General features: G+C 34.2%; 2 protein-coding genes across 2 annotated transcripts; both read right to left on the minus strand.

Moving 5' to 3' along the window:
* Positions 1-3,443: 3,443 nt before the first annotated feature.
* LOC128221697 (uncharacterized) lies at positions 3,444-22,754 on the minus strand. Its single transcript, XM_052930298.1, has 12 exons — positions 22,695-22,754; positions 22,077-22,159; positions 20,012-20,083; positions 19,340-19,433; positions 17,738-17,832; positions 16,034-16,102; positions 15,550-15,679; positions 14,008-14,190; positions 12,332-12,459; positions 11,383-11,479; positions 3,997-4,161; positions 3,444-3,703 (listed from the first exon to the last, which is right to left on the minus strand). Exons 1-12 carry the CDS (start codon positions 22,741-22,743, stop codon positions 3,444-3,446), a joined length of 1,425 nt encoding a protein of 474 aa, XP_052786258.1. The 5' UTR covers positions 22,744-22,754.
* An 11,726-nt stretch (positions 22,755-34,480) lies between these two features.
* LOC128221698 (angiopoietin-2-like) lies at positions 34,481-58,137 on the minus strand. Its single transcript, XM_052930299.1, has 12 exons — positions 58,131-58,137; positions 57,002-57,129; positions 56,544-56,640; positions 54,105-54,269; positions 45,262-45,280; positions 42,893-43,019; positions 40,320-40,746; positions 39,621-39,779; positions 39,120-39,247; positions 38,583-38,679; positions 37,479-37,643; positions 34,481-37,179 (listed from the first exon to the last, which is right to left on the minus strand). Exons 1-12 carry the CDS (start codon positions 58,135-58,137, stop codon positions 36,917-36,919), a joined length of 1,782 nt encoding a protein of 593 aa, XP_052786259.1. The 3' UTR covers positions 34,481-36,916.
* Positions 58,138-62,111: the final 3,974 nt, after the last annotated feature.

Genomic DNA, 62,111 nt, shown 5'->3' on the forward strand with positions numbered 1-62,111 from the left:
TTTAAGCCTCTAAATACCTAATGTGACATTCATCGCAGGGGTACCTAGAATTGTGGTGCTTCGATTCCCTGAAATAGTTTTGTGTTTCACTGCACGGTCTGTTTTTCGTTTGTTTTATGGTAAACGAAAATATACATATGCAATTTCAAGGTCGATTTTATTTCAAACGAAACACTATTGATTGGCAATAATACAATAAAAATAAAGGGACAAGCTACAATCATGTGACAGAAAACAATGACATAGCGGATATTTGTTTCGTCAAACCCCCAGTAAATTTACATTTTACTGACCGTTCCAAGGCGGGTACCTAACAATTCTTGATAAACATACCAATTATTTATATATATATATATATATACAATATATACAGTATTTATGCACTGTGCTGTTTGTAGAGTTGTGTGCTGTTCTATGTTTCTTGTTTGTGAATTTGTGTTCTATGTCTTTGGTGTTGCCCATTGCCACTAAACCGGGTTTATGTTTAAACTTTTTGCTACTGAGCATGTTTCTGTAGCTTTTTGCATAAATATTTAACCGAGTGAGCATCAAAACTTATTTTTACGAGCGGTTAAGCCACGAGAGAAATATTATGTACCTTTGGTGTTGATTTAAACATATTTTATTCAACATATACAAGCAAACTACACAGAATATACACACACACACAAGTTGTCTATAATATTGAAATGGATTGGAACGAAAGCATAGCTTATGGAGTTCTTCTCCATGGGAATTAAATTACTCATTTACCAGAAAAATGCGTATGATTGACGATTAGACGATACATATCTTTTATGCGAGATAAGTTGTTTCTAATGCTAAAAAATAGGAATAAGGTTTTGTTTTTTTGTTTAGATACGGGTTCAATAGTTCGAACACGATACATAATAGATACAAAATAGGCACAAGTGAAAGTATAAAGGATATATAAGTAGGGTGTTGACAGATATGTAGGAAGAAAAGAAGTTGGTGTTGAAATGATAAGACGTATTGCGATCTAACATTGTAACTTACACTATGTCCTCTATTATTATATGCTTAGAGAGAATATTTAATGACAATTAATTGTTGTTTTTTAGAAAAGCGAGCCATATTGTAATTGTAACCGCCACGTCAAAGAAATGACATCGTTAGATTTGTGTCCCTTCCCTGCGCGCGCTATATTTTGATATGATTTCGAGAGCGAGCTAAAATTTAAGTTTAAAAGTAAACAATGTCAAAGTGTTATTTCACTGTAAGGAAGAGTCAAATATTGTTTATTCAATGATAAATCTTTATAAACAAATCTCAAAGCATATAATTAATTACCATGATATTAGTTTCATATAACACAAGTCCACTTAGATTAAATTAAAGGGACATAATCATTCACAATATGATAAAATAACACGGATGCTTCATGTTAATTAAAGAGTCTCTATCATAACTAGGTGCACAATTGTATCCAGTAAATCAATATCTTGACATTTGTATAATTATATTAAACTTATTGGTTCCTGCATAACTTGTTTATCGAATAATCCAGAAAAATGAGTTTTCTCTGGCAGTAGGATCAGATAAGTTTAAACATTATGTATTTAACATCGATTGTGAAGAAAGATATGATACCTTATACTTAATCACTCGCGTTGACACGATGTTGGGCGAGGGTGTGGTCTTGTCTTGTGGTGTTAGGGAAACGGAATACCCGGAGAAAACACATCTGGCCGACTAAATAGATTGAAAACGCGTTTAAATGTCAGCTTCCGAAACAATGCCCGGTATTTGATCCTGGCTTATATTACCAATATTTGCCCTGCGTAAGGTAATATACGTAATTTGTATTTCAAGATGTTGAATTTTATAGGGTTAATGCCACTTTCTGAGGTCGTTACCATCTGCAAAGGCCCGGAAAATGGTTTACAGCCAGAGTGCGTTAACTACACACTTTGAGAAACGTTTGTGTTAAAAAAAGCTGTTTAGTGTTAAGAAAATGCAAAAACAGTCAGTTCAAAATAACCTCCATAACAGGTGCTTTTGTGACGTCATAAGTGATGTCATTAAAAAAAATACATTAAGTTCGATTAGGGCCGCAGCATAACTCGGCAGTTGCGTTTTTGTTTCGACGCCATTTTTTGCAGTGTTCATTCGTTAGGAAGTGTTTTTTTTTTTGGAAATGGATTACTGGGATTATTTACACACAATACATTTTGGGTAATCGATCAATTACCGATATAGTCCTACTTTAACCGTTATTTGTTTTGACAACTAATTTAAGCCTGAACAATGTGTTAACATGTTCTTGATAAAATGTACAGCATCTTCCCTTCAGCGTCCAAGAAAAAAAAAATTGAAAATTCTTTGTTCATTACATACGACGTAATGGAATCATGTCCATAAAAGTCATTTGTTCTGAATAAAATTGACAGAAATAACCAAAGTGCGGAGTATTTGAACGTTTTAGACTTAATTTTGTGCTTTTAAAGCAAACAAAAAACTGCAGAAGAAATATCTAGTAAACACACACCAGCTTGTCAGTAAAAGACAACTCAAAAGAAAATATGTAAGTTAATTGCGGTTTATTTGATTTGTTGATTTTTGTATACAGGTATATATGCCGAAATTTGTTTTTGTGCAAAAGTTGGCATCGTTGACCAACTTTCGGCCAGAAACCAGGTCGCTCATCTGCCATTGTTATGATGCGAGCCCTGAAAGCGCTTATGTAAAACAAAACGCCGGCATTTACTGAATAATGCACGTTTTCTACCGATAACGCCCGGGGTTTTGTGTTTAAACGCACCGCGATAACGGACCGAAAACACACATTTTATGCAATAATATCTGTTCATGTTTTTTATGAAAATTTTAAAACTAAATCAGAACCAAATGTTTGGTAATGTCCCTCTTCAAAAGCTCAATGTATATGATTGTTCGAGTGTGGTTGTTTTATTTCATATTGACACTTACAAGCCCCAAATAACAACAACGGGAAGAATAATTAGTTAAAGCAGACGTGAACATTAAAGCTCAACAATGTTATCATTTTTAGAGACAGTTGTCGAGAAATTTCGATAAATATTCAGTATATTACTTAATTTTGCAATTAGAACAATATCTTCCTATAATTCCGTAATTTGGCAGCAAATTAACACCGAGTCAAAACAAGGTTCTAAAAACAATTTAAATATTATACTCACATCTTCCCTTCGCATTCGCATTCTCTTTAAGATTTGTAAATTGTTTGAATTAATATCCCACTTCAGAATACACGAACATGTTCTTGTAAGAAAAGGATTTGCACTTTTCATAGCGTTAGGAAAAAGCGGGTATGTTCAGGTTAATTGTATGATTAAGTTGATTGTGTTAAACAAAAATTGCATCGAGTTCTTACTTTTGTAACATTTCGAGAAAAGATTAACAATATTTATAAGAAATGCATATTAAAATACTCAGTTCAAATCTTAATAACTCAATCGTAACATCATAGTTGACGTTTTCAGGCTTCTCGGCTTGGTCTGTTTGAAGGAAAAGTAATAAAATTCATCACTATTGTACGGTCCATTCAGGTTATTGTACATGCAGAAATTATACCACCAGCCTCCGCCCCAGTATTGGGCACAGTTACCAGACCAGTGGTCCACGTCCCTGTCGTATGTTGAAAACGGCTGGTGGTTGATATCCCACCGAGTACGTTTGTCGGAGAGAAGATAGGTATCGGACACTGCAAATATACCGTCTTTTCTCAGTAACATATGAATAAAAGAAAAAAATGAGTGTTTATTAACAAATTGACAATTAAAAAAACAACTTAACCTATCATAGGCAGTACCTTATAGTTATAAAATTTTCCGCTATAAACATACAACTGTATTCGAAAACATAACATATGTATGCAAGTTAAATAGCAAACGCATGTATGAAATCAACTATAGGGCATATTATCACAACGGTCGTATCCATACGTATTTAATCAGTCTGTCGGCAAACTCCTAGAAACTTGAATGAGTAACCTACTTCCTCCCGAGTTGATCCTGCTATCAACATTAAAGGTGTAACGGTCTGGTGGAGAAATATAGAAACCCGCGTACTCGTCAAATCCAGTAGTTCCGTCTGGTAAACTCATGTCCACTCGTAACGTCATGTTACCCCGGCTTGTTATTGAGTGGAGAAGACCAAGACCTGTGAAACAGATTCAAATTACACTAATGATACTGAGGTATGTGCACACTGTTTTCGGGCGTTTTAAGTCGATAAAACGACCATTACTATCTTCGATAACACAAATCTCAGATTTCGGTAACTCCTTTAGCGGTATTACAGTGAAACTGCGATTGATCGAGACGCCGGGGCCGAGCTGAAATCTAGAGTAATCCGATGTTTCGAACGAGAAAAATTTCCATTTTAGAATGTTACGAAATGCCTTACAATTCATTTCCAAAGTTTGAAGTCGTCAAACCGATTGTTTTCGGCACCGATTAAGTATTGCGTTATTGAAATCGCTCATATGTTCAAAGGCTGTCTTATACTGATTGTTAAAATGTAAGAGAAAACACCATAACACAGTGATTAAACAAAGTTTATTCTACAAAAAAGTACATTTTTCAAACAAGCAGCATTGGGATTTTACAGTGCATATATGACACTTGATTGCCTTGTTGTTTGACAATATATGAGTTATATGCCGTATGTGAAAGAAAAGTGACAAGAAGGGCTTTTGTCAGAGAATCCGTTGAACCGTTATGGTAGTGCTATTTTAATATGTTTATTATTCATTTCCATTTTAACAACTACATTCTTCTCGCCATAAATTACCCATAATTATCTCCGTGTACACAAATTACAAAGTATTGAAGAACAAAACAATCACACGGATAATTTCTAGGGATGGAAGCGAACATCCGAGTATCCGGATATCCGGATATCACGCAAGTATTCGGATACCAAAATGGGTATTCGAATATTCGTTAAGAATTAAATTTTCAATGTAATAGCTTAGCAGAGACATAGCAATTGTTATAAAACTTTTCAGATGAAATATTTCAGGTGATCAACAGTGTCTGTCGCGAAGCGGGTTTGTGTCACAAATCGTCTGCTAATTGGGTGTTTGCACAAGGCGTGATATTGCGTCCTTGTGCAGCACCCTGTGAAGTTCTATGACCTTGTTTACAATGACAAGTGTTGTTTTATGAGATTTAAAAAAGTTATAGCTACATATAGACAATTTTACGAAGGAAAACAGTGCTAAACTTGATCGAGTTGAAAACAAGGTTGACTCCGTGGATGTTGAGTTGGAGGGGGCCAGGAGAAGGATCGCGGATCTGGAACGTGACTAAGATAAGTTGAAGGAGGATATGAACTATGTACAATCTCAGAGCATGAGGAACAACTTAATCTTTGGAAATATTCCGGAAGAAACAGGCGAGACCCCAGCGAGGTCTGAACAGATTGTGAGGGAGTTTATCATCGATAAGTTAAAATTAGCTAAAGAGGTAGTAGATAGTATGCGTTTCGAGAGGGTGCACAGGATGGGCCAGAAGCAGAGCCAACCGGACGGAAGGGGAGCCACGGGAAACGGAAACGATAGGAAACACCGCAGCATCGTCGGCAAATTTTGTTTTTTCGGTGAACGCGAACAAGTGCGCAGTAACAGTAGGAATTTGAGAGGCACTGACTTTTACGTCTCAGAACAATTCCCACCGGAAGTAGCAGCGAAGAGGAGGCGTCTCTTCAAACGGGTTAAAGAAGAAAAACAGACCGGAAGGAGGGCATGGGTGTCGTACGACACGCTGTACATAGACGGTAGACCCGTGAAAGAAGCATAGGACGGGCCGGATGGGCTGAAGTGCTTAATTTGGAACTGAAATGGGCTGAGTGCAGCAAAGCGTGAAGACACTAACTTTGTTTCTTTTATTGTAAAGCATGATTTAATAGTTTTAACTGAGTCTTGGACCGGTAAATCAAGCAATGTTGATATTCCAGGGTACCATTGTTATAATTATTATAGGAAGTATAGGCATAGGCAAAACGAAATAGCGGTGGTATTGTTATTTTTGTTCGCAACACTATTAAGGAAGGTATTTCGATAGTTAAAAATAGGCATGATACAATTATTTGGTTAAAAATTGACAAACACTTTTTTAACATTGATACTGATATATATCTTGCAGCAGTATACATGTGGGGGGATTCATCACCTATTGCTAGATTGATAGACACTGATCTTTTTGCGAGTTTAGAGGATGATATAAACCAATATCAAACATTAGGCACAGTTATGATTGCTGGTGATTTTAATGCCAGAACGTCATGTAAAACAGATAGCATTATTTGTGACATGTATGTCCCAGATATTGATGGTGATAATTATGTATGTGACAATCCCTTACCTAGATACTCAATGGACAGGGGCAGTAACTCTCATGGAAATAAGTTATTAGACTTATGTAAGGCCACTGCACTAAGAATTGTTAACGGCCGTTTGGGAGCGGACTTTGACGTCGGCAATTATACATGTTTCAATACAAATGGCTCAAGTGTTATCGATTACTTAATACTTAATGAACATAATTTTAATCTTGTTGATAAGTTTGAGGTTGGTCATTTCAATGATTTCAGTGATCATGCACCATTGTCTTTTGATATTGCGTGCAATACACATGTAATTAAAGAAATACCACACATAAGTGAATATCTAAAATGGAGTGATGAAGAAAAGGACGCATTCAGAAATGGATTAATTGCTAGAACTGTCGATTTTAATAATTTAGTTCAAAATTGTGATGTACAAAATGTTATTAATGTTGACTTTATGGTGAATACTTTTACAGATATTGTTCGTGAGGTTGCCGACCTATTATTTGTTAGGCATGTAATAGAATACCCAAGTTTTGAAAAATGCTTTATCACTGATTCTGCTAAATGGTTCGATCACGAATGCAGAAATGCTAAGAACTTATATAAAAACGCCTTGAATGTTTATAATAATTCGCATAGTGATCGAGACAGAGTTGAATTGTGTAGATTGAAAAGTTTGTATAAAACTACTGTGTCAAAGAAACGTAGAGCTTTTAAATTTAAACGTTTGAAAGAGTTTGAAAATTTGAAACGTAATAGGCCTAAAGAATTCTGGAGATATTTTCGTTCACAGATCGCAAATAAAAGTGTTAATGTACCTCTGGAGGATTTTAAAAATCATTTCGAGCAAATGTTCGCTGATATTAATCATGATAATAATGAGGAAGCTGAAAACTTTAACAGGAACTATGATTTTAATGAACTTGATAATATTTTGGGAGACCTAGATAACCCGATAACATACGATGAAGTTCGTAAAGCTGTTGCCTTGCTTAAGAAGAATAAATCTCCGGGTGAAGATAAATTGCTAAATGAGTATTTTATTGAAGCATGTGATATCTTAGGTGGATATATTACAGAGATTTTCAATAGCATTTTAAACTGCGGAATTTTCCGATAGCTTGGACTAAGGGAATTATCATACCATTACACAAAAAAGGCGATAAGACTGACGTTAAAAATAATAGAGGAATAACTCTGTTAAGCAATTTTTCGAAACTGTTTACATGTGTACTTAACCAGCGAATATCAAAATGGTGTGACGAAAATAATGTTATTTCTGACGCCCAGTTTGGTTTTAGAAGAGGTCGGTCTACAGTTGATGCAGTTTTTATTCTTCACTCAATTGTCCAAAAATATGTAAACTTGAACAAACGATTATATTGCTGTTTTATTGATATGAAACGTTGTTTTGATTCCATATGTTTGAATGCGTTATGGTTGAAGTTGTATAAATCCAATTTAGATGGTAAAATGTTACGTATTATACGCAGTATGTACCAGTCAGTTAAGTCGTGTGTAAAACACTGTAATAGTTATTCAGATTACTTTGATATCGCAGTAGGCTTAAGGCAAGGGGAGATAATGTCCCCAATAATGTTTTCTCTATTCGTTGAAGACTTGGAATATATTTACAAAATAGAAATGATTGTGGGTTAGCTTTGCAGGATATATGTTTAATTTTATTACTATTTGCCGATGATATGGTCGTACTTGGTGAAACCCCAGAAGATTTACAAATGTCACTAGATAGATTACATAATTACTGTACTACTTGGGGTTTAGAGGTAAACATTGCTAAGACAAAAATTGTGGTATTTCGCAAAAGGGGTGGTACAAAACGAAATGAGACTTGGATATATGGAAATGAAAACGTGGAGATTGTTAACGATTTTAACTATTTAGGCGTTACGTTGAATTATACTGGTAATTTTAATCTTAATACCCAAACACTGTACGGTAAAGGTTTAAAAGCAATGAACACGTTGTTGTCTAATTTAAAAAGGTATGAATGTAAACCAAGGCTAGCACTGCAGTTATTTGACGCCTTCGTTTCATCTATTATTACATATGGTTGTGAAATATGGGGATTTACAAAATCTGCACAGTTGGAGAGGATACATTTGAAGTTTTGCAAAACTATACTTGGGTTAGACAAACAACATCCAACGCTGCTATATATGGTGAATTGGGTAGATACCCGTTACATATTAATAGATATATACGGATTTTAAAATACTGGTTTAAACTTAAGAAAAGCGATAATATAGTTATTCAATCGGTCATTGAAGATGCTATGTTAGATATTGATAATGATAAGTCAAACTGGGTTAGTAATGTGAAGAACCTTCTTACACGATATGGATTTTATTATGTATGGTGTGATGATTCACAGATAAACGAAAACCATTTTATTTATATTTTTAAACAACGTCTTATAGACGAATATTTACAGCAATGGCAACGAAATGTCAACGAAAATGGTATTTTAACTTTGTATAGAGAACTAAAAACCTCATTTGAATTTGAATATTATTTAGAAAATATCGCGTCAAGAAGCCTGAGAATTGCTATTACAAAATTACGTATCTGTTCCCATAATCTAAGAATACATACTGGTAGATATGATAGACTGAAAGAAACTTGCGTCATTGTCAATTATGTGATTCTAATGAATTAGAAGATGAGTATCACTTTATGTTTAAGTGTTCATTATATGTTATGTTAAGACAAAATTATATTAAACGTTATTACAGAGTTAGACCTAGTATGTTTAAACTTGTTCAGCTGTTAAATACACAAAATAAATCTGAAGCATTTATGTTAGGTAAATATATATCGGAAGCATTTAAGATTCGTAATACATTATTAATGAATATATAAACCATATCATTAATTGTTCATCGTAATAAGTAGTTTTTTTATTTTTTACATTATCATTTAGAATATTTAAATCACGTTTTACCTTTAAGTTATGATATTTAATTCTATTGTCGTCTGTATTCAATTATATATTGAAAATGATTGTTCCAACATGTATTCATATACAAATGTCAAATAAAAACCTTGTACTAACTTTGATGATTGCAATAACACTTTTTTCAGTTCATCCTTTGTATGTCAATAATACCAGTCGCTATCAGCTTAGTTTAGTTGTAATGCTGATATGTTTATATGTAACCATAACACACATACTGTTAAATTTACGTGTTATAGAATATGTTCTGTTCTGTATACTTTTAGTTTGGTAGATTTGTGATTTACATTTCAGTTCATCCTTCAAAAAAGTTGATTATAATATTTATTTAATATTTTACACTACACTGTATAATTGTAATTGTAATATATTTATTATGTATATGAAACACAAAAAACTGTATAGTTTACGTGTAATAAATTCTGTTCTGTTCTATTCTGTTCAGTCTATGATCTCAGGTGTGCTTAAGTGACACTAATTTGCACTAGTTGATATTAAACGGATTGATCAATAATCCGTAGGAATTGATCGTCCAATCACAAGATAAGGGTCGTGCAATCAAAGCTTTTAATGACCAATCGTATTTTTGGTGAATATGCATGAAGAAATTATTGCATTTTGAACAATAAATACAAAAACAAATTTTATCATCGAATGAGAACTGTTGTGAAGTATTTCGGACTTGAAAGTAGTGTGTGTACAGTGTTTAATTAAATTATCAAATATATAAATGATTTATTTCCTATTTAGTATTTATTCACATTTTATTTTGTGTAATGTATTTTATTTTCCATATGATAATATGTAAACATGTTTAGTTTATTGATAAATAAAAAAAGTACACGCATGTAAATAAAGAAAAATCAGATCGTCTTTTTGTCTTCTTATCTTTCCTGCAATATATCCTTCATTACAAAACACCGCAGAAATTGTAGGTATTGCATTAAATCAAACAATGTAATGAAATAAAATTACAATCGACTATCAAATAATCAAAGCGTCATTTAACATGAAACCTGCTGATAAATAAGCTGCTGATAAATAACAAACTCGAAAGCACGTGACAGTAACCAAGCAACCACCTCGGCCGAAGTGACTATCAAATTCGCGAGGTGTTTATGTGGTATTCGTCATGAGTTTTATGACGTAAAATGTGTTGTTTAGTTTTGTTTAACATTATAAATTATTAAGACTGAGAAAGAATGAATGAAAAAGTGAAATTGCCATATGACGAATTATAAATTAAGTGGACAATTACGTCAAATAACAGAAGGTGGGTGACATATAATAGGAGATTTACTTATTATGAAAACAATTTGATACGAGTATCCGGATAGTATTCGAATACTTGATACGAATATCCGGATACCGATTTGGTATCCGGTTTCCATCCCTAATAATTTTCCATTTAAGGTAATTCAACTTGATGCTTGTGTGAAAGAATAGTGTGGAATTGATGGTAAATCTCGAAAATTAAATAATGTCCAAGGGTAACAAGCGTTGGTGAAAGATAACTCGTTTTGTTCTTATGACTAAACACTATCAACAGTTATAGCGTAGCATGCATTGTGAATTGTTTCTCAAACAATGTTTCGATCTACCGAAATATGAACGAAATGGTAAGTGATTTATTCAGCACATTTTCATAAAGTACCATTAATGAAACAAAAACATCATTGATTAAATTGAAACACATAATTATTCAAGAATATTTAGTTGCTGAACGGGGTTTGCAATAATCTTCATCGAGTCTTATATGGAAACACTCGGGCAACAATGATTCGTAAAGCTCTAATACGTACAGCTATAACATGTTATTGTCTCTATACTCGAACAATCAAAGACTAGCAAAGTAAAAACATAACAAACCACTCTTTGAAGTTATTTCATAAAACACAAGATCAGTACTTATCAATGCGTAGCTTAACTTACCAGTTAAGCTATTTCGCAAAATAACTTCAGTATCAATAATTGTTACTTACTTGACGCATACAACTTGAAACCCTCATCCCATATTCAATTTATAACAAAGCGTGCGTTTGTATATGACAGGTGGTTTAAGAACTGACCAATCCAAAATTCACCATCCAATGAGCCAAATCCTCCCTCGTAATCCGCAAAGCTCCTGTTAAAGGCAACAGACCCATTCCAGCGTCTTTGAAACACCTACCCATAGATACCAATGCTTCAAATTATTTTAATTATAACACATTTTTATATCAGAATTCCTCAAAAATGCGTAGACAAGACTGATTGCAAAACAGTTTTGAAGTTGGTGAAATAAAATAATTGCTCTTGAAGTAAAAGGACAAATTAAAAGACAAATTGATAAATAATTTCTCTATTAAAATCAAAGTGTCGTTATTGGAACATTACTTACAACATTACTATCAATTTTGTTTTAGATATTATAACTCTCGCCGTTGTATGTTAAATATAATGATAAAATAACGTTTTTTACGCCTATAAATGGACGCAATACTTCATGATCAAATAGCAATATGTACTGAATTATTAGTGTTGAATTATCTATATTTGTTTCTCAGATTTAAGAGTCGAATAACATAAAGAACATTATTGATTTATATATTTAGATCAAAAACCTTTTACCACATCACTCTTTATCTTTTATAGGTTAAAACCTATAAGCAGCGTAAGTCATAACTAGTTATGGGTTTCAGTACCTTAACCAATGACATTCCTTACTTGCTATGGACCGATAACCTTTAACAACATTAGCACGCATGGTATTTGCATCATTAAAGCATCCCCTGATGTTGCTGACATTTGATTGAAAATACTATTATCTTTCATTTTGTGAATTTTCTGACTTTGCTGTTTTTTAAAGATAATAGAGATAACATCTTCATTGATTCAAATGTGCCTAAATATCTTTACTACAGACTTACTTGAACATATTGTATCGTTTTATCAACACGAGTTACTACGTTACAACATAGGTAATACCATAACTATGTCAGTTAAGCGTAAGCTTAATATGAACAACATCATACTCACGGTCCATCCCCCACCCTCGGTGTCCATTTCACAGTAAACGTCCACGTCCCTGTGCGTGTTCCAGGGAGTGATTCTGTACACACCCGACCCACGCGACAGGCCTAGTTTCAACACATCGCTGCAGTCATCTGTAAAGTATATGATGCTCAAGATTTTAATCCTTTATTATTTCATTTACTGTGGTAATGCATAAAATATTATTATAGTTCGACTCTCGTTCGATATGTCATAAACCTGTTTAAACCAAGTAATGCGGGTTATGATACGATGAATGGCCAAGCAATGCATATAAACGATACACTTCAACATCCGACATGACATTTTTTCTACGTAAGGTCCATCGCAAATATTTCCGCCATTTTCTAGACTCTGACTCGAGCAGGATCTGTATCTGGTTTTCTACGCCGTTTCCTCATGTTATTCCGTGTCGACCATAAAGACCAATGGCCATCATTTGAAGAGGGAAACACAATATTGCATGTTCCCTCGAAATATTTCTGCCATTATCTTGGCGGTGGTTTGAGTAATATCGGTTTCTGGTTTTCACTCAATCACTACATTACAAATGGCAGTGGCTCCACGCGTCCATAGAACAATATGCCACATTGAAGGGGTGTGTATTTATAAACATTTTCAAAACATGTCGTCTCATTATGTGCCAGAATATATTGACATTAAATAATCAATGATTTTTTATACATATCATTTAATTTGCATCAGAACGAATCCATATTCATTTGTCAAACACAAATTCAACCATTTTATCGGTAATAAAGCTAAGCCACAATTGATTTGAAACATTTTAACAAATTAAAAAAAAATGGTTTAAAACTATTCAAACAATGTAATGTGAAAGTTCTTTAGTAAACTTCAGAAACATTTACTTTACTAGAAATAACGATTGAAATCCTAAATGTCCAAACATGATAAGCAATATATATTTATGTCTTTTATATCAGCAGCAGAATTCGACCCCTGTACCTATTAAATTCTAGACGAGGTCTGTACCACAGAACATCAAAACGTTACTGATCTTATTAAACACCATAAAACTATCTGCAGTAATATCGGAATTTGTCAACAATACAAATATTTTGATTTTTGATGCTTGGAGAAATCATATCATTTAAGAGTGTTTATTGCAGAAACAAAAAGAACACTTAATTTTTGAAATACCGAAAATAATAGAACGCAAATGTATATTTTCTTTGCCTTCAAAATTGTAAAATACGTCCTTTTATGTTGATTTCAGTTAAATAAAGAGCAACTATAAAGCCTGTTATAACTTAATGTTTTATGTTGAACTGTCAAAATATTTGACGTTTATGATGCCTTTAAATCATACCGGTTCTTTAGCAAGTTCAAATGATACCATGATTTGTGGTCCAGGAATCAACATTTCACATTACCGTTAATAGCGATATAAGAAAACTAGCTAATTTGTTGGCAAGATTCTTACAGTGAACACACGTTAAAAAGAAATCATTAACTTTCTTGCTATCAGGCAGAAGGTAGATTAAAAATAAACATTGCAAATACCTGGTGCTTTCTTATTCATGAATATCACAAATATAAAGACTATATATCCTAACCATTATTTATGTGACGACAAATTATGTTCCAGGTCTTGAATTGTAGCAACATTATAGTCATTACTGAAGTCCCTTCAAACTTACTTGGACACATTTGTTGTGAACACGTCCTTGATTCGTTTTCTTTTCCTGGGCACATGACCCCGCCATTTGTCGGGGAGGGATTTGTACATGTTCGGTTTCTGGATTGCACCCCGTCACCACAGGTGTCAGAACAAGAACCCCAAGCATACCATTCAGTCCACTGTCCATTAGTACGCTGCTTAGCTAAAAAGAAACATTAAATTGTTCATTGCTCAAAACAAATTGAATACTCAGTCAATTAGTTTATACTTATTCGTTTTAGCCTGATTGTCATGACATCTGGTAGATTTATTTATCATGGCCAAATCCACTTATTGTGAAAACACAAGCAATAGTATAAATTTTGAGAGTCATTGTTGCGTCCCTAATAAAGCTTTAACAAATCGGTCATTATCGAATTACCGAATTACGAACCGATCCGTACCGATTTCATACCGAACCGATTCGGTAATCGGTTATTATCGACAAATCACAACCAAGGCGTGTTACCACGGCTTAGCTTATTACCGATGAGGAAGAATATTAGTTTATACATAGCCAAGAGCATGTTTATAGGGATAAACATGAAACAAAAAAGTTCAACACTCAAATCCATGCATTCATCAAAATTCTAGTAAAAAATTATCATGAATACTTTTAAACATATTATCTTACAAGGGTTACGTTTGATGGTAAAATTCTAACTATAATACCATAAAACATTTATATATACTTATTCTAGAAAGAAAGAAACAATAAATAACAATACAAATACAAAATCTATAGAAAAAACAAAGGCACGGTCTTTATTTTAATTCATATTAAGAAAGAAACATATGCAATTATTAAAATACCACTTTTTTATTACGATGTGCTTCAAAATCGGAATAATATAATGTAATAACTTTTTTAACTTTTATTTCTTAATCTATAAACTTATTACTTTCATCATTTATTTAATAGGGGTTATTGTAAATCTTTTTATTCAAATACTCGCAACAAAAAATGTATAAAACATATATAATAAGTTATACGTCATATTGTTATGTCATAAACTGTTTCGGTTTTTATGTCGAACGATCGACGTATTGTCGGAAAGTATCTATCAGCTAGTGTTATTTATGATTACCATAATCAACTTTAAATAAAGATAATCTTATCTTAACTTATGTCAGTAATCCATCTTTGCGTAGTCATAAATCATTGTGGAGATGGGTCATTTTTACTACGATCATGCACTTAAATTGCAAAAATGATAAGCAGGTCAAAGTGAACAAATATGTGAAAGACCTTCATAAACTGTTTCGCTATTTATGTCGAACGATCGTATTTTCAACGATAGTTTTGTTATCAAAATCACATAGAATGGAATAAATCATTATTTCACATGAATTAGTTCGTTGCAATCGTTGACATACCATAACGTTGATATGTATTTAGAAACGCATTTTCACCTGTTTAACAATTTCTGTAATATTAGTATGTGTAATAAGTTCGTTAAAATGTTTGAAGTATAATATAAACACAACATTGCGTTGTCCTGCCATAAGCTAATCCTTTTACCTGTTTGACAATCTCTGTTACATAGATCTACGGAGCAGCATGTGTCACATACGTTAAAGTTTTCACTGGAACGACTTTTCTCGGTCTCACGTTTACCAATTAGTCCTGGTCCTTGATGCAATTTACAGGTCTAAAATAAAGAAACATTAGCATATATACCATTAACAATTGATCAATTCCCTTTGGCATTTTAAGCTAAATTATGAGATTCGTAGCAAAAGATCTAATGATATTTCAGTTCACTATTAGAGCGACAGTAAATTATCTCGATATGAAATTCTTACCGACTGTTGAAGCCAAGATGGCCACGATGCGACCCAACAGTTTTTAATCCAGTGAATCAGTGTATATTTTCGAGTTTTACATTTAAAGATTTAAACACTATATCAAATGGGGAAAAACAAAACCTTTACCTTTAAAACAAAACTAGCAGATAAAATACACACAAGTTAAGTACTTAGCCGGATTTAGGTATATCTCTTACATGTTGAAGTTCACATGAAGATGTGTATAAAGTATCGCCGAATATAGTTGTCGAAGCCACACTACATATCTGAATGGATAATGAAAGTACATTGAACGTTCTTAATATGGATTGTTACGGTATGGATAGGAAATATTGCTCTTTGTAACCGTCTGCCAGTGCAAGCCTGTTAACAATTAAAATCATTTAAACCATTTTTGAACCGCGTGCATACACCGATTGATTAAGCCGTAAAAATACGATGATCAATTGGAGTTGGGGTCGACATTCACACGAACCATTTTAACGTTCTTTATGTTTAGTTCCCAACTCTTACAACAGCTAGCAATGCATTTTTTGAATTTGTTCAATTTTGCCGTAAAGTTACTATTGACTAATACTTATGTAAAAAAACTACAGAAGCAAGCTCAGCAGTAAACAGTTTAACAATAAGGCCGGTTTAATGACACTGGGTAAAAGCCAAAAACATAGAACCCAAAAACAAAAAATCACAAACAAGAAACATGGAAGACAACACAAAACTCCACAAACAGCACAGTGCATACATACTATATAGCTAGGTATGTTTATCAAGAATTGTTAGGTACCGCCTTGGAACGGTCAGTAAAATATAAATTTACTGGGGGTTTAAACCAGTTTAAGCGCACAAACCTCACTCCTATCCCAACCATCATAATAAAGAACAACGTTAAAGGTAAATCTTATCAAAGTATGCATTAAAACCTTCACAAAAAGCATGCCATAATAATGCTGTGTGCGAGAATATCATCTGTCCACGCCTTATTAATCAACCGATGTGACATCACTTCAATCACTGTACATTGTAAAGTATTAATACAATTAAAAGCATTTTAGAATATTTGGATTCATAATTAAACAATTTAATAATATGATCATTGAGAAGATATTAAAAGCAATACATAAATGTATTCAATCAAATCAAATGTATTTGAAAATGTGCGTTGAAAAGTCACACAAAAATTATGCACATGCTCTTATGTTATTTAAAACAAAACCGTAAATGTTAATGCCAACACCTTACAACAAAGCAACGATGTGTCTGAATGTCAAACCCGTGGCACTACGCGATTACCGTAAACGCTTCACATATGTGTAATTATGTGTAGACAAATACATATCGGAAAATGATAATAGGAATCAATGAATAAATTCAAATAATTTTAATTGATATCTCGGTTGGAATGAACACTTACAAAGCACACAAGCTCATACCTGCTTAAATTGTGCAGACTACAAATAATGTATCTAAATGGTCCGGTGACATTAAGTGTTTTGCTGCCTAGTGACACACTATGATGAAGCGAATGAATGACATTTAGCTAGTGATATATACTAGTATGTAAAAGTACATGACCAAAAATATATTATCTAAAAAGTCTTTACAGCTGGTATTTTTGCGTGTTATTCCAACAAAAAGTGGACGTAGATGACATAAGTTGCAATGTAAGATAACCAAAATAACCTTCTTATATATTTTGAAAATATTTTTACACATACATTCGTACACAACCAATTTAAATGAAATCAGGCATCAAAAAGCATGTGTATGTGGATCGGATACCTTAATCGGTGTTTTATTTTTACCGTTTATGAAAATAAATAATCAAACATGAATAATTCTCAGAACAATTAAATAAATCTTTATATTTCATTAATATCAAATTTATAGAACGTGAAAACGACCTTATTTGGATCACAGAACTCGATATCATGGCATCTTCCAGTCGGCGTGGGGTTCTGACAGTTGTAACATATTGGACCTCTATGCGCAGGATAGTCTGTAAGAACATTTACTAGTAAAATCAATAACAAGATAAATATTCTGTTCCATGGAAATATTATTTTCATTGCAATTTCTGTCACATTAATGCCAAGCAGATTTGCGCAATAGATATATGAGTTTACCCATGTGTATGAATATCGTATATACGAGGCATGTAAGATATTTTTGTAAATAATGTGTATACGTTTGACATGCTTTTCTTTGAAATATATTTGTTTGTACACACGAGGGGAATATGGAATGTCCTGAAACACATTTTCTATATGAAACTGACTTCTTCAGTCGAGTCCGTCGCAATATATTGATGCAACTGGAGATAAGCTGAACTAATGGCATGGTGCATCTAAAATTTGCGTACTCTTAGATGCGTCGTGAGTACATTTTTATGTCAAAACACATATGGTATTAAATCAAGACGAAATGCCTGATGCGGTAGTTTTCTTTCGATACTCTTTATCACTGCTGATTTGTGAGTGAACATTGAGGTAAAGAAACCAGGAATAGCTCGGATTGGCCTTTGAAACTTATTCATTAAGGCAGCACTGATAATAAAACGTTCAAGTCAAGGTCTGAGCACGTATCATTTTCACGTCTTAAGAAAGTGAACGCATTACACGCTGGATATAACTTGTTCTGTGAGCAATTGTTTGTCTTTATCTTCTCTGTTCCAGGCTTTTCTGGTTGTCATGAATCGATGTATTGTTCTAAGATAATACATTTGAGAGAAGGAAAATCCGCATGTAGTATTATGCCTTCTATATCACGACCTATTGGTTGGATATTCATCAGCGTTACTATACTGGACGAATCTGGCAATCGACGACGGACGATATCGTAATTCACTGACTAATTGCATTGGTGTTTCTTAAGGCAAATGACATATTTCAAATCGTGCTTCAAAAATAAAAAAATGAACGTGCACAGTAAGCATCAGATAGAAATGAAAAAAATACTGACGTTTCGTAATATTCGTAACCTACGTGTTGTAAACATGGTTGAGTATACATCTTGGAAGTTTTCAAGAGCATATTATATTAAGTGAAAGGCGTATATCATTAAATCCTGTATTTAACCTGACCCTTCGTATATCATTTCTTTCTCAACTTTCACTTCGTAATGCTTTTAGCTACAAATAAATGCTTCAGGAATATGCACAATCCTCTTATATGTATTTTGTAAAGATTGAGAAAGACTTTGAAATTGGCATTTTACATGTTGATGGATTGGTATATGATGTGTAAATGCGAATTTGCATGTACAGAAATACTTCACATATCCAATGGCATAACACACTCTCATTAATGTAAGTAGACTTAAAAGTATTCAACAACTCACGCACTAATTGAAACAAGTTTACGATCGTTTTAATGAAATAAAACAATGATAAAAAAAATGGAATATAGTTCCTAGTGAACTGTCCTATTGGGTTTCCTCGGTAAGAAAAGGTCGAGACCTAGGCGCATGAGCGTCAAGTCGCGTAAACGTTATTCCAGATTCCTCACCTTGGGCATTGCAGGCCACGTGATTACAAAGGTCAACGTCACAACATTGAGTACACAGGCTGGGTTGAGATAAAGACGTGACGTTTGTACATGTCTAAAATGGTACATATGATACATTTGAAATGGAAAAGTCAATTGAAATGATGAAGACTCGTTAATAATGGACCATAGTTAAATGTTATCAATAATATATGACCACTTATGTGTAAAAATAAATCCATCTAACACTGGTTTCCGAAACGGGGCCATTGGAGACATCAATAGTAGCCCAAGCAAAAGCTCACTAAGCTATAAACATTTATATATTCATACAGAAATCGAACTGATACAAATGCACAATCTGATCAAAGATTTAAAATCATTGCCCTAATTATCGTATATAAAGATTGCGACTAAATCAATAAAACAGTTGAAAGTACAGGAACAAGTCCAGTAGAAGCCTACTTGTTAAGCAATATCCTGTTTTAACAAGCTCAATGACCAAGGCTAAACACACAGTATTTGAGAGTAACATAACGTACAAGACAACAAACACGAACATTAAAATATCGTTATTACGTAATGGTGAGGTAACCGCCTTATCATGGTCGGAAATATATAAGTGAGAACTTACAGGGGGGCTTACCCAGTATGTTTAATTCACAAGCTGACACCATACTTTAATATACGTACATCTTTTGGATAGCATCCAAGATCGTACACATATTCTCCGAATTCATTGATCTGGCGCTGAACATTGCAAACCTGTAAAATAATGTTTGAATACATAACACCAGTGATTACCTTATCTTCATTGAATAATCATGTATTAGTCACGTATAAACGTCTTTCGCACGTGCATGAATTAAGTACTACACTTAAATACATAAACAAACTTTTGTTGTATGTAAACATGTCCCAAACCAACTGAACACGCATGTATAGCTATCATAATACTAAACATCGAAGTAAAAAGTATCCTCTGACTAAAAGAAAAACAATAAACGAAACGGTATACATAAATCACAAAAAACAAAGTCTTATCAAAGCGTAAATCTTCTCATTTCCGAGATGGTCCAAGAAGACCTGCGTCAGCTGTTTAGGAAGCATTTTATAAGACCGGATTTCACTACCTTCTCGACGGCCCGATACTTCTTCTTGCACACATTATAATCATATTGTACAAATGTACCAGGTTAAATACGCAGTAATGATTATTCAACCAAAATGCAGTTCATCAAAGTAATGCGAAACAGAATAACTTATTTCTAACGACGCCACAATCATTCACATTTTAATAACGGCATTGGGCTTGAACCAACCAAGCTGGAGCAGGGGTAAAAAATCACAGTAGGACTATTCACCTTTACATCACTGCATTGAGCTGAACAAACCAAACTTGGAGGAAGACCTGGCCAGAGAATACATATCACAGTTAGTTCACACCTCTACATCACTGCATTGAGCTAAATCAAACTTGGAGGAGGCCTGGGCAGGAAAAACATAGAACAGTAAGTACATTCACCGCTACATAACTGCATTGAGCTAACTAAATCAAACTTGGAGGAGGCCTGGGCAGGGAAAACATAGAACAGTTAGTACATTAACCGCTACATAACTGGATTGAGCTAAATAAATCAAACTTGGAGAAGGCATGTGCAGGGAAAACAAATCACAGTAAGTACACTCACCTCTACACCACTGCATTGACTTAAACAAACCAAATTTGGAGGGGGCCTGGGCAGGGAAAACAAGTGACAGTAAGTACACTCACCTCAGCCTCACAGCAGTATGCTAAACCAATCAGATTTGGAGGAAGGCCAGGCCAAGGAAACAAATCACAGTAAGTACATTCACCTCTACATTACTGCATTGAGCTAACCAAACCAAACTTGAAGCAGGGCCAGGGTAGGGAAAACAATACACAGCAAGAACACTCACCTCTACACCACTGCAATGAGCTGAACAAACCAAACTTGGAGGGAGCCTGGGCAGGGAAAACAAGTGACAGTAAGTACACTCACCTCAGCCTCACAGCAGTATGCTAAACCAATCAGATTTGGAGGAAGGCCAGGCCAAGGAAACAAATCACAGTAAGTACATTCACCTCTACATTACTGCTTTGAGTTAAACAAACCAAACTTGAAGGAGGGCCAGGGGGGAAAACAGCAACACTCACCTCTACAACCACTGCAATGAGTGAACAAACCAAACTTGGAGGGAGCCTGGGCAGGGAAAACATGACAGTAAGTACACTCACCTCAGCCTCACAGCAGTATGCTAAACCAATCAGATTTGGAGGAGGCCAGGCAAGGAAACAAATCACAGTAAGTACATTCACCTCTACATTACTGCTTTGAGTTAAACAAACCAAACTTGAAGGAGGGCCAGGGTAGGGAAAACATGTCACAGTAAGTACATTCACCTCTACATTACTGCATTGAGTTAAACAAACCAAACTTGAAGGAGGGCCAGGGTAGGGAAAACATGTCACAGTAAGTACACACACCTCTTAATTACTGCATTGAGCTAAACAAACCAAACTTGGAGGAGGCCTGGGCAGGAAAAACATGTCACAGTAAGTACACACACCTCTTAATTACTGCATTGAGCTAAACAAACCAAACTTGAAGGACGGCCTGGGTAGGGAAACAACTCACAGTAAGTACACTCACCTCAGCATCACAGCAGTGACCTAAACCAATTAGATTTGGAGAAAGACAACGTTAAGGAAACATATTACAGTAACAACACTTACCTCTACATCACTGCACTGTGTCACTCGCTTACACAATCGTGGGCTGATAATGCTTTTACATTGTAAACACACCAAACCAAAACCTGAAATGGTTAATATTTATTATAAAACACTGCAAAATCAAGCTCAGTAGACGAAAGTTAATGTTTAATGGCACAGAGTAAACGCAAAATACATAGAAAACAAAAACCAACAGTCACAAACCTTAAACAGCAAACAACACCACATACTTCACAAACTATACACGACATATAGACTGTATAAAAAAGCTGGGTGTGTATCAAGGATTGTTAAGTACCGCCTTGTCAGTAAAATGTAATATGACTGGTGGTTTAAACCAGTTTGTGTGCACAACTTCACTCTTATCCAAACAATCCTGAGTAATGATAGATAGTAGCAGTGCAAAACCGTAAAACTACAAGGTTATCTTTTAATATACGTATTCCTATTAATATTTCTTCTTAAAAAAACGATTGCTCAGTGGACAAAAACATTAACATTTTTACGAACAATATAAAACAAATAAAATGAACGATGAATCTTATGTATTTTTACTTCTTGGATAAACAAGATCGTGCCCGGGCAAAATAGGAATCAAACAAACAAATAAGTACGTACTCCATCTACACGAAATGCTGAAAACTAAAAACCAAATCCACACTTCCATTGTCCTACGATTTTTCCAATCTTATCATGCGCACTTTTCTAAATGTTATAAACGTCCTATCAGTTGGAGGTGAACAAAGATATGACTTGATATGCACGAAAGGTACAATCGCAGTTCCTAAAATGTAGACAAGGCAAAACTAGATCATGATATGAACCAAACTGTGCCATGTCAAATGTCTATTGCACAACAATGATTCCATTTTGAAGTTCACCTTTCCTAAGTGTAGGAATCGTAGTGTTTATATATTATATATAAGGACCACATACTTAGAAGGCGCACAATATATATTGATGTGAGTGTGTGTGTTTTTTTCAAATTTGATGCATTTTCACGTTCAATTAATTTGACTTAATATTAAAAACACGAAAAACTTATGATTTGTGTACAATCAAATAAAAACAATATTTACAAAAATCTCCTTGGAAATCTGTGGCCACTATTAATTTGTTTTAATAAAAAGTGATATCTTTAATCTGGTCATAATAATCATGTTTTTATCATTAAATGAGTTACAAATGAGTATGCATTACAATTAAAAAACAAGGCATGATTAACCCTAATTGTGTTCTTTTAAAGTATTTATTAAACCATATTAAAAACGTTACACTTTACCTTACTGTTCAAAGAGCATGCGTATATGTCGAAGGGTTTAGTCAAGAACTAAATCCTCCCGAAAATGGCCATCATGGCACTTGATAAATATGATGTGAAAAATATGCATTCTGAACATTCATATTGTTGGAGGTCCGGGATACCTAGGGTACTGTTAGTCGATCTGGCTTGAATCAAGGACGGGGAAACACAATGACAAGACAAATGGTTTTAAACTGTAACACCGGTACTATTCAGTAAATACACAAAGTATATTGCGGAGTTTCTCTTTAAAACTGTGATATACAGTTTATGTCAATAGACTTTCACCTGACATTACTTTATACAATATGTTCATGCCCTAGTTTGGCTTCAAGTGTTGTACGCTTGACACCTTAAATTGGCTTTATGACTTTCTTTCCGTTTATATATGCATACGTGCAACACAAAAGTTAGGCACTTTAAAAGTTTACAAGTTTTTTTTCTATGGACGAAGAAATAATGTTTTCAAATAACTCCGAAACAATATACCCCTCGATTATCGCGTTGAGCTCTAATAGTGTGTCACTGCGTATATATAGTATACACTTGAAATGCATTTAAGTTAGCCTTCACTTTCACATTCAACAATATCATTAATAAAGGTTCAAGAATTCTATTGTTTCAAGTTAATATCTCATTTCAATTAAGTTACTATAAATTCATATATACGTGTGTAAAACAATGTCTAGCCGTTTTAAGTACTAATTCAATAACTGCCGCTAATAACATACTTTTACTGGTGTAAAAACTTAAATCAATATTCTCAATAATGCCCAAATTGTCTCAACCCTGAACTGAAAAATCGCAGACTTTTTATAATCAGAAAAGTGTGTCGATTAAATAATTGATCGAAATGACTCGAAAAGTGAATCGAAAAGTGTCGATCAACTTGATCGATCTAAAAATGCTTTCGAAATTTGTCGATCGATTTCGACACTGTCTACGATTTTAATTCTAAAAATAGAAACATCAATGGTTTTTAGCTGATATAAACAAGACTAGAATGTAGTATAACTGAGCAGGCTTACCGAATTTGACAGTTGTAACTACAAACCATTAACCGTTAAATTATGCGTAGAGGTACTTTGTGACTTTGAGCGAAAAGGTAGTGCATAAATGTAAACAACAAGATGGCTGACGCAGTGTAAAAGTTCAACATAAAAATGGAATTTACTTGAAACAAGCGACTAATCGAGGGTAAAACAAATAGTGAATCAAGTAAAGTAAACCAGTGAGTCATGTTTGAACTAAAAATTGATTTTCATAATAGTGTTGAAAACAGCTTTCCGTTTAGTTGCATTTCATGTTTAACAATTATTTTATTTGGATGAATAAAACAAAGTTGAAAATGTTGCATAATATCAATTACACATTTGTTGTAGTGTCTAGTCAAATTTTAACTGCTCAATCGATACATCATGGTAGACGTCTTCAGTCTTTGGGCATCGCCAATGTTAAATGATTGGTAATAAAAAATCGCTGGTGTACGGTCCATTCAGGCTATTGCACGCGCATCTATTGAACCACCAGCCTCCTCCATTTTCTCTGGCGCAGTTGTCAAGCCAGTGGTCCATGTCTCTGTCGTATGCTGAAAACGGCTGCAAATATACCATTTATTCATCTTGTATCAGTATCATTTGAACGTTATAAAAAGGGTTTTCTTTGTCAATCATATAAAACATAAACAATTAAACATATTGCTTGCATCCCTTTAATTAGTCATATATGTTTATGAAGATGAGATAATATATACGTAAATATCATATAAAGATAGATACGCATTAGAAATGGTTTAAATATTACGCATTGTTATGTTTAACACATTTGACTTAAATGAATAACACCAAAAACACGTATGATTTGTGTACAGATAAACGTCATTTATCTTTATTTGTGGGGTTTTCCATTAATGGCTACGTCAGGACAAGTTCCCCGGTAAAAAGCGACAAAACATTATAAGTTACAGTACGTTTCTTATCAATTAATATATCTGTAAACTTGACCTTGAGTTCCATTAAATATATATTTTACCATTAAAGTGTATGCTTTGATAGTAATCAAATCCCATTAAAAATACTGCTTAAAATACATTTAATTGTTCTAACTTAATTTACATAGAAAGCTGGTATAGTATATGCCTCTTTAAACACAGATAAAGGGCAATGTTCGTATCCAGATGTATTTTATTTAAGATGTGTATCAATTTGAAGCAAATATCACGAATAACATACTTTCATTTGAGTTGATCCTCTTATCAACGTTAAAGTTGTAACGGTCTGGTGGAGAAATATAGAAATCCGAGTACACGTCAAATTTAGTAGTTCCGTTCGGTAAACTCATGTCCACTCGTAAAGTAATGTTTCCCCGGCTTGTCATTGAGTGTAGAAGTTCAAGACCTGTGAAAACAGATTTATTGGAATAACAGTTTGAATGATGTGGGAAGTGTACACTTGTATCCGGGCGTAGAAGGAGTTGATACGAACTATATACAAGAAAACAAATTGCTGGTTGAGGAGGCTTTTGCGACTTAAACCGTCATTATAGGATTTAGTTCGGGAAATGTTCTGCATATCTGCCGCTATCGGCGAAAGGAGAAAAATAGAAGGTCACATACAATGTACTCGGGAAAAGAAAGCACTAGTGCCATATGCAATATATTGGGAGAAGTATGAACAACTGTGTAATTTATGACAAACTGGAAGAACGGCAAATCAAGGTATGGTATACAATGAGCTGTGAGAAGAATAAACACTAGTGACGCAATCCAATGCACTGGTCAAGTGGCAAACGAGCACAATTGCAATATTTTATATTGTTCAGAACCTGATAAGGGATTCAAAAATGCTTTTAATTAGCTCAGATTTGCTCCCATTGCTTTGAATCCTATTTTGCTATCCGTTTGCTTCCTGTGTATATGCCTTGGTAACCTTCTTCTAAAGCTAGCTCCACGTATGTTCTGGTTTAAATATAATACTCTATAAGTGTTTTGCACTCGTTTAGTACATTACCATAATTATAAAGTGTTACTTAAACACTACTAATTCAAGAATGTATAACACTTGAAAGTTGGCACTCTAACACTTTTTTAAAGTAAAAATACCAAGATATGTTTTTGGCTACTGAGCTTGTTTCGTTAGCTTCTCATTAAAGAAATGTAAGCACAGATTTCGTTTAAACCCATTATACTATGAATATTTTGAATATAATGTATAAGTTAACTTTTTGGCAGAAGAGTGAAATTACATTCACAAGCCCAATAACAGTTATATTTATCAGTTACTGCAAAAGTAGAAAACTAACCCAGCTCAAATCCACCGTCCAATGAGCCAAAACCCTGCTCGTAGTCCACAAAGCTCCTGTTGAAGTTCACTGACCGATTCTAGCGTCTTTGTTATACCTATAATAATATAGCAGGCTTTATTATATGTTTTCGGTGGTGAAGATATATTTATCAGTGCAATAAACTTAATATGTCACTGTATTGTGGAAATTTAGCCCGCAGTCAGCTTCAAATCAAACATCAGCGCGCGCAGGGCTAGGACACGACGACAACGTTTCAGAAAAGACGTTAATGTCCACTCGTAATGTTTCCCCGGCTTGTCATTGAGTGTAGTAGTTCAAGACCTTGAAAACAGATTTATTGGAATGACAGTTTGAATGATGTGTACACTTGTATCCGGGCGTAGAAGGATTTGATACGAACTATATACAGGAAAACAAATTGCTGGTTGAGGAGGCTATTTTGCGACTTAAAGCGTCATTATAGGATTTAGTTCGGCAAATGTTCTGCACATACAAATCGGTGCAATTTTTTTTCTTAACAAAATGGAATTAAATGACGTTAGCTCTAATTTAAGGCATAAAATAAAAATAAATATTCAGTGTAAAATATAAATATATTTCACCTCGTGAACACCTAAGGTGATAATTCCCCTCGTGGCTACGTCAATCGATCAATACATATTTTGGTGCTCCCTGGTAGAAATATATTGCGATCTAACAATAAAACAAACCTTTTTCCTATTTGGTCGTCTGTAGATATTCCAGAGGGATTCTGAAACATCACTGGAAAGTATGGGTGCAAAAGCGGAACATAGTTTTCCATGGAATTTCCAAGGATTTCCGTAGATTTGAGAAAACTATCAAGAGTCATTTCAGGAACACCGACTAGAAAACTTCTGGACATTTCCGCTTTTGCCCTGGAAACTTGTGGAAACTATATGTAAAGTCGAGAAGTAGACTATTTTCTACCTGCTATTCTCTGGACAAGAATTAGTCGTTTTAAAAATTATCACCACAGTCAAGTATATAAGTGAGGAATAATCTTACACAACATTATACTCACCGTCCATTCATGCATGACACTTCATGGTTCATGCATGACACTTCATGGTTTATGGTTTCAGAATTTATATTTGTATTTTGGTTTCTTCGACTTTTAAGATTATTCTTTTTTCATTACAAATTCGATGTTCAGTGAATATTAACCTTAAATAACGAAATACTTGCCGTTCAACCGCCATCCTCGGTATCCATATCACAGTAAACGTCCTCTTCCTTGTGCGTGTTCCAGGGCGTGATTCCGACCCGCGCGACAGGTCCAATTTTAACACGCTGCAGTCATCTGTTGAGTGTATTATGCTTAAAACTTCTAATGTTATTTTGGAATATATTTCAGAACAAGGCAACCAAGATCACTTTTGCTGCAAACGCACAAATGGTCGTTAAACAGATTTCCCCGAGCAGCATTCATGGCAGGATTATTGTTGTCTTTTTTCGGTTGTGCGACCGAAGATTCCAGGGAAAGTACTCGGATCTGTGCATATCTGTGAGGAAAGCAATCTACAATTGTTATCCGTCATAATCAGTGTACCATGGCAGTCAACTTGTTGCCATTATCTAAGACACAAGTATTGCACATGTTTTGCAAGGAATGTTGATTATTCTTAGCATATGCTTAAAGCATATAGGTTTGTTTAAGATTACTTTTGATTTTTAAATAAGTTGTTCTTATACTGATTTGATTAAGTATATATATAACCCTATAACATAAATTCAACTTCACAGCATTTACTTTACTCCAAATTTACTACTAATGCCTGACTGAATACCATTTAGTAATATCAGATCACTTGCAACGAGCTGAACCATTGCTGTAATTGGGCTTGCATTTGACATGACCAATGTAGCTACTGCAGTTTGAAAATAAACAAGTGATGACTTATCCAACTTTCAGTAAGGATTTAAGAAGTGTAACTGCATTTCAAGTAGGCTATAGATAAGAAAAGGCAGATGGCCAATTTGAGCAATTAGGAACACCCGCTGATACTATAACTCAATTATCTTAGAATACTGATAAAATATTACTGCTTTACATTAATCTAGAGCGAGGCAGGAAAAACCATCGGTTTCTGTTTGAAGGGAATGATCTCGTGTTGTCAAGATTTACGGGATTTTAAGGGTGAGGTTATGGTAGATATATTTGTCTAAATATGCGTCGGTTCTAGCTCCTTCCTAAGATGCCAGAAGTCGACAACTTTTAAAACCAGAGTTTGAAGGTGTAACCCAAATTTCTCCATGATAAACAAAGAATACTTTTTTTTCGAACCATGCTTGACACATACTATTAAAATGCTTTAAAGAGTTTATGTTCAAAATAATTTCCACCTCAAGTTCCCCCCAAAACCGATTCGAAAATCGCTTACCGAAAATAAGGTAACAATTTTCGTTATAAACCTAGATACATTAATTTTATATTCATGTATTTTAATAAGGTGTATGTTAAGTTCCATGTGAATATTTTCATTCAGCGGTGTATTAGTGAAAAGGTTAAAGGTAGTTCATGATGACACCGATGCCTTCAATAACGACCGATTGGACACATATATCAGTGTTTTATCTAAGGTCCAAAACTATAATATGCCGTCAAAAATGATCTGATATCACTGTTAGAACATTTATCGTAATGTACGAGAAAAGCAAACATATGAACGGACACGCGTACCGTTCATTTAAAATATATATTTTTGAAAGGACAGTTTATATTTAATAAGTAGAAGTAATTTAAGCAGAATAAAAGTATATGCAAAAGCAATATATTATAACTATATCGTGTATATAATAATTTTAAAATAAATTAATCAATAGTTATCAAAATCGATTTTTTGATATCATAAAACAATAAACCCATCATCGATCCCATGTGTACACAGTAATCGGAAAATAACGTGAGTGATTATATGTGAGATCGTATATTTAGTGCAATGCCCATTCTATGGGATTATAAACAATAAATAAGTAGAACCATTCTGCATTGATCATACGAATGAAAACTCACTTTGTTGCTTAGATATGCCATGTTATATAAAACACCATGCTCTGTATCTGTTGTTTCCATAAAGGATGACTGGAATCATACAAGGCGACTCATATATTTATGTATATTAATTCACGAGCAAATTCGTCCTACAATGTGTTAACGTATTGTAGATTAGATATACGTACTTAAAATATTTGTTAAAACAATCAAACTTATGTTATTGGCTCACTAACTCATATAATAAACATTTCATTCACCTGTACTGAAGTACACATTTGAGTCTGGTTGCATTCTATTGGCGTCTTTTTGTTTTGACAACTGTAAAATAACATAAGCAAGCAATATGAACCCGGTATTTGTTCAACTAAGAACAGAACTGCAGTTCCTATTAATTCATTGACATTCAAGGTCATGAGTCTTTATTACTAATTGCTTTTAGACCCATTTCGACTTGATGTGGCTTAAATTTAAACAAATGTATGTATGTGGGATAGATTTATGACTTAACCAAATACATACATGACAACGCATATTGACACGCGTTAACTATGCCAATGGGATAATGCCGACGATAATGCACTTTGATGGGGATGAAAAATAAAAATAGATGATTTTCCGATATAAAGGCCATAAAGTCCATATATTTATACTATTTAACCACCCTCTACATACACAATTTAAACAAACATCTTAGTCCGTTACTATTAGATAAAATATACACTGAAGTATGTTTCAAATTTGAAATGTCGATATCGTGACACACTTGCTTATCAAAGCCAATATTCGTTATCGAAAACTGTTGTGAGGTTATGACCTGACATACTAGTTAAAGTCCGCAGTAAACTCGAGTTCAAGTGAGATTGCAATTTATAACCATTCAAAGGCGGGTTTCCAATCATTAAAAGTGTGTGGACGGCCTCCAGGCGTATTTAAACGAGGCCAACTGCATTCATATCCCCGATATTGACATCATCACGTCATTCATTTATTATATTTACGCCAACTGTTCATTATTACATTCAGGAATTGTAAACATACACATACTTCATTTTTTCGGAAAACATAACAGTACTTTTTTCTCACCAAATATGTAAATAGAACGACCAGACCGTCACCGGAAACAATTTATCAAATGACGTCAATTAAAGCGAGATAAAAAAAACTGTTAAAACATAAAAATGAAACACTAAAGACAACAAATCATTTAACGTACCATTAATATTCATTGTCTAAAATATTGAGATATGTGTTTCGGGGCCTGCCGACACAAACCAGACAATTACATGATAAACAAGTTTCAATCTACATGTATATTGTTGTACATTGATTCGCGAAGTCAAGAAAAAATTGATATGATGCTACCCTATCAACTTACATCGACTTTCCAAATCAGACGCGACCGCCTCGTTAAAATTCAAAAACACAATAACTAAAAATCCAAGACGGAAACATGAATGATTAATTATATATTTTAATGCCACATAGTTAAGCTAATAGAAAGTATTCAGTAGTATCGATGTCATTAATTATGATATTATTAGAATTGGAAGAAACGTTAATAGATAATTGATTGTTAATAAACTAGGGTTAGTTAAAATAATACTTGCCCAAGTGCACCAACATCATCGCTTGACCTGCATACATCACAACCTAATTGCTAATTTGTTGTAATCTGGAGCATTTTGATCTAAGATGATATCTGAGGTCTCCTTTTAGAATGCGAACCTTGATTCCAAATAAATGGGTTATCTTACAGGGGCGATCCGGACATATGCACGTACGTAGCAATATAAAATATATAAAGGCAAACTATAAATACTGGTAAAACCATTGAATGCAAAAAATATGAGGATGCATTGGGAAGAACGACAATGTGCTTTAAACGCATACCTAAAAACACCACATACACCAAGAACAGACCACAAGCGCATCGAAATAGCTGTACCGACTTATGAAGGGATTACCGCCGTGACACGGACAGTGGAACACGAGTTCACTGAAATACAAGTATATTGTTGGCTTAAATAGTCTTTACGGCCATAACCTCACGCTTGTTTCAAGTTTTATCAAAAGTTGCAGCATTAAAAATACAAGTATCATCAAGGCTTTTGGAACGGACAGTGAAACACGAGCTCATTGGTACAGGAGTCTACTCAGACCTTAAATAGTTTGTTTAAACAGGTCTCACACTTGTCCAAATATTTATCCGAACTTGTAAAATTAAAAATAGCAACCTCATCAAGGCCTTTGTTTTATTTCCTTCCAGGAAGGTGAGAGTATTTCACTTTCATAAAATCCAGTTTATTATGTCCATTGAATACCTATAAAATGTATTTCGTTATACCGTAGTTACTTATTGTAACAGTTAAGGTAATTATCAATGTTTACAATTTCATTTTGTCATAGCAACGATATTTAGGTTTACGCAAAAACACATGATATATTTTTTTTACAAATCAGTTTTAATTGTGAGAAAAAGTATGATGTGTTTTTATTGTTCACATTGCTCGCCTCAAAATATGTCCAAAGTTTATGCCTCTCGCAGTCATTTGTAATTATTCATTGTGATTCGATCAAGTGTTGTTTAAAATTGTATTAAAGCTAAGTATTAACACAACAATTGAAAATGGACTAAAGGTTCACAATATTTCGAACAAAATTTTCTTAGAGAGAAATAGAGAGAGGCAACAGTTGTGAGCTGCTTAAATACTGAAACGAAATATTTGGCTGCAGTCACCTGTGACTGTCTGGATCCAGCATATGGCATCACCATGAGACTGATAGGACCCGGCTTATAGCATTAACCTGAGACTGATAGGATCCGGATAAGGGCATCAACCTGAGACTGATAGGATCCGGCTTAGGGCATCAACCTGAGAATGATAGGATCCGGCTTAGGGCATCAACCTGAGACTGATAGGATCCGGCTATGGGTATCAACCTGAGACTGATAGGATCCAGCTAAGGGCATCAACCTGTGACTGATAAGATCCGGCTCAGGGCATTAACCTGAGACTGATAGGATCCGGCTAAGGGCATCAACCTGAGACTGATAGGATCCGGCTAAGGGCATCAACCTGAGACTGATAGGATCCGGCTCAGGGCATTAACCTGAGACTGATAGGATCCGGCTAAGGGCATCAACCTAAGACTGATAGGATCCGGCTAAGGGCATCAACCTGAGACTGATAGGATCCGGCTTAGGGCATCAGCCTGAGACTGATAGGATCCGGCTAAGGGCATCAACCTGAGACTGATAGGATCCGGCTAAGGGCATCAACCTGAGACTGATAGGACCCTGCTTAGGGCATCAACCTGATACTGATAGGATCCGGCTTAGGGCATAAACCTGAGATTGATAGGATCCGGCTAAGAGCATCAACCTGAGACTGATAGGATCCGGCTAAGGGCATCAACCTGAGAATGAAAGGACCCGGCTTAGGGCATTAACCTGAGACTGAAAGGACCCGGCTTAGGGCATCAACCTGAGACTGATAGGATTTGGCTTAGGGCGTGAACATGAGACTGAAAGGACCCGTCTTAGGGCATAAACCTGAGACTGATAGGATTTGGCTTAGGGCATCAACCTGAGACTGATAGGATTTCGCTTAGGGCATCAACCTGAGACTGATATGACCCGGCTTAGGGCATCAACCTGAGACTGATAGGACCCGGCTTAGGGCATCAACCTGAGACTGATAGGACCCGGCTTAGGGCATTAACCTGAGACTGATAGGATCCGGCTTAGGGCATCAACATGAGACTGATAGGATTTGAGTTAGGGCATCAACCTGAGACTGATAGGACCCGACTTAGTGCATCAACCTGAGACTGATAGGATCCGGCTAAGGGCATCAACCTGAGACTGATAGGATTTGACTTAGGGCATCAACCTGAGACTGATAGGATTTGACTTAGGGCATCAACCTGAGATTGATAGGATTTGGCTTAGGGCATCAACCTGAGACTGATAGGATCCGGCTAAGGGCATCAACCTGAGACTGATAAGATTTGACTTAGGGCCTGAACATGAGACTGATAGGATTTGGCTTAGGGCATGAATATGAGACTGAAAGGACCCGGCTAAGGGTATCAACCTGAGACTGATAGGACCCGGCTAAGGGCATCAACCTGAGACTGATAGGATTTGGCTTAGGGCATCAACATGAGACTGATAGGACCCGGCTAAGGGCATCAACCTGAGACTGATAGGATTTGACTTAGGGCATGAACATGAGACTGAAAGGACCCGGCTTAGGGCATAAACCTGAGACTGATGGAATTTGGCTTACGGCATCAACACGAGACTGATAGGATTTGGCATCAACCTGAGACTGATATGACCCGGCTTAGGGCATCAACCTGAGAATGATATAACCCGGTTTAGGGCATCAACCTGAGACTGATAGGACCCGGCTGACTTCGTGCATCAACCTGAGACTGATAGGATCCGGCTTAGGGCATCGACATGAGACTGATAGAATCTGGCAAAGGGCATCAACCTGAGACTGATAGGATCCGGCTAAAGGTGTGTCAGATGACGAGCAATCTCTCCTCGTTAAATAATTAGAAAAGCTTGAGTGTTCAATGCGGAACAATTACAGAAAAAAGTTATATCAAAATAAGTTATGGAGCACCCTTTGACCATTAATCGAAATAAAGTTACATTTTTCTCACGAAGGCACGTTGTTTTCATACCTTGAACTGTAGAAAGGTATTCTTTGTTTCACTTCACTGTCTGGTATTCGTATCTTATAGGGGTTACACAAACACTAACAAATGTAAGTTCGAAGTCGATTTTAATTCAAACAAAAAGTTCATAAGTAACAATACTACCAATCATGTGATAGAAAACAATGACATAGAGTATAACTGTTTGTTTCATCGGAAGATTGTAATATATTTCATGAAAGGAGCTGAAAAAGCTATATTTCACGGGTAGCTATGCCACAGAAAAGCTATATTTCACGGGTAGCTATGCCATAGAATAGCTATATTTCACAAGGAGCTATGCCACAGAAAAACTATATTTCACGAGTAATTATGCCACAGAAAAGCGATATTTCACGAGTAGCTATGCCACTGAAAAGCTATATTTCACGATGAGCTTTGCGACAGAAAAGCTATATTTCACGAGTAATTATGCCACAGAAAAGCTATATTTCACGGGAAGCTATGCCACAGAACAGCTATATTTCACAAGAGCTATGCCACAGAAAAGCTATATTTCACGAGAGCTATGCCACAGAAAACCTTTATTTCACGAGGAGCTATGCCACAGAAAAGCTATATTTCACGAGGAGCTATGCCACAGAAAACCTATATTTCACGAGGAGCTATGCCACATAAAAGCTATATTTCACGAGTAGCTATGCCACATAAAAGCGATATTTCACGAGTAGCTATGCCACATAAAAGCGTTATTTTAAGGGTAGCCATGCCAAAAGTGAAATAGTTTCTACTCGCGCGTTCATGAGTTGTGATATAATGTCATCTTCCTCCTAAACAAAACATCTTTTTCTACTATATACATGCCTATAAATATATTAAATGACAGATAGTTGATGTTGTTTTTTAGAAAACACCAAATTGTATGCGAACGTAACGTGATTTCGTAAAAACATGCTTGAATATATTTATCTGCACTGTGTGCGGTTGTTTAATTTGGAATTGAGAGCAGGCTCTTATTTTAAAACAATGGATAATACCAAAATGTTATTTTGCTGTTGTTGTTTATTTATTTCACTGATAAACATATAAATTATACCTGCAAGCATATAATTAAATGTCATCTAAGCTGTAAACACAAATTCAAACTAATTTTACGGACATAAATATTCATAATACATGTATATCGATATATTAATAAGTATATTGCATGCATGCAACAAAGACTCTCTCATAACTTGGTACCAAATTTTATCCAGTGAAACAATATCGTTGACATTGTATCATGATATTAAAATGTTTTGCTTCTGTAGCATGTTGATACCTATCTAAAAAAAACAATCATAAGACTATAAAACTAAAATATTATCACTGGTAGGGGACCAGATTAAAATTGCATTTAAAAAGCAAACGTTGGAGTTATGAAACTATAATCATCTGCGCATGCGCGTTTTTTTATATTACTTTCGAAATGGCATTATTCCCCAGTGTAATCAAATAAACGTATTTTGATCAAAAATTGTATTCAATTATTTGTAGTGTGTTACAAAAAGCTTAATTACATAGGTTCGTGTTCGTTTAACTGTTCAGAAAATTTGAAACAAAATACAACAAAAATGAAATGCTTTTAAAAAGTCACAAGTATTTTCAAAAGTTAGTGGTTAGTGTTTATGCTGAATGGAGAGTGGAAGAGTGATTGCATAATGATACTTAAGGGCTTCAAAGGACCAGAAATGACGTAAATCAAACGTAAAAAGTGTATGTACACATTGCAGTATCTTATCTAAAACATTTGTTGTAACAAATGACATATACTCAACATTATTTGTTAACAATTTGTATTTATAACACTTTTTTCTAATAATTTTACAATAATAAGTACTTATCACGTTTACCGTTAAAGGCACCTTAACGAGCGATATAAGTCAAGATAATGATTTAAATAAATGAATTACATATTGCCCTTTGCAATCTCATTCGGAACTCCTCGGCCATTATTTTCAAAAACAACCTCGGATGTATGCCGGTATATCTGTTGAAGTAGTCCGTATTTTTTTTAAATAAAAGCATTAATTAAATGTAGTGTTTAAGAGTTGTATTCATTGCTCTCAGTTTAAATTGATTGCCAGTGAAGTGTATTATTGCAAACATAATTACGATTCCCAAGAGTTAAGTCATAAATTTTAACTACTAAATAAGATTACTACGCGATCTATTTGCAGCGGACTTAAACGTACCACTTTTTAAGTATGTAAACCGTCCATATACATCCGAGGTTGTTTTTGAAAAAATGGCCGAGGAGCTCCGAATGTTGCAATCTATAAGAGACTTTCTGTTTGTTTCAATTGGTATATCTCTTCACGAACCACAAACATGTTTAAGTAACAAATCAATTTGCACATTTCACAGCGTTAGGTGAAAAGCGGGTCTATACGAAAATTATTTCATACATAAGTTCATTATTTAAAACAAAAAAAACATGTCAAGTGCATCAAGCTCCAATTTTGCAACATTACTAAAATGCTATGCATAAACGACGCCAGTCAAATCTTAATGACTCAATCGCATCATCATGGTAGATGTCTTCAGGTTTCGCGGTCTTGAACCTTTGAAGGAATAGTAATAAAATACATCACTGTTGTACGGTCCATTCAGGTTATTAGTCATACATTCATTAAACCACCAGCCTCCTCCATGTCGGAGGGCACAATTATTGCCAAACCAGTTGTCCACGTCCCTGTCGTATGTTGAAAACGGCTGGTGGTTGATATCCCAACGAGAACTGTTGTCGGAGAGTAGATAGGAATTGGTCACTGCAAATATACCGGTTAAACTCACCTTTTATCACTGCAATACCAATACTAGAAAGAGGTTTGAGTGTTAAATAGCGGAGTGATAACAAAATAAACAACTAAGAACTATTACAAGCAGACCTCCTGACCTATTAACATTTGTTCTATAAAACTGTAATGAAACAAAAACAAATTACAAACTTATGGTGGTGAGACAAAACACACATACTAAACCAATAAATACATATTTAACTACGATCGTACCCAGACGTATTTGATGTAACTGTTTATAACCTTTTAGTGACTAATGATTTACGTACTTCTTTCTGAGTTCATCCTCCTATCAACGTTAAAGTTGTATCGGTCTGGTGGAGAAATATAGAAACCCGAGTACTCGTCGAATCCAGTAGTTCCGTCTGGTAAACTCATATCGATACGTAGCGTCATATTAGCCCGGCTTGTCAACGTGTAAAGAAGACCCAGACCTTTGAGGAATAATAAACACTACTGTTGAACTATGTGAACACTCTTATACGGACGTTATAGGACATTGATTCGGACAATATTAACATGCAGTAACGCAGATAGTATGCTATGGAGACCAATTTGCAGCATTTATTTATAAGCGCTACCATACAAATTATACCGTTGCATGTGCTTCCTTTTTGCCAAACTTGGCGTAGCGCAGTTAGAAATATATAACCTCCACCTTTTTAATTCATTTTCTAAGGCAAATAGCTCCCTTGTTAAACAGAAATAAGACGGTATCATAGGTTTAATGTTTTCCGCATTTAAAAGATGTATCTAGATCTTCTTTCATTAATCAGTTGACACAGTCTACTGGCACGGACTCTCAAACAGTTAAATCTACAAAGGCCATGGGAGTTATGTTAAATTGCGATCATAAAACATTCCTTTTCATTTAACCAAGCAACATCTAAGGTAGCTATACTTGATACTTCAGTGAGAAAATAGAGTGGTATTTGTATTTTTTATTGGAAATTAAAGTAATTCTCAGGAGAAGCTATGCTTAGGTGAGAGGTATTTCGTTTATTTCGTATACGGCGATCTTACATAAGACTCTTATTCTACTAAATATTTTAAAACGTTGTGTGTACTCATACCACTCAATTATTAAAATTTACGCGACACGCACAACTTGAAAACACCACCTCAAATTTAATGTTATAATTTATATAATGTTATAATTTATATAATGTTATAATATTTATATAATGTTTAATGGCATAATTAAACAAAAAAAACATCTATATATCTAAGAAGGCGTATTCAATTGGAGAACTCTTCAAGTTCATCTCAGATAGTTAGCTGAAATCTAAATATGCCCGTTTATTAACATTAAATTTAAAGAATAGTATCGTTTGTGTACACGAGAGAAGGTATCGTTATCTTCAGAAACTGACCCGTCCAAAATTCTCCATCCAATGAACCAAATCCCCTCTCGTAATCCACAAAGCTCCTGTTGAAGGCGACAGAACCATCATAGCGTCTTTGAAACACCTACATATATGGAAAGCGTTGTTAATTACAAATTGTTTGTATATTCGAATTCCTTGATAATGCATTCAGCTTGGATGCTAGCAAACTTTTTTTGAAGAATATATTGGCAAACACGTTTTCATGGTGCTTAGTGACAACGAGAAGAGAATCATTAAACTATTCCTTACCTACGATGCACACATAGTTGTATTACGCAGAGAACAAAAAGTAGCCCACAAAACATACTCGTTCCAAAACACGTTATGTCTTGCAACCTCTTCATAATTGTATTTAGTTTTTTGAAAGATTTGTTTTGATCTTACATTCAAGTGTTCGAATATTTATTGCACTGGCTCTCTAAAATATAACCGTATAATGAAGCCTGTATTCATTTACAATACAGGTGATGTCAGAATTTCAAACAATAAGCATAACCTTAATCTAAACACTATTATACTCACCGTCCACCCACCACCCTCGGTATCCATATCACAGTAAACCTCCACTTCCTTGTGTGTATTCCAGGGCGTGATTTTGTACACACCCGACCCCCGCGACAGGCCTAGTTTTAACACATCGCTGCAGTCAGCTGGTGTATATGTATTATGGCATATATTTTTAAAAGAACATATAAAGAACTTCGTGTAACATCAACACATTACATTTACATTGCCAAATCTACAAAAATTGAAATCGGTAAAACTAACACAATGAAGGCAAAAATTAGCAATATATCATAACATTAAATAATTCAGTGATGTTGTATATATACATGTATGACTTGTTACATGTATTTACATTTAACTGACCGTTCCAAGGCGGTACCTAACAATTCTTGATAAACATAACAATTATTTATATATACTAACACTAAGTAATACAACGTGTTCTGGAAATACTGTATTTCCGGTAGTAACTGGTTAGAGGTTATATATCTGAAGGCGTAAGAAAAACGTACTCACATGGAAGAAACTCGTGAATGACACATTCCTCTGAATCTGTATCATTTCCAATGCAAATGCCATTAGTTAAAGGCTGAGGTACATCACATGACCTTTGTCTACTTCTGCTGCCCTTGTCACAATTGGACCATGCAGACCAGTCACTCCAGGAACTGTGAACTGGACAGAGAAATAAAATAATATTTGAAAGTGGTGGAAATACTTCAGAATTTATTGCATGTGTAATACTCCAGAAACTATTAACTTCACATGTCAAACAGACCATTCAGACCAGACACTCTGTGAACTTTGATCGCGATAGGAAATAGAACAATATATCACATCGATCAATAAATACTTACTAATCTATTGATTCGTATGCTGTTAATAGAAGAGTGTGATTAGAATAATAAGTAATAATGTTTTTGAACTTCTACGTATACAGACGTCTGATGACTCAATCCATAATGATCATGCTTACAAAGGACGATGAAACAATGCGGGTATCTACTCATGGCATATTAAATTATGGTATGACGTAATCACTGCCTGCAGGTATCTACTCATGGCATATTAAATAATGTTATGACGTATTCATATCATCAAAAAGCATTTTTTATAAGTCTGTTTTATACTTACTACAGGAAGTCATTGTCAGAAGATATAATTGTTTTGAACACGGATACAGTTAATAACCCACGTTAGCTACGAGTTACTTACGTGCCTTGATGGTGACCATCATGTCAGAGCGCAATATTCGCCCACTTTCAGCTACTGTATTGTTGACCTTTTCCAAAGTAGCAGATATATTTTTGGCGCTGTGTTGCACGTGGTAGCTGACTTTGTTTACTAATGAGCTGACAGTTGAGGATGCGTTCGAAACAAACGCTGACAATGTGTCTTTGAAAACATTTTTCACATTAATGAGTTCCTTTTTATGCTTTTTAAATGAATGTTTATACATTGTGAGAGTTTTTGTTATGTCGTTTATTTCAGTGTTTGTATATATATCTCCTAAAGTATGCCCGGTTATTGATTTGATACTGTCAATCTTTGAATTATCGTTATCGGATGTGATAAAATGTGATTCAAGCTTTGAAACTCTATTAGTCATTGTACCAACATCTCCTTCAATTGTGTTCAGCCTCTGAAACAAGAACAATCCTCCTGTTAATAACGTGATGGAACTGTATGGTTACATTTTTAACTGATTTTAACAAGAAATAGAAGCAGCAAGGTGTAAACAGAGACAAGTCAATAATTTTAATTCAACATATCTTATATATTTTACAAATTATACGACTTTTTTCCATTTATCATGTTAACAATATTTATATAATGTCAATACTTAACGCAATAAAGTAATACAGAGAAGCAATAGTTTCCGGTCAATATCACTTCACATATCAGTAAAACTTTATTCTGATCTCAACAGAAGTAGTTGATGATACTATATACACTACTTTAAATTATTAAAATGTCGTCGTCCGTCATTACTACTGACGAGGCCAGTAAAACTACATGTCAACCCAAAATAATCATGTTCATGAACGATTTATTTGTCCACCATTAAGAACCACTTCCTAGCTGTCGTTCTCGGTCTATGCAACTTGACAGGCCAGTAAATAGAAATATTGACCGAAACAAATCTATTTGATTTCACAATCACTACCAATCGCCATAACAAACTACCAAGAAGCTCGCGTTCTAGGTCAGTTGTTGAACAGGTCAGCAAAATTACATATTGACCTCAAAAGAAGTATATACTTGTTCAGCGAAATTATATATGACCTTAACAGAAGTATATAATTGTACAACAATCACACATTTTGACCTCGAGAGAAGAATATAATTGTACAGCAAAACTAAATGTTACACACAATTGAAGTATATAAATGTACAGCAAAACTACATATTGTCCTCAACAGAAGTATATAATTGTACAGCAAAACTACATATTGTCCTCAACAGAAGTAAATAAGTGAACAGCAAAACTACATATTGTCCTCAAGAGAAGTATATAATTGTACAGCAAAACTACATATTGTCCTCAACAAAAGTAAATATTGTCCTCAACAAAACTAAATATTGTCCTCAACAAAAGTAAATAAGTGTACAGCAAAACTACATATTGTCCTCAAGAGAAGTATATAATTGTACAGCAAAACTACATATTGAACTCAACAGAAGTATATAGTTGTACTGCAAAACTACATATTGAACTCAACAAAAGTAAATAAGTGTACAGCAAAACTACATATTGACCACAAGAGAAGTATATAACTGAACAGCAAAACTACAGATTGACCACAAGAGAAGTATATTCCTGAACAGCAAAACTGCATATTGACCTCAAGAGAAGTATATAATTGTACAGCAAAACTATATATAGCCATCAACAGTAGTATATAATTGTGCAGCAAAACTATATATAGCCATCAACAGTAGTATATAATTGTACAGCAAAACTACATATTGCCCTCAAGAGAAGTATATAATTGTGCAGCAAAACTACATATTGCCCTCAAGAGAAGTATATAATTATACAGCAAAACTACATATTGCCCTCAAGAGAAGTATATAATTGTGCAGCAAAACTACATATTGCCCTCAAGAGAGTATATAATTGTGCAGCAAAACTACATATTGCCCTCAAGAGAAGTATATAATTGTACAGCAGAACTACATATTGCCCTCAACAGAAGTATATAATTATACAGCAAAATTACAAATTGCCCTTAACAGAAATATATAAATATACAGTAAAACTACATATTGAACTCAACAGTAGTATATAAGTGTACAGCAAAACTACATATTGCCCTCTAACAGTTGTATATATTCGTGCAGCAATGCTACATTTTGTCCGTAAGAGAAGTATATAATTGTCCAGCAAAACTTCATATTGCCCTCAACAGAAGTGTATAATTGTACAGCACAACTACATATTGCCCTCAACAGAAATATATAACTATACAGCAAAACTACACATTGTCCTTAACAGAAGAATATAATTATACAGCAAAACTACATATTGTCCTCAAGAGAAGTGTATAATTATACAACGAAACAACATATTGTCCTCATCGTAATTATATAATTGTACAGCAAAACTACATATTGTCCTCACGAGAAGTGTAAGATTGAACAGTAATACTACATATTGTCCTTAAGAGAAGTGCATGCTAATACAGCATAACTACATATTGACCTCATCATAATTATATAATTGTACAGTAAAACTATATATTGACCTGTTCAGTATTATATAATTGTACAACATATACACCTACCGCCATTACGTACGACTGGAAAGCTTTCATCTCTATCATTTGTCCCTCTAATTTTCTCAACCTGTCTTCCTCACAGGTCGCTAAAATTACCAGGGCAGCAATGGCGAACGGACGTAACAATATCATACTGTAAAAAATACATTGATACAAGAAACAAAAAGTATTTTGGTGTGAATGATTTGAAATGTTAAAGATATTATATAGTGTGCACAATACGACGGTGTTATACGATCATTGACTTCATTTTATAGTTGGTGAATGAACTTGATAGAACTGAACAATTTTAGTATAAACTACTACATACCATCCTTGTAACAGTTTCAAACCGCTGGAATATCTCATTAAAGGGGCTATACATCGTATGATGAAATAGCGATAGAAACAACAGAAAATTGACGAAAACTGACATAAACTTGGTATCGATGTGTACAATGAATTGAAACTAAGTACCACATAGTTTACAATTAATTCATTCTTCGCAGCTTTTTTTTTCGTAATTTTCCATTAAAAAAGATTACTAGGTATGTCTACCTAGTAGAATTCTTTGACTTGTCGATGTTATCGCTTGATATTACCAAGTTAGGTGTATAGCTTTAATAGTCCAATGGATTAGGGTAAGGCTTCGTAGCACAGTGGATACAACACCGGTCTGCAATTTTGGCGACACCGGTTCGAACCCGGTCTCCGACTCGATTTTTTTCATTTTGGTACAATTATGATATCAAAGAAAAAACATTTTATAAAATAATTGTCATGAGATTCGTTATAGAAAATAACTTTTTGGGGTGCCAATCTGGTGAATAGTCCCTTTAAATCCATTTTTTTGTAATCACTGTCATCAAGTAGAAAACTATGTTTATCTTTGTAATCGCCCGTTTCTTGCCGAGTTTTGGTGGAAGATAATAACGTATTTAAAATTGTAGTACACATAAAGACATCTTAAGCTTGGAACAATATTGAATACAGTACAATATTATCAATACAATTCTTTGTAAAATAGGCGTCTGCATTTACAAGTCTTATTTCTTTCTGAAGGTAAACGTCATTTTATTATCAAATGTTTCTTATTGTTTGCTGACCTTTTAGTGACACAAAGGCTATATAATAAAGATAAGAGTTATTCGCACATCACTACTAATCAAAATAATTTTAAAATAACTATGGACACCACGCTAATAATTCATTGAAATGCATCTTCCGTTATCCTATTATAAACATCTTGATATAGTTCCATCGGTATTGTTCTATATATGTAACTCCTGTTTATTTTAACAAACGTTGTGATTTACGTACTTAACATACAGACGGAATTTTCATTGCGATAGTAGATGTTTTTGCCTCAGAACAGACCAAATCCATGAAAATAATAATTTGATATTCTTCATTAACGGGACATTTTCATGGGGCATGCTATCATTAATTAAGTACGTCTATTGATCTTATTTCAGGTCACGTGCGGTGGTAAAAGTGATCAATGCTTGGGCATTTTAGGATTCTACAGCTTAAACCTCTGTGTTATCTGACCTACATTTATACTGAATGTTTAACTGAATTATGTCTGGTTACCTGCGTATGCAAATAGTCTGGATTCAGGTGCTTGCTTTTTTGCTTATGATTGAAATTTGCTTTGATGAAATTCACATGACTGCCAGTGTCAATATTAGCTTTATTTTTCTTCGGATAAATAAGAAATTACAATTGTTAGACTGAAAGAAGAAATACTTAAAATGCACACATGCAATTTATATCTATCTTCGTCCGAACGTTCTGAACATTGTTCACTTGTGACATTAAAACATACTTATAACTATTTGTTACACAAAACATGCTATACGCTAAGAAAACTTTATTGAACCCAACTGATAAGAAATAAGGCGAGCGGGTTGTTTATACGTTTGCGCAGGTAAGTAATAATAAAGTTAAATAAAAACACTTATAGAATGTGTTCATAAACAGCAGACCCCTTATTCAAACAGTATGTTTTAACATATATCCATCAAGCCAAATTGCCAAAACAAATTGTTTTAAATGCACCGAAATTTGATGTTCTTTTATTGTTTGCCAAAATTATCTTATCTGTATATTTTCGATGAACAAATGAATATACTTGTCTTAGCATTGAGCCATAAATGCTTCATATGAATACATGATAATCCAAAATAGTATGTTAGGTCATTGCTTTCTGCGAATTTATGTAAATCGACAGCAAAAGCACTCTTATGAAATAAGAAAAACACACCCTTACTATTCATTTATACAACTCGGTGGTATGATATACTACTACCAAAATATTGTTTTAAAAATCTATATGAATAACTGAAAATTCACGCTTATTTTATACGAATATATTTACTGTTATACAAACGTACCTTGTCCAAATGAAATTTACTACGCTTTAACTTTATCCAGTTTATATTTAACACTGTTACAATGTTCAAGCAAGCAGGCATCCGCGTGTCTGATACCTGGGACGTACAAGCATTGTTATATAGTTAGCTATTTCGAGCTTCAGCTCACGCAGGTTTATTTTTAAATGCCCTATTTCTTGCACACTGCTGCAGCTTGCAGAACGTTTGTTACCCGAAAAACAACTAGCAGAGTTTCTAAACGAAATGTTCTTCAGATGTTAAGAAAACAGTTGTAAAGTAATGTCAAAATTAAATAAATATTTTTGAAATATTTGATCGTGTAGTAATTTGTTAAACACTTAATCAGTATAAATAGCAAAACATTAAATCATCAGAGTGAGATTCGAAGTTTAAGGCACATTTGTGAAAATCATTGTAAATTTCTGTTCGGGAATGGTTACCCCTCCTCAAGTAATGAACCAATCATTAGTTTGTGATAGACAGAGGAAGTAGAGCATGTACAAACGCCACAAAGACCAGAGTATAAAGTATTGAAGACCATGTAATACAATCATGAAACTGACACTGTAAAGTAGGATATCTTATGAATCATTTTCACTGACATTATATTTATAAGTCAACAAAATAAATGTTAATGAAAACAAACCCGGAGAAATTACAACTGTATTCAATGGTATTGCTTTAGGAATATGGACGAGGGTGACATATAAGCTATTCCCTATTTCGTCGATGCAAGATCAACGTCATGTGTATGTGATAATGTATCGGGCTGTCAGAAATAGATCTGTCATGAAAATCTCGGTATAAGTACTTAAGTCCCTCTAGTGTCATATTTATATATTTCGTCTATACATTGCATTGTTGTGGTAGATACGACATTTCAAGTAGACAGATACAGTTATTCACTCACTAGAAACATAACGTGTTACATGAAGGTTCTGCTTATTTGACGGGATTGTAGACTACCAGTTCATCTGCTTTCGAAGTCAGCACTGGATATTTCCACACGTACCTTGAATGTATTTCCTACACTACAACGTGTATCCTTGCAAAAATGTCATTATGTTATAAAAACTCAAACCATGGTTGTGTTTTCCTCCTGGATTCCTGTTTGCGCTATCCGATTAATATATGCGAGATGAACATGTAGTCATTTCATTTCATATTTCATAAAAATAATAATAATGATACTACTAATAATAATAATAATAATAATAATAATAGTAATAATTATTCTTATTCTTATAATTACTACTATTAGTATTAGTATTATTAATATAATTATTATTAATATACTTATTTTAATATCATCATCATTATTATTATTATTATTATTATTATTATTATTAGTTTTAGTTGAGGTTGTAGTAAAAGTAGGCTAGTAATAATTATATGTACGTAAATCATATGTTTTCTCTTGAAACGCCTTAATTAAGATGTTTCTACTTAGAGGCCTGGGTACATGAGGTACATGACCTCACATATCCTACCGGACAGCAGCTAAGCCTTTATGGCAGAGGAGGCGAGATAAATCGGGGCTATCAAGTATGTTCTGGTCAGAAGGTTTGATTGTAATCACTTACATGGCTTTTGGTGTTATATGTTTCTGTCAGGGTAGTACAGAATAATTTCTCCATTGTTTTCTCATTTGAGATTAGATAAATAAAGTATACCTTGACCAATACTTCCACGAATTGTGTTATAATAAGCTATTTGATAGTATATATCACCAAAGATAATGGATGTTTCCCACCATATGGCAGTTAAATATTCATTCTATGATAGTAAACCTGTAGTAAACAGGAAACGGTAGTAAAATTCAGTTGGCTGTTAGAGGTCCATGAACTGTCAAGATCTGTCAATCAACATTGCTAGGAAATTTGAATTTGTTTGATAGTAATGAAACAATATATTTGAAAGAAGTAACTGTTTGTGAGACTTTCACTAGATACCTATATGATACCTTTAATAAACCATCTTGCAAATTTAGCAATATTTGTTTGTTAATTATTGGAATATTTGAAAACAAATGTTCTGGCAGTCTGTATTAGCAGACAGCCCCATGAGGTCAAGTGAAGTGTCCCTTTTTCTGACTGTCTGCCTTTTTTACTGTTACCACGGCCTTTATTCTTTACCTGAAAACAACATTATAAACATTTACGGTATTGAAAGCAGGTACGCATACATGCATACTTAATACAGAGTAACTTTTTTAAACTTTTATAGCAGCATTTTTCTCTTATCAATGCCTGTTTAAATTAGTTTGTATTTGCCATCATTAGATTTGTAAGATTTATCTGTTCGAAAGCTAAAAAATATCATTTTGAAACCAGAATATAGTAAAAATGCTTGAGTGGAATTGAATCATTTAAAAACTTGCAAGATGAAGTTTTGTTAACTATATGTTCGCTCATATCGAATTTTTTTCCTAGAGATTTATTATATTTGTATATCTTAAATAAGTGAAATTATGAATAATATGCTCGCTTTTGTGTTCTTCTGTCTGGTAGAAAAGTTTTGAAATGTGAACATAGTACTAAACAAATCGTTAATTTTGTATTAAGTTCTTGGGGTTAACCTATAAATGGATTAGTATTTGTTTTATTGTTAAGTTTCCTCAAGGTAATGCATACATAAAATTACCTTAAACGTTTAATCTTTATTTAGGATTGTTGGGATAAGACTGAGGTTTGTGCACTCAAACTGGTTTTAACCCCCAGTTAATTTACTTTTTACTGACCGTTCCTTGGAAGTACTTAACAATCCTTGATACACATACCAACTTTTTATATATAATAGAATATATGCACCGTGCTGCTTGTGGAGTTTTGTGCTGTTCTTCCATGTTTCTTGTTTGTGATTTTATGTTCTTTGGCGTTTACCCAGTGCCATTAAACCGGGTTTATGTTTAAACTTTTTGCTACTGAACTTGTTTCTGTAGCTTTTCGCATAAATAATGATTACAAGCTATCAGCGAACAACCAAAAAACAGCATTATGTAATTGCAAAACAGCATCTGTTTTGTTTCAATGAAGGACCTGATGTTTTAAAAGCCCTTGCTTTCTCGCTGTTTGTCATGTTTTTGCTTGATATAATATTTAGATCTTATGTTTGCAACTAATGGAAATACCTTTGATGTCCTTCGCCCATAACAACCGATTCGTTACTGAGAAAGTAATTAGTGATTGCATAATTTAAAGTATCTGTATCCAGTCGTTGAATATACGCAGACCCAACGGCTGGATATATATACTGCCTCCAAACAAATGCATAAAGCCGGAGTGAACATACCCAGGATGAACAAGTGCTATCACAGAGATAGCGCACTCGACTTATTCGCCGCTTTTAAGTTTAAGGATTACAAATTTTTAGTAAGGTATGCTTGGATCACTGTACAGTAATATTAAAAGCAAAACCGTACCAGATATTCTAAATCAAACGAATAAAGAGGCAAATTTTGGATTATATGGAATAGAGAGTCATCATACTCGATTGTTTAAAGTTTCAATGCAATAAACTATGTATTTGGGCTATTAAGTCAATACCTCAACTTAAACTAACTGGGCTGGATAGTTGGGGACACGTGTCTCAATGCATTTTTAATGCCAAAAATGTTAGGACAAGTTGTATAGCTCTACTATTTCTTCGAATAGTCGAGCTTAAAATATGAAATAACTCATTTAGCAGATTCAATGTTTCATATTGTTTCCATACAGTTTTAAAATGTTAATTGCACGCATTTTAATAGTTACGCGTGAAATTTCTTCCTATCGAGAAACGAGAGGGTTTTAACAGTAAGATATTGTTTGGTCAGTCTTTCACGAGGGTGTCATGATAATTACGTATAACGGTTATTTGGTCACTCTACCAGTCGACTTCACGCGGTTTACATCTTTAATTCATATTGTATTGTACAGGGTATATTTGATAAGATGTCAATTGTGGTTCATTCATTTGCACTCAGATAAATCAATGAAGCTTGACATCTATACGTTGTAAGACGAAACTTGAGATGGCAAAATGAGCACAGGTTTTCAGAGTTAACCAGCTCTGTTTTTTTCCTAGCCGGTCGGTTACACTCGGGACTTTTATAGCCATTGCTTGCGTCAGTGCTATAGTGTACCTGTTTTACATATATTACAGGTGTTTCTTTGCCGTCTGCACGTCATCACCTAAAGCACGGATCGTTTATTATTGCATGTGTTGTTGTTTTAAGAAAAAAAAAACACAAAGGAAAACAAAAACTGAGTGTATCATTGTAAATAAATTCTGTCAATAATTCTTCGAAATATAAAAATCAGATTGTTGAGAGTGAAATTGTTTTTTGTGTGTTAAGGGAAACATAATTTAAAGCATTTCAAATGTTCCAACCCTACAAACCATGCTATCGATTATAAAAAAGAGTCTATGGCTACATGTTTTTATTGGTTTAGTAAGACTAATTTTCTTCTTATAAAAAGGAGAGTTAAATAACAAGCTCTAGTGATGATAGGGAAAGAAAATTTTACAGATAGCAGTAATTGAAACAATTAAGCAATTAAAGAGCGATTAATATCAAACAAGGAAACACGTAGAACATGATACAATCAAAGTGCCATTGAACACGTAATCACGTAGAACCTTACAAAATCAAAGTGCCATTAAACAATTAATCTCTTAAAACCGTATACAATCTACGTGCCTTTAAACAATTAAGTTACGTAGAACCTTATACAATCAAAGTGCCTTTAAACAATTCAATTCAATAGTTTATTAGCACAAACATTCAAGTTCATCGCCTTTACTTCAAACAGTTAATCACTTAGAATTTTATACAATCAAAGAGCCATTTAACAATTAAGTCACGTAGAATCTTATACAATAAACGTGCCATTGAACAATTAATCTTTTAGAACCTTATACAATCAAAGTGCCATTAAACAATTAAGTTACGTAGAACCTTATACAATCAAAGTGCCAATTAACAATTAATCACGTAGAACCTTATACAATCATAGTGTCATGAACCTTATACAATCATAGTGTCATTAAACAATTAATCACGTAGAACCTTATACAATCATAGTGTCATTAAACAATTAATCACGTAGAACCTTATACAATCAAAGTGCAATTTAGCAGTTAATAACGTAGAACCTTATACAATCAAAGTGTCATTTAACAATAAATGACATAGAATCCTATATAATCAAAGTGCCATTTAGCAATTAATCACGTAGAACCTTATACAATCAAAATGCAATTAAATAGTTAATCACGTAGAACCTTATACAATCAAAGTGCCATTTAACGAACAAATCACACAGAACCTTATACAATCATAGCGCCATTAAACAATTAATCACATAGAACATCATACAATCATAGTGCATTTAACGAACAAATCAACAGGAACTTTATATAGTCATAGTGTAATTGAAAAAACAATTACGTAGAACGTTATACAATCATAGTGTATTTAAAGAATCAATTAAGTATAACCTGATAGAGTCGAAGATTCGATGATATAAAACAAAGAAAAACATGTTACCTTAATCAATTAAAATTGGCATAACATTAGGAAACACATAGAACATAATACAATCAAAGTTCCATTAAACAAAAACTCACCTAAAGCCCTATACAATCAAAGTGCCATTAAACAAAAACTCACCTAAAGCCCTATACAATCAAAGTGCCATAAAAGAAAAACTCACCTAAAGCCCTATACAATCAAAGTGCCATTAAAGAAAAACTCACCTAAAGCCCTATACAATCAAAGTGCCATTAAAGAAAAACTCACCTAAAGCCCTATACAATCAAAGTGCCATTAAACAAAAACTAACCTAAAGCCCTATACAATCAAAGTGCCATTAAAGAAAAACTCACCTAAAGCACTATACAATCAAAGTGCCATTAAACAAAAACTAACCTAAAGCCCTATACAATCAAACTGCCATTAAAGAAAAACTCACCTAAAGCCCTATACAATCAAAGTGCCATTAAACAAAAACTCACCTAAAGCCTATACAATCAAAGTGCCATTAAACAAAAACTCACCTAAAGCCCTATACAATCAAAGTTCCATTAAAGAAAAACTCACCTAAAGCCCTATACAATCAAAGTGCCATTAAACAAAAACTCACCTAAAGCCCTATACAATCAAAGTGCCATTAAACAAAAACTCACCTAAAGCCCTATACAATCAAAGTTCCATTAAACAAAAACTCACCTAAAGCCCTATACAATCAAAGTGCCATTAAACAAAAACTCACCTAAAGCCCTATACAATCAAAGTGCCATTAAACAAAAACTCACCTAAAGCCCTACACAATCAAAGTGCCATTAAACAAAAACTCACCAAAAGCCCTATACAATCAAAGTGCCATTAAACAAAAACTCACCTAAAGCCCTATACAATCAAAGTGCCATTAAACAAAAACGCACCTAAAGCCCTATACAATCAAAGTGCCATTAAACAAAACTCACCTCAAGCCCTTTACAATCAAAGTGCCATTAAACAAAAACTCACCTAAAGCCCTATACAATCAAAGTGCCATTAAACAAAAACTCACCTAAAGCCCTATACAATCAAAGTGCCATTAAACAAAAACTCACCTAAAGCCCTATACAATCAAAGTGCCATTAAGCAAAAACTCACCTAAAGCCCTATACAATCAAAGTGCCATTAAACAAAAACTCACCTTAAGCCCTATACAATCAAAGTGCCATTAAACAAAAATTCACCTAAAGCCCTATACAATCAAACTGCCATTGAACAAAAACTCACCTAAAGCCCTATACAATCAAACTGCCATTAAACAAAAACTCACCTAAAGCCCTATACAATCAAAGTGCCATTAAAAAAACTCACCTAAAGCCCTATACAATCAAAGTGCCATTAAACAAAACTCACCTAAAGCCCTTTACAATCAAAGTGCCATTAAACAAAAACTCACCTAAAGCCCTATACAATCAAAGTGCCATTAAAGAAAAACTTACCTAAAGCCCTATACAATCAAAGTGCCATTAAACAAAACTCACCTAAAACCCTATACAATCAAAGTGCCATTAAACAAAAACTCACCTAAAGCCCTATACAATCAAAGTGCCATTAAACAAAAACTCACCTAAAGCCCTATACAATCAAAGTGCCATTAAACAAAAACTCACCTAAAGCCCTATACAATCAAAGTGCCATTAAACAAAAACTCACCAAAAGCCCTATACAATCAAAGTGCCATTAAACAAAAACTCACCTAAAGCCCTATACAATCAAAGTGCCATTAAACAAAAACTCACCTAAAGCCCTATACAATCAAAGTGCCATTAAACAAAAACTCACCTAAAGCCCTATACAATCAAAGTGCCATTAAACAAAAACTCACCTAAAGCCCTATACAATCAAACTGCCATTAAACAAAAACTCACCTAAAGCCCTATACAATCAAAGTGCCATTCAAGAAAAAAGAGTAATTTTTAATTGGACGCTCTCATAGTTAGGTACAACATATATAATCCAGTAAAACAAAAGGCCAAACATTGAATTTATTTTAAACTTAATTGATGCTTAATAAAGGTGTATTGCCTCGTTAGACTTAAAGCCATGAAAAAGACAGTTTTTAAATTGATATTTTGCAAACCTAATTGAGGCTAAATAATGTTATATAGCCAAATTATACTTAACGCCCTGTAAACATAATCAAACCTAAAAGGGAGATCTCTTTTAAACTCTTGTATCATTGTAACTCGTGACATTTTCTTCATGATTAAGGATCCTAAATCAATACAACTAACAGTATGTAATGTTTGCATGTCAGAGTTACAAGTTAATCTACGGGAGGTTTTGTTTAAGGGTTGTATCTTTACAAAATAAATGCAAAAGTCTAAACGTTCTCTGGAAAAATTAGATAAATGTTTACTTTAATGCCATGGGTAAATTAATGCTTGAAGATTGTTAGCTTGTACTTACATAAAACGGTTTGATGGAGCAGAGTCGCATGACTATTTATTAAATGTATGCTAAGAAAATACTAACATTCTAAGTGTTAAGTGTTCAACATAATATTGACTGTGTAAACTGCACACCTACTTGGAGAGCCATTATCTATATCTACCGCTTCCCTTTGTTAAATTAATTACTTCTGACAGCTGAATAACTAAAATAAATATTTGCTAAACCGGAGATATACTGCAGATCCACAGGACAAAAATATTGTTGACCACTAAAGCACTTGAAGCTTATCAGTTTGAAAACATTGGAAAAAGGTCTAACAAATAAAATGCTTAAAAATTACAGTACAAACTTAATGGCCCATTCGAAACATCATGCTGGCAGTCTTTACGTTTGAATAATGTAAATATGACGTGTTCAAAGATATGTAATTTAAAGATCCACTGTTGTAAACTCCATTCGGGTTGCTGTAGCATCCTTTACTCCACCATCCGCTTGCCATTATTTGTACACAAGGCCAGTTATGCACGTTCTTGTCGTAGGTTAAAAACGGTTGATGGTTCGTATAAATCGTACCGTTTTCGGAGAGAAGTGCGATATTGCGCACTGTAAATATAAAGTGACCCAATAATATCTCTGTACAATAGTAATACTATATTTATAGAGAGGCTTTATTGATAAAAATGCATATATTCATCACAATAACCAATCAAGAATCCTGCAAATTGATCACTTGAGAGTTTGTTTTATAATGATTTAACTGTACTCACTAACATTTCATAATTTTGAAATTGAAAGAATGAATGCCTAAATGAAACCAATGAAAGGGTATGTCATCACCAGCCTTGTATCAAAGCGTATTTTATCAAAGTAATGTATCAAGTTTTGGAAACTCCCTTGACGAACATACTTCCCATGGAGTTGATCCTCTCATTTACGTTAAACACGTAACGGTCTGGATCAGAAATGAAGAACCCTGAATACTCGTCAAATCCAGTAGTTCCGTCCTGCAAGCTAACATCGACGCGCAACGTCATGTTATCCCGGCTTGTCATTGAGTACAGAAGACTTAGGCCTGTGTATAAATTAAATTTAAGTGAACGCTTGCATTTTGACAGTGCTCCTGTCGATGCCTTAAAACAATGTACTATGGCTTATTGTTACAAATAACACATCAAACGGTAAACAACAAACACAAGTATTCTCGAGCATTGAAAGTATCACAAATAAATTATGAAAACAAGTGTTTATAAATAGTTCAGTTTGATATTTGTTCGTGTATTCAGTGCGTACTAAATGGATGTTGTTCTAAAATGTCGACACAATTAAATAAGATCTGGTTGTAATTGTTCTGCTCTATGGTAATAATATGATAAACAGCATTTTGAAAATAATGTGATAAGAATGCAACTTCGCAGAAATGATATTCCAAAAAGAAGGAATCGGACATGTTCCAAGCTAGTTGTTTTATCGACAGTTTCCCCGATATATTTGAATGTGGATGTTTTTAAACACGGAGTTATTCAATGTTTACTGAGCAGACTAACAGGGTCTACCAACAAATTAAGTATCCGACGTGTTTTTAGCTAGCTGTTTTATCACAGTTTTCGCAGAATATTTGAATGTGGTCGTTTTTAAACACGGAGTTTTTCAATGATTACTGAGCTGACTAACAGGGATTTCACCAGAATGTTTGACAAATAACTTTTCAACCAGACGATTAAGCCGGTCATGAATATACCAAAAGGCACCACTGCAGACTAAAATAGCCAAAACAAACCTTATCTCATTTTTCGATTCTGAGATACGGGTTACATACATGTCTAAAAGTAAGTTCCGGAATTGCGCCCCCCAATAAAAACTTATACTGAAATATCATCTGCTTTCTATCACTCAGATAAGGTGTCATACTTTGTATTTTCAGACAAGATGATGATAATTATCGTCAAACATTGCTTCAGAAAAAAAAATCAGGTAGCTTTAGACTGGTTCATTTCACTTTAATACCGTTATTTACAAACATGGTCAAATACCAATTTCCTAGCTATTTGTTAATATCAGTATTATAAATTAATTCATTTTTTAAATAAATCGATTTCGTCATCGATGGTACAACCAAGAAATAAGTTGGTTGTCCGACCGAAAGCTGGTGTGACGTCAACATCTGTGAGCAGGCGAAAAGGCAAACCATGCTGTAATATTGCGTTCTATCAGTGTTTTATAACATTTTCCAAGTACACGGTGAAACAAAAAGGACTTCGTAATTATCATGCACAAACCAAATGTTTCTATTAAGAAAAAATGATTTTAACATATTTTTTTTCATATTTAAATTTATTATTTGAAAAACTTATCTCCGCTATTCAAGCGACAACGTAGAAAAATAAAAACGCCTCCATTGATTCAATAAAAAACTGCAAAGGGACAAGCATAGTTGTCAAAAATAAACCCTTTTTAGAAGCAAATGCAAGAGCCAAGCAACACCGAACTAGAGACACACACTACACAGACGTGTACTAACACCACTGACAGACCACAACACATTTATATTCAAAACAATTGAGGTTTATAGGATCTATCGTTCGAGCAGTAAAAGTATCAAAATTTTGATTTCTTTGATCGATGTCACATATATCTTCCGTTATCATTCATCGTCTAAATAATTGAGCAAGTACAAACATCGTTCTTATAATACCAGAGGTATTCCGACGAATTTGTATTCGAAAAAAATGCATTTGAAAGGATATCTGTTCATCAAAGGAATTGTAGAAGGAGTGTAAATAAATTAAGAGCCTTATTACATATCGATATATGGAGAAATTAGCACCGACTACATCAACGCCTAAGGTCTTGGAGGGCAATAAGCGTGACCTATATCCTTCGTCATCTGACGCTGCAAAAAGCAAAAAAAGGCTAAACCAGACACTCGATCAACATTCAATTTCTAAAAAGCCTCTTGGTACTGCTTTCGTTACAAAAATACAGAGCTTTCGAATGATAACATGGCGGCAATATCTTTGCTACTGAAGTATATGTTGTTGTTTTTTGAAAATCAAAGTACTATGATTCATGGTGTTGAAAAAGTACAGTTTAAAAGATCGCATCAGCGTACTCGAGAAATTCGAAGACTGCTAAAAAGATCTGGAGCAATATAGCAATCGTTTCAGTCGCTGGTAATCGCGAACTCAAAGAAAACAGCGCGAACGTCATTTATTCTAAAAAGTGTGTCTGACTTGGAAAATAAGAACTCACTAGATAATGTTATCGCCATGGGAAGTGAAGTTAAAGATCTGCAATATATACATAACCCAGCATTATAACACTAACTTTTAAACATTATCAAACTAACCGAGCCAAAATTCACCATCCAAGGAGCCAAAACCCTGCTCGTAGTCCGCAAAGCTCCTGTTGAAGTTCACAGATCCGTCCAAGCGTCTTTGAAATACCTGTAGGAGTATAAAAGGCTATATGCAAAATGGCTTAAAAGACAACATGAATTATGGCAAATTATGACAAAGTGTCAAGGGGTCAGGTAAGCTCCTAGGCAAGTATTAAGAATGACCTGATAGCATGATACATTATGATGTGCTTTGACATTTAGCAATATGAATGGCTCACGGTTTCGAAAACTTTGTTTATATCGTATTTTTTATAATTTCTTAAAGATCCTGAAAACTATTCATTAAGTAAACTTAAAGTATTCATTAAGTTTCATTAAAATCAAATATTTATTTTTATTATAAAGGTTTTTTCACCAAAGGTTAATTTTAGTGTCGAAATAAAACCTGAAACAATCCTTATACTCACCGTCCATCCCCCACCCTCGGTATCCATATCACAGTAAACATCCACTTCCCTCTGTGTGTTCCAGGGCGTGATTCTGTACACGCCCGACCCGCGCGACAGGCCCAATCTCAAAACATCACTGCAGTCATCTGTAAATAAATAATGCTCAAAATCTGTTCTTTACCTTTTATCATTAAAATATGTTACGTCAACTTGCTTGTTAAAATTCACACAATAAAAATTGGATGAAAAATTGGCTTTTCATAAACTGTTAAATGTTTTTGGATTTGTTTCATATTTATACATATGATATATGATTTTTTCCGCAGTTCACCTTGTTACTTAATCAATGATGATGAACTAAGGATTATGATATGTCGTTGCATTCACACACGCAAATTTTGTTTATGTGGATACAAGTTTTTCTTGTATGTAAAAAGATTCACCGTCAACCATTTCTTTCATTGGATGAAAACGTTATACTTTCAGTCATATTGAACAATGCTGTTACACGTTTGGCTGTTAATGCTGATAAGTAAAAGTGTTTTTTGTTACATGTATTTGTAGGTGGACATAACTAAAACTTGTATCGGAGAAAGGGAACATTTACTTGTGCTGCACAATTGGTTGTTACACAGACTTCCCGAGCAACATTCATGGCAGGATGTTTGTTGTCGTGTTTCAATTGAGCGACCGACGATTCCAGGTACATTACCCGATAGTGTGCACATCTGTAAAGAGCACAACACAGAAGTCTAGGAGAGCAGTTCAACTTTACTAGATTAAACGATAAACAGTCTGTTAAGCAGAGTAGAAGTGAATATCATGAATGTTATTATCTTTTAATCCATGCAGTTTTACAATGTTGCGATGTCATCGAATAATGCACCCAGAATCGTTATAGCAGTGTCGTCACGAGTTGAATCCGGCTTATTCAGAGTTTATGTTTGACCTTTTGACGTCTTGTCTTGTTCCTGTAGTTTGTATTGTATTCTTAATATTCAAAGCAGGTTTGTGGTAGCCTCGTGGAAGCAATAAAATGTCGGCCATTTACTCTAGCTGGTTTTAATTCTTTGTCTTTCAGAGACTAATTCCAGACGTCCTCGATTTAAATTTAATTTAATACGTTTACGTATATGAACGGACATACGTTCCATTCTTGTTGAATATTGATATTTAAAAGGATAAAATAAAGTGCCAGTTTAAAGATTTTATATTTCTGCAAAAGTAAAGTAACTGAGTATTATTGTATCAATAAGTCAACTATGTGTTTATTTTTTCCATTTCATATGAATGAAGCACAATCCTCAGAGTAAAAGATTAATAAAATTGGTGATTGGACAACGTAAAACAATGAAACCTTTATCGATTAACTGTGTACATGCTGATCGAAAAATAACTCAAACATAATTGATAATATATTAAGGCATACTTTTAATCCAATGTCTTCAATGTGGAAGGAACTATAATGTACTAATGATACAAATAATAACAACTCACTTTGTTGCTAAGACATCCCATGTGGTATAAAACCTCGTGCGCTGTAACTGTTGTTTCCATAAAGCATGACTGGAAAGATAGGTAACTATATATTTAAATATAATAATGCAGGTACACAATTTTTCTACAAGCTTTTAGGTTTTATGTTTCAATATCCACACTTTCATTATCGTACTGTTTGTATTAGGCCAAACAATAAGTCCGCATTAGTTTGTTGAGAATTAAGAAAGTGTATTTTTGTAAGATTGCTCGTACCTGTCCCAAGCCACACATTTGAGTCTGGTTGCATGTCATTGGCGTCTTAACATTCTGGCAACTGTAACACTCGAGGGCTTAAACAAAACACAATTAAAACATTAAGTGAGCAGAATAAAATATGTACAGTTAGGCAACTAGCTCATCGAGTACAATGTGGTGTGAGATGTTGAATTTGTCTCTTAACGAGTATAAACGTCAATTGCAATTTTCTTGACCACATACGCTACCATTCATATTGAGGAAGATCAACTACACTAGGCTAAGTATGAGTTCTACAGCTATTACAATAAGTCTTGATATTAGATTAATTTATTATTTAAATATGCTAAGTATAAGTTTTACGGATATGCATTAAGTGTATATATTAGGTTTATGTCATTAATATTCATACATCCAACGATTTGAGACGTGGACATGTGGGTGCTATAACCGCCATAAAGTGAGCCGTGGCGAGCAAAGCTGAATTATTCGTATAACGACATAACCAAAATTTACTACATCAAAGTTTCAAGCAACTTAAAAATGGAACTGTGGCTCCAAGGTTCCGTTTGATATTTTGTAATCTGTCTGAAAAGAAGAATATATAATGTTATTAAATCGAGATTGAGTCACAATAAGAACAATAACTTTGATTAAAAAAGTTGTATTTATACCGTGACGTCAAAACTGTTTTGAAGAGGTAATGAATTTGGTATTTGCTCATGACGCCATCAGTAAATAAGAGAAAAATAGATAAATAGTATGGTTGCTTTAGAATGAGCCTCTTCTTCCAATAAATGTGTTTTTACTTCAATTTTTGAGCTGATGGCTTTCGTTATATATTTACTAATTTCAAAGTTATATTCTTCCACAAATTAGTTAAATCGGAGTAGTGGCCTTTTACTAAGTCTTCCATTTGGGAACTTGCAGCTTCAACATATTCACCGAAATGAGATCTGTACTTTTTAAAGGCTATATTCGGAATTGCAGGCTTGGTTATTGTCTATGAGTTTCGCTATCTTCTGCTTCAGGTCCTGCAAAGCCGTTGGCCTGCCTTGATACATTTTCTTCTTTGTAAAAAAGAATGATGTGCATAAATTTAACACTTACAATGTCCTTTTCGTGCATCACATTTCAATTATCTACTTTATACTTTTTCATCAAACTTGCTTTTATCATGGAGATGTGGCGGGATCGTTAAATAATTGTGAAGCCTTTTGCTACCACAACTTAGTTTTGTTAAGCCATTGTTTGGTACAAAAATATTGAACCTTCAATATAACAAATACATTACATATCCAATTAGCAATTTCGAAAATAAACTAATTTTAAAATCTACATATACATGTTAAAATAACGATAAACTTTCCTCTTTTATGATTGAACAACAATGTGACTCAGTATATTGTTGAAAATGTCTTGCTATTTGGCACAGTATATTGTCGACAATATAATTTAAGTTGAGTCACTTCATTCTGGACAAAGCCTTACTAGTTCGCTCATTGCTCAGTATATTGTGGAAAAAATCATTCTAGCTCTCCGTTTTCTTTGGACAATCTCATAATAGTTCGCTCAATATATGTGAACAAGGGAATACTAGTTGGCTCAGTATATTGGGGACAAAGTCATACTAGTTGGCGATAAGTATATAGTGGACAATGTCAAACTAGTAGTCTTTTTTGTAGACAATGTCATACTAAATGGCTCAGTAGACTATGGACAATGTAAATCTAGTTGGCTCCGTATATTATTTACAATGCCATACTAGTTGGCTTGGTATTTTGTGGACAATGTCATACTTGTTGGCTCAGTAGACTATGGGCAATGTATTACTAGGTGGCTCAGTATATTGTGGACATATCATGCAAGTTGGTTCTGTATATTGTGGACAATTCCATGCTAGTTGGCTCGGTATATTGTGGACAACGTCACACTTAATGGCTCAGTATATTGTGGACAATGTCATACTAGTTGTTTCAGTATATTGTTGACAATGTCATACTTGTTGGCTCAGTAGACTATGGGCAATGTATTACTAGGTGGCTCAGTATATTGTGGACAATGTCATAGTAGTTGGCTCAGTAGACTATGGGCAATGTATTACTAGGTGGCTCAGTATATTGTGGACAATGTCATAGTAGTTGGCTCAGTAGGCTATGTACAATGTATTACTAGGTTGCTCAGTATATTGTGGACAATGTATATTGTGGACAATGTTATACTAGTTGGCTCAGTATTTTGTGGACAATGGCATGCTACTTGGCTCAGTTCATTGTGGACAATGCTATACTAGTTGGCTCGGTATATTGTGGACAATATCATGCTAGTTGGCTCAGAATATTGTGGACCATGTCATACTAGTTGGTTTAGAATATGTTGGACAATGTCATGCTAGTTGGCTCGGTATATTGGGGATATTGTCATAGTAGTTGGCTCAGTATATTGTGGAAAATGCCATGCTAGTTTGCTCAGTATATTGTGGGAAATGTCATGCTTGTTGGCTCAGTATATTGAGGACAACGTATTTTTAAATTGCTTATTATAGTCGGGACAACGTCTTACTAGTTGTCTCAGTTTCATACTATGATTCGGTATATTGTGGACAATGTCATACTAGTTTGATCGGTATATTGTGGACAATTTCATGCTAGTTGGCTCGGTTTATTGTGGACAATGTAATACTACTTGGCTCGGTATATTGTGGAGAACGCGATCCTAGTGGTTCGGTATATTGTGGAGAACGGCATACTATTGGGCTAGGTATATTGCGGAGAACGACATACTAGTTGGCTCAGTATATTGTGGAAAATGTCATACTAGATTGCTTAGTTAGTTGAGGAAAACGTCATATTAGTTTGCTGAGTGTGTTGATGACAACGTCATACTAGTTGCCTCAGTATATAGTGAACAATGTCATACTAGATTGCTCAGTATATTGCGGAAAAAGTCATACTAATTGGCTCAGTATATTGTGGAAAATATCATACAAGATTGCGTAGTAAATTGAGGAAAACATCATATTAGTTGTCTGAGTGCATTGATGACAAGGTCATACTAGTCGGCTTGGTTCGTCTTACTAGTTGGTTCGTTATATTGTGGACAACGTCATACTAGTTGTATCGGTATATTGTGGACAACGTCATACTAGTTGGTTCAATGTATTGTGGACAACGTCATACTAGTTGGCTAAGTATATTGTGGACAACGTCATACTAGTTTGTTCTGTATGTTGTGGAGAACGTCATACTTGTTGGCTCGGTGGACTATGGACAATGTATTACTAGGTGGCTCAGTTTATTATGGACGCTGTCATGCCGATTGCTTAACTTACTTATCGAGTGTACGGTTTTGAAATATCGATGATTTTCTATTTGTCAGTCTTTTGTGGATATTG

Source organism: Mya arenaria, chromosome 16 (assembly GCF_026914265.1).
Source record: "Mya arenaria isolate MELC-2E11 chromosome 16, ASM2691426v1".
NCBI lineage: Eukaryota > Metazoa > Mollusca > Bivalvia > Myida > Myidae > Mya > Mya arenaria.

What these genes read in the sequence shown, in the direction of transcription:
- LOC128221697 (XM_052930298.1), bottom strand. Translation starts at nt 22,743, where the DNA reads ATGGAAGTGTGGATTTGGTTTTTAGTTTTCAGCATTTCGTGTAGATGG. An exon ending in CAGCATTTCGTGTAGATGGA is followed by an intron (nt 22,160 to 22,694) that starts GTACGTACTTAT and finishes TAACCATTTCAG; the next exon opens with GTTTTGGTTTGGTGTGTTTA. An exon ending in TTCACAACAAATGTGTCCAA is followed by an intron (nt 12,460 to 14,007) that starts GTAAGTTTGAAG and finishes TATACTTTACAG; the next exon opens with ATGACTGCAGCGATGTGTTG.
- LOC128221698 (XM_052930299.1), bottom strand. An exon ending in TCCAGTCGTACGTAATGGCG is followed by an intron (nt 40,747 to 42,892) that starts GTAGGTGTATAT and finishes TTCTTGTTTCAG; the next exon opens with AGGCTGAACACAATTGAAGG. An exon ending in CATTCACGAGTTTCTTCCAT is followed by an intron (nt 39,248 to 39,620) that starts GTGAGTACGTTT and finishes CATATACACCAG; the next exon opens with CTGACTGCAGCGATGTGTTA.